Raw genomic sequence first — 72,089 nt, 5'->3', positions numbered from 1 at the left:
TTGTGCTCTCAACAACATGGGTAAAAGTACCACGTGTTTTCACACCACAACCAGTACAATTAGAGGACGATGTGGTGTCATGCGCAGACATTGAAGGTCACCTAATCAATGCTCTTGATTCTCCAATTTAGGTAATGGACCCTAAATTTATAATTAATCATAATAGAAATCAAATGTTAAAGAAGTTGCATTGAAAACAATATCATTCTCTAAATAACTACCATGAAAACTATCATAAAAGATTAATATTAAATAGCAATTTCTCAATGTTCAAGGTGAAAAATAACAATAAGAATAACAATAAAAATGTTCAACATGAAAAATAGAAATAAAAATAAGAATGACAATAAGACAATCAATGGCCTTGATGACGTTGAATGTCATTCATAGTATCATCAATTCGCTACATCCTTTGATCAACCCTGTCAAAACGGGTATTAACGTTCCTCATACTTTGTTGTATATCTTGCATCCCCGCCCAAATTTGGGTTAATAATTCGGTTTAATTGGAGATTACGGGCTCAGGTTGAGCACCTTTAACATCGTCTTCTTCCGATTAAAGGTCTTCATCATTTTCTTCATTTGCCTGGTCAGGCCTACCAAGCTGCCACACACCATTGACCTGGAATATATTTAATTTTGTCATACTTTTTTTTTCGAAACTAATGATTCCATCCTAGCATTATTGCTACCTCATTTGACAAGTCGAAACCATACACCTTCAAGATCCGTGTTATCAAAATTGCATACGGCAGAGACATGTTGTTATCCCGACATTTCATCATGTGTTGCATGATGTAATGAGGCCAATTAATCATTATATTATTTTTTATGCACTACAACATGAAAATATCTTCATTCAATAGTTGTGTGAAGTTGCTCCCACGAGGGAACAACATGTGCACCCATGTGTAATGTAATAGTCGGTCATTCATTTTCAGACTACCAACATTTTGACCTTGAACATGTTCAAGAATCATGGATGATAATACTAGTGCTCGATCAAAATTTACTTCCTCAAGGATCGTCCTAGGGGTTAACTTAACACCGTCATACTTGAGATTTTTAATGTTCATCCAATCCATTTGCTTAATGTGTATTCGCTTTCCGCATATCTTAATAGCATGGTCACCAATAAGTGTGATATTTAGATTTGTATAAAATACTCTGACCAAGTCCTCATAATATGGAAGTTTTATTCCAAGAAAAGGTTGTAAACCTTGGAAATTCATAAGGTTTTGGAATTGAAACCCTGGTGCAGCATAAAATGGAGAATGCATAATTTTTGGTGATAAGACTGGTCTTCCATGAAACATCTTTTCAAACACCATCATTTGACGTTTTGTACTAAAGTATCTTGAATAATCAAGAACTTGTTCAATCCCCATTCCTTGAGTACGAGGAACGACATGATCTTCTATTGGAGCTTTACCCTTACGGGTTCTGTGGTGTTTCTGGGATGATGATGTCATGTATAATGCAATTATAACCTTGTATAAAAAAAATGTTTATGACATCAAATATGAAACTCAATTTTAAGTAAATGAAAGTTATGAAAAATATCATAAACATAATAGTAGAAATTGTCAAACACAATAGTACAACTTCATAAACAAAATATTACATTACCAATGAAAAGACAATACTACAAGTCCTCAACTAGAATACTAAAAGTTCTTATCATAATTCTCTAATAACAAACATACACAAACAAATTACACAACAAGTCAAATGAAATAAAAGAACAACATGTAAGTGAAAGACATGAAGGTAATGCGGACGCAGAGATATGAAATCAACGCCTAGTAATAAATGCAAACAACTTTGTCATGCGACGCTCATATGACATCTCAAATAGTTGCTTAACTCTTCTTGAATGCTCACATAAAAACTCGTAGCATTGATCCATGACCTGTTCATCCTGGATGATAAGCTCCACTAGCATTTCCCAAATATCAGACTCAGAGAATTGGACGATGCATGGCGACAATGATGGTGTACATGCTCAGCATATAAGACATTTCTTCATCTAATTTTCATAGCTATATCTTGTGTTGTGGTTGCTTGTGCATGAGCAATGTCAACCAACTCAGAGGCATTTTGATTTTCATCTTTCATTGACGAAACACATTGTTGAAGATTTATATTCAACAAAGCAAATTCATCAATTACGTCCATGGTAGGACCTTTTCTTTTTTATCCTCGAGATGAGGATGTGCCCGTAAAGCCCACAAAAGGCATAGAAGGAGTGTTTGAGGGAGTGTCAGAATGAGTGTCACTTGATTCAATATGAGGAGCAGGTGACTGTGGGACGTAGTCATCTGCCTCTTCAAAGTTGGGTTGCTCGGGGATATAATTCATATTATTGTCGTCAAGGTTGACATTGAAATTACATATGCCAGGAGGTGAATTGATGTTGTGGGTTGTTCTAACTCGACTCTCGCTAGCTCTGTCATTAGACCACAACTCCTCCATGAGGTTATAATGGCGAATGGGATTGACACGCCATTTCGCGCAGATGGTTTCGCCTACATAGATGTGACATATTAGTACGATACAAGGTGCAGTCAGATGTATTTGTTCTAAAAAATAGTTATCATGGTACCTTAATCAAGTCATTCCAAACTTCTTCCTCCGCTTCAAAATGTTTAGTGTTTTGGTTCCATTCGAAACCACTCAATCCACCAAAAAAATCGTGTACTTCCCTCCACCAGTCCTTGAGGCTCTTTTGACAATTTTTGACATGGTTTTTCTTAATAACTTATAATCCAGCCTTGTGTAGAGTCATAACAATGTTAGTATATCCCTGAGTCGTCCACCTACCGTCAATTTTGGATCCTCGATGTACCTCTTCAATAATTGCATTTAGAAGAATTAGGTCCATCTCCGTCGTCCACTTAGTGAACTCTCGATAACCACCTGATGAATCTGGAGCAACATTCTTGTTGTGATCCATCTAATTAACTTAAACAAAGTTAGGATGACAAACATTGGAACAAAAGATAAAAAAATATTATTTCATCAAATTAATTGTTTACACAATCTTGTCACATTTCGTTTGCTATAGTGTCCCTGACAACCTAGCCTACAATCATCCTCACGGGCATGAGAAGGGATTGGTTGTACATCTTCTTGCAACAATTCCTGATCTACTTCTTTAATTAGAGACTCATCATTGTCGACCCCGCGAAGAAAGTTATGCATAATACAACAAACTAAAACAACTTTTTTCATAGTATTGACATCATAATGTGGCTCAATCCCACTGGCTATAATTGGAAAACATCTTTTCATCACCCCAAAAGTTCTCTCAATTACATTTCTAAGTGATGAATGTCGATGATTAAACAACTCTTTAGCATTTTGTGGCCATCTTCGCGAATATTCTTTCAAATGGTATCTAACCCCGCGATAAGGTGTTATTATTTTTGGTTTTAACATAAAACTTGCATCACTGAGATAGTATTTTCCTACAAAGATTGTGGAAACTTGCGCTAGTATATACTACTATAACCTATTTATTGTTCTGCACACCCAATCCCCTAAAACTAAACTTTTGGAATAACCAAAGGACCGTCTCGTACCAAAGCGTCTTTCAATATCCTTGAATCGAAGGCAGTTCCTTCCCAATCGGCCAGGACATATGTGAACTTCATGTCAAAATCACAACCTACAAATATGTTTTAGGTAGACCAATATTTTCTCCCTAAAAAACGAGGTGCATCAGCACGTGCAACCTTAACACGTACATGAGTCCCATCTATGACCCCTAAACAATCCTAATGTAAACCAAATTTCATAACTTTAATTAAACACAAAATAAATAAAACATTATATATAATTTTAAATAATGTTGTCATAAACAAACCTTAAAGTAGGGGGTAAAATCGAATGTTGTTAAGGATGCGCGGTTCTACAACCGTTCCATTTGGTTGAATTAAGAATTCTCTCTCCAACCTTAAAATTGCACTCAAAACATTATGAAAGTCACAAAAAACTATTTCTCTAGACCGATGAAAAAAGAATGACACACTTTGATTCTTCACATTATGCCCAATAATGTACATAAATTTGGCAACTTGTTCTTCCACAGTTGATCAATATGTATCTTTAACAAGTCCAGTTCCCTGTATTCGTTGACATAATTAAAGGAAGGCTTTCAGTCCCATGCGAATAATATCAAGACATTGTTCAGTGTGAACCAAGTACTCCATCAATTCTTGTCTGTGACGCTCTTTTTGTGGTTGTAACTCACTCATAGAGTTGCTTCTAGTATGCACCATACGTAACAAATTCAATCCAAAACCAATCATACAAAGGATCATCACTGGTGCACCTTTAGTATTTTTTTAATTTGTTGTTGTATTTGTGAAATTAAATTCATGTTCGTCGCAACAAAATCGTCATAAATTGCAACCGTTTACTCAAAATGTACCATCTTTGTCTCATCATAATGTCTTGTCGAATTCATAATGTTATCCATGTAATCTTTAACTTTCATCCAGAACCATGATTACAGGTAAGTGTCAATACAACATACGAAATACAATTATCGTTTCGGTGTAAAACTACATCAATACAGTGACCCTAAAACATAATTTTAATAACTGATATAAATTTTAATAAACATTTTATTGTAAATGACTCTATGATTTCATTACTCTAATATAACAAAAATATATAAATATATACAAAAATTCAAATTTTCAATATTATAATTTAATCAAAGAAAAAAAATATAAAAAAAAAAATTAACAATCACATAAAATTAAATAACAATAACTCATAAAACTATGTATATATATTCAAATTTCAAATATCCATGTAATTAGATGACTTGATTGAGGTATTAAAACTTCTAATTTCTTCTCTTAATTTTTTTGCTTTTTTTAATTACTACAATATTATTTATAATCTTTTTAATTATAAGATTAATATTTTATATAAAATGTGAAAAATGAACTATACCTATTTCATAACATTATATGTAAAATGTAAAAAATAAAATATAAGATTAAAATTTTCTATTTCCATTCTGTCAAAATATTAATTTTAAATAAAAAAAAATATTTTTAATAAAGAATTAAATGTTCAAAAAATAAGAACTATATACAGATATTATTAAAACTTCTAATTTCTTCGCTTAACTTTTGTTGGTTTTTTTAATTACTACAATATTTTTTATAATTTTTTAATTATAAATTAATATTTTATGTAAAATGTAACAACGTGCTTTTTTTTAAAAGCAACAGAAACATTCTTCTTCACACCACAGTACCATTTTTCTTCTTTTTCTCTCTCTCTCTCTCTTAATTTCTCTCCCAAACTTCATCTATTTTAGAATCTGATCATACCACGCTGTAGCAGAGGAGTTAAGGAACATTTCTACCCGATCAGATTTTCAAACAGAGTAAGTTCATTTTTACTCTAAATATCCTTTGTTCTCTATTTTTCCTTAGGATTTAGTCATCAATCTTGGTGGGGTCAGTTGAAAAGTTTAATCCTCTCAACTTATTCTATTATATACTGAATTTTTGTTCTGTTTGGATAATTTGCATTAGGCCTGTAAATCTTGAAGCTTATCCAAACGGTGAGGAATAAAATTCTAAAAGTTGCTTGGAAAGCAAGCAATTGAGGTAAGGGAAGCTAAATTTAATTTTTAATAGCACCCTAGGATAGAAGATCTGAATGCGGAAGGGACGTGGTCCCAATATTCAATTTTTCTTGCAGGGATGTTGTGTGTTTATATATATTGGGTTGTTTGTTTATATATTATTTAAATTTGTGGAAATATTCGGTTTTGATGATTTAGTATTAAAGTGTATTTTTTTTATGTCAAATAGACTTTTGAATATTTTGGATCACTTTTTGAATTATATTGTATGACGAAATGGTATGGAATTGAATTCATACATTTGGCATAATGTATGAACTGATGTTCGTTGTGTATTAAATATTGATGTCGGGATAATGTATGGACTGATGTTTGTTGTGTATTAAGTATTGATGCCTATGTGGTAACAGAGATCTCCGAGCTTCACTGATGATCTAAGTCACATAGACTAAGATATCAGGTGGTGAGAAGCTGATGGGGGAGTTCATGCACATCGTGACATATGAGATGCACGGCTTGGGTTGTATTGAACTTACCCTGATCCTTTCTGTTGGATTCGCTGGTAATCTTTGGATCAGGTGTTAGTCTCTGGTAGGACTTACTTAATACGGGTCTTCCGGAAGACGTTGTTTGTTGAATATTCTGGATGTGTAGATCCATGTGAGATCTATGTGATTGTTTATTGTTGAGATTTGAAGAAAATTGAATAATTTGATAAATTGATCATGTAATTTGGTTTTCTCTTTGGATTTAAGTGTGTATATTATAAAATTCTATTTTTAGTCGCTTACCCTTGCTTTTCTTGCTGTGTTTGAACTGCGATAACTGTACTATGTACACGAGCAGATGACCATACAGGTGCAGGAGAACCTTAGAGGTTACAGAGTTTTATTTTGAGCTGTGGATATGTAAATATTTGTATTTCTATAAATCCTAATCATGTATTAGGAATATTTTGAAAAACTGTAAGCTTGTATAGAATTATGTAGAACCGGTATTGTAATAGTTATATGTAAATTATGGGATGTTACATTTAATGGTATCAGAGCGGTTCATCCTTAGGATAACCTGAGGGTAGTGGGTTTATTCTGTTTCTCCTGCGTGTAGATTTTTGGTTACATCTAGCCTCAAGACTTAATTAAAAGTTTCTAATAAGATGTTTGACAAAGTTTTTTCTTGAAATCTTGTTGTGTTCGAGTCAAGTTAATTGTTATGAATAAAGATGAAAGTATTAAGAATGAAAAGAATCTTGATAGAGTGGTGAGGGTGCACACTCATGACTAGATCAAGATTATTTTCTATCTTAATTCTAAGTAGCTAGAGTACATTTTAGGGATAAGTTTTGATTGGTTTTTACTTGTTTTGTATGATTATTTCTTTGAAGTTAATTTGTCTTAAAGATGTAGTTGAAAATTTTTAGTAATTTCTAATCCAATTCTTTATGTGCTTAGTAGATGGCACGTAGACCACCTACTCCTCCTCCACCAGTAGATATGCCCAACTTAGCTCGAGCAATAGAGATGATGGCAACAGCCTTGCAACAACAGAGTGCTACTATGGCACAACAACATCAGGCCGCCCTTCATCAATTAGAAACAGCTAGATTAGCAACAGAAGCATCTCAACTTCATCAACAACCCCATACCTTTAGTCTAGAGGATTTTCTGAGACACAATCCACCCAAATTTAATGGCAAGGTAAATCCAGATGGAGCAGACCAGTGGGTGAGAGACATAGAAAGAATCTTTGAAGCTACTCAATGCCCTGAAGAGAGAAAGTTATCCTATGTCATTTATGTACTAACTGAAGAAGCTGAATTCTGGTGGATAGGCATGAAGCAAATGATGGAAGACAAAGGTGAAGATGCTACTTGGGAGAACTTCAAAGTAAGATTCCTGGAGGAGTATTTTCCTGATAGTGTCAGGTATGCAAAAGAAATTGAATTCATGCAGCTGGAACAAGGAAATCTTTCAGTCACTGAATATGCTACTAGGTTCAAACACCTAGCTAGATTCTACACCCAGACCATGACTGAAGCTTGGAGATGTAGAAAATTTGAATTTGGGTTGAAGCAAGAACTTAAAGAAGTGGTGATTCCTATGTCCATTAGAGATTTCCCTGCTCTAGTGGAGAAAGCAAAAGTAGTGGAGAGTTTGAAAAATAGTAGCAGACTTGCTAAGCCTCAAGTGGGAGGACCTTCTAAAAGCATGCCTAAATATGAAGATAGAAAGAAACCTTATTTCAGACCTCAATCTTATAGCAGTGGAAGACTCAGTTCTCAATCACCACCTAGTTTCAGATGTTTTCGATGCGGTGGGCCACATGTTGTTAGATTTTGCCCTCATCTAGTGTCAAATGTGACATGTGATAGATGTCACAGGTATGGTCATGCAACAAAAGACTGTCGTGTCCAATTGGGAGCTCCAAATTCTGGCGGAGTGCAGCAAGTACAACAAAATAGTAATCAAAAACCCAAAGCTGCTGGCAGAGATTTTGCTATTAGTGGAGTTGAAGCTTCACAGTCTGATAGCCTTGTTAGAGGTATTTGTTCTATCCTTGGAACACAATTATCTGTATTGTTTGATTCTGGGGCAACCCATTCTTTTATATCTTTTGATTGTGCTAAGAAACTTAAGTTGCCAGTCCGAGAATTAGAATTTGAGTTGGTGGTATCTACACCAACAGAAGGTATTATAGTAACTTCTTCCATGTGTGCTGAGTGTCCAGTAATTATAGATGGGCAGAGATACAAGATCAACATGATTTGTATACCTCTAAAAGATTTGGAGGTTATCTTGGGAATGGATTGGTTGTCTGCTAATCATATCCTTATAGATTGTGGTCGGAAGAAGTTAATTTTCCCTAAATTAGAAAGAATGCAGGTTATCTCAGCTCATCAGTTTGAGAGAGAGATACGAGAAGGTGCAGAATGTTTTATGCTCTTGGCTTGTTCTATAGTTACTGATAAAGTACAAAAAGATATGTTTGTAGTTCAGGAGTTTATGGATGTATTTCCTGATGAGATTCCTGGACTTCCACCTAAAAGAGAGATAGAGTTTGCAATAGACTTGATTCCCGGAGCAGGCCCCGTGTCAATTTCTCCATATCGGATGGCACCAGTGGAGTTAGGTGAATTGAAGAAACAACTAGAAGACTTATTGGAAAAGCAATTCATTCGACCTAGTGTTTCTCCATGGGGAGCTCCAGTGCTATTAGTGAAGAAGAAAGATGGTTCGTCACGTCTATGCATAGATTACAGACAATTAAACAAGTTAACAATAAAGAATAAATATCCTCTTCCTAGAATTGATGACTTGATGGATCAGTTGCATGGGGCAGTTGTCTTTTCTAAGATAGATCTGCGCTCAGGTTATCACCAAATTTCAGTGAAAGCGGAAGATGTTCAGAAGACTGCTTTTAGATCAAGGTATGGTCACTATGAATTTCTGGTTATGCCATTTGGGGTGACTAATGCTCCAGCTATTTTCATGGATTATATGAATCGGATATTCAGACCTTTTCTTGATAAGTTTGTGGTAGTGTTCATCGATGACATTTTGATCTATTCTCGTACAAGGGAAGAACATGCAGAACATCTTAGAACCGTCCTGAACATTTTGAGAGAAAAACAGTTATATGCTAAACTTTCAAAATGTGACTTCTGGATGTCAGAAATACAATTTTTAGGACATGTCATCTCTGCACAGGGGATATCAGTAGATCCTTCTAAAGTGGAGGTTGTACTTCAGTGGGAACGTCCTAAAACAGTTACTGAAATTAGAAGCTTTGTCGGGTTAGCAGGATATTACAGGAGATTTATAGAAGGTTTTTCTAAAATAGTGGCTCCTTTGACCCAATTGACTAGAAAGGATCATCCTTTTGCATGGACTGAACAATGTGAGAAAAGCTTTGAGGAGTTGAAAAGAAGGTTGACTAATGCTCCTATATTGACAATCCCTGATACCAATCAGTCTTTTGAAGTTTTTTGTGATGCTTCCTATCAGGGATTGGGTTGTGTTCTAATGCAGAATAAGAAAGTTGTTGCCTACGCTTCTCGTCAGTTAAAGGTGCATGAAAGAAATTATCCAACTCATGATCTAGAATTGGCAGCAGTTGTCTTTGCTTTAAAAATATGGAGACATTTTCTTTACGGAGTTAGTTTTAATGTGTTCAGTGATCATAAAAGCTTGAAGTATTTGTTTGATCAGAAGGAGTTAAATATGAGGCAGAGGAGATGGATTGAATTTTTAAAAGACTATGATTTCCAGTTAATATATCATCCTGGGAAGGCAAATGTTGTTGCAGATGCGTTGAGTCGTAAAAAGATACAAATGTCGTCGCTTATGATTAGAGAGCTAGCATTGATTGAAGATTTCAGGAGTATGAATTTGAAGGTTTCCATGTCTTCAAATTGCATTAGTTGTAATACACTTGTTATAACTAATGAATTTTTGGAGAAGGTGAAGGAGAAGCAGTTGGAAGATTCAAAATTGAAGAACTTCATGGGCTTATTAAATACTGACAAAGCTAAAGACTTCTCTTTAGGAGTGGATGGTATTTTGAGATTCAAAAATAGAATATGTATACCAGAGGATAATGAACTAAAGCAAACAGTGTTATCTGAAGGTCATAAAAGCAAACTCAGTTTACACCCAGGGATGACCAAGATGTATCAAGATCTCAAGAAGTCTTATTGGTGGCATGGCATGAAGAATGATGTGGCCAAGTTTGTAGCTGCTTGCTTGACTTGTCAGAAATCAAAGATTGAACATCAACGACCTGGAGGCATGTTAACTCAGTTAGACATTCCAGTGTGGAAGTGGGATAGTATCTCAATGGATTTTGTTACCCACTTACCACGTACTTTGAGGAAGCATGACTCTGTTTGGGTCATAGTGGACAGGTTGACAAAGACGGCACACTTCCTACCTATAGACTTGAGAATCTCTATGCGAAAGTTGGCCCAAATTTACATAGATGAAATAGTCAGATTGCATGGTGTACCCTCCAACATAGTTTCAGATAGAGATCCTAGATTCACCTCCAGATTCTGGCAAACACTTCAAGAAGCTTTGGGAACTAAACTCAGACTTAGTTCAGCATACCATCCTCAAACTGATGGACAATCAGAGAGAACTATCCAGTCCTTAGAAGATTTGCTTAGGACTTGTGTGTTAGATCATTTGGGCAGTTGGGATGAAATTCTACCATTGGTAGAGTTCACTTACAATAACAGTTACCAAGCTAGCATAGGAATGGCTCCTTTCGAGGCATTGTACGGAAGAAAGTGTAGGACACCTCTGTGCTGGTTTCAGGATGGTGAGAGTGTGTTAATTGGACCAGAATTAATACAACAAACCAATGAGAAAGTCAAAATGATTCAGGAAAGATTGAAAACATCTCTCAGCAGGCAAAAATCTTATGCAGATCAAAGAAGAAGACCTTTAGAATTCTCTGCGGGTGAGCATGTCTTTTTTAGAGTTACACCGTTCACTGGTGTAGGAAGAGCACTCAAATCCAAGAAATTGACTCCTAAGTTCATAGGACCTTATCAAATTCTCAGGAGAATAGGCCCTGTGGCTTATGAAATTGCTTTGCCTCCTCCTTTAGCTAACATTCACAATATTTTCCATGTATCCCAGCTACGAAAGTATGTGCCTGATCCTAGCCACATTCTAGAGTCTGATTCCATCCAGGTGAAAGAAAATCTGTCATTTGAAGTGAAGCCAATCAGAATTATAGATTCACAAGTGAAACAACTTCGTGGAAGAAGTATTCCCATGATGAAAGTATTGTGGGATCTCATATCTGGAGACTCCACTTGGGAAATTGAAGAGGAGATACGAGCATCATACCCTAATCTCTATTTTGGTAAGTTCATTTTCGAGGACGAAAATTTTTGTAGTTGGAGATAATGTAACAGCGTGCTTTTTTTTAAAAGCAACAGAAACATTCTTCTTCACACCACAGTACCATTTTTCTTCTTTTTCTCTCTCTCTCTCTCTCTTAATTTCTCTCCCAAACTTCATCTATTTTAGAATCTGATCATACCACGCTGTAGCAGAGGAGTTAAGGAACATTTCTACCCGATCAGATTTTCAAACAGAGTAAGTTCATTTTTACTCTAAATATCCTTTGTTCTCTGTTTTTCCTTAGGATTTAGTCATCAATCTTGGTGGGGTCAGTTGAAAAGTTTAATCCTCTCAACTTATTCTATTATATACTGAATTTTTGTTCTGTTTGGATAATTTGCATTAGGCCTGTAAATCTTGAAGCTTATCCAAACGGTGGGGAATAAAATTCTAAAAGTTGCTTGGAAAGCAAGCAATTGAGGTAAGGGAAGCTAAATTTAATTTTTAATAGCACCCTAGGATAGAAGATCTGAATGCGGAAGGGACGTGGTCCCAATATTCAATTTTTCTTGCAGGGATGTTGTGTGTTTATATATATTGGGTTGTTTGTTTATATATTATTTAAATTTGTGGAAATATTCGGTTTTGATGATTTAGTATTAAAGTGTATTTTTTTATGTCAAATAGACTTTTGAATATTTTGGATCACTTTTTGAATTATATTGTATGACGAAATGGTATGGAATTGAATTCATACATTTGGGATAATGTATGAACTGATGTTCGTTGTGTATTAAATATTGATGTCGGGATAATGTATGGACTGATGTTTGTTGTGTATTAAGTATTGATGCCTATGTGGTAACAGAGATCTCCGAGCTTCACTGATGATCTAAGTCACATAGACTAAGATATCAGGTGGTGAGAAGCTGATGGGGGAGTTCATGCACATCGTGACATATGAGATGCACGGCTTGGGTTGTATTGAACTTACCCTGATCCTTTCTGTTGGATTCGTTGGTAATCTTTGGATCAGGTGTTAGTCTCTGGTAGGACTTACTTAATACGGGTCTTCCGGAAGACGTTGTTTGTTGAATATTCTGGATGTGTAGATCCATGTGAGATCTATGTGATTGTTTATTGTTGAGATTTGAAAAAAATTGAATAATTTGATAAATTGATCATGTAATTTGGTTTTCTCTTTGGATTTAAGTGTGTATATTATAAAATTCTATTTTTAGTCGCTTACCCTTGCTTTTCTTGCTGTGTTTGAACTGCGATAACTGTACTATGTACACGAGCAGATGACCATACAGGTGCAGGAGAACCTTAGAGGTTACAGAGTTTTATTTTGAGCTGTGGATATGTAAATATTTGTATTTCTATAAATCCTAATCATGTATTAGGAATATTTTGAAAAACTGTAAGCTTGTATAGAATTATGTAAAACCGGTATTGTAATAGTTATATGTAAATTATGGGGTGTTACATAAAATGTGAGAAATAAACTATATCTATTTCATAACATTTATGCTATGTCTATGTAAAATGTGAAAAATAAAATATAAGATTCAATTTTTCTATTTCCATTATGTCAAAATATTAATTTTAAATAAAAAAAATCTATTTTTTATAAACAATTAAATGTTCAAAAAATACTTTTGTCAAAAAAAAATCTAAAAAATAAAGGAATAATCTAAAAACACAAAACAAAATTGAATGTCTTATGACTAATATGTAAATAAATTTCTACTAATCAATAAAAAACAATAATTACATTAATTTAGTCTATATTTAAAATGGATTTTAATTAACACTCTCAAAAACTCATTGAAATGGATTCTGAAAAATAAATATATTTAATTTGTTAAATTAATTTTAAATAATATAATATAAATTCCATTACTCTCTTGACATCTCTATTTTAAAATAAAATATATAATTAATTTTCATGAAAAAGACAAAAACTATTTTTATTAATAATAATATTTTTTAAAAATATATTCACATCTATAATTTAAATTCATGTCGGATAAAATAAATTGTTATATTTCATCAAATATTTTCCATCAAATGTACAATTACATAAACAAATTAACAGGATAATTAAATTACTAATATATAATTATTGAATTTCTCCTAATAGAACAAAATCAAATTGAACTAGGAGGAAGAAAAGCATAACAACACAATGCAACTCTGAGGAAGATGAATTTGTGCGTGAAAACAATACACATTTGATTTTAAAAAAAATCCAAAATCTAGAAAAATTATAAATATAACCAATAATCATTTGTCTTACAAATACCACATAATCGATTATCCAAAGATTTAATAGGCATAATCGACTTTGCTTGTAGTTATAAATCCAAGACTTACACAGACCCCATAATCGATTATGCTCCTATAAAAATTATAGATAATCAATTATGTCACGAGCATAATCGATAATCCACTATTTTTAACAACATAATTGATTATGTTGTGCATTGTTTTTCAATGATAATCAGTTAGACTAGAAACTAAACTCATAGAAAGCTAACCTGAGATCAAAGATGAACTACCAAACTCATTCTCGTACCACTATGCTTACTCACGAACCTCTCTAAGCCCCCTAAACCAATGCAAAAGTGATGGATATCCACTAGGAGAGGATTTTATTAATGAAGGAAGAGGATTTTCACCTACACATTTGAAGTTCTTCCTTCTAGTCTTCTCACAAATTAAAAGAAGTCAAAGAGAAGATCAAGCCTAAAGATAAAGAAGTCTACAAACTCTCAAATAATAGGCTTCATATTAAATATCTCTCTTTATAGTTTCTTTTAAATTGTAAATACTATAGAATAATGTTTAGAAAGGTGCTTAGAGGGAAACATGAGACACCTCTTTTGTAAAAGCATCTTTAGGCTTTAGTTTAGCAAATTCTAGAAGCTTGGGGAGTGAGCTTAGTAAGGGGGGTGTGATCTTAGGAGTTTTTTGGGTAGCTTAGGGAATAAGCTATGTAAATGACCAGCCCTTACTCCTATAAAAGGAGGGCTTAGGTCCTTCACAATTCAGATTGGAATTTTATAGTAGAGAGACTATACTCAAATTTGGAGAGAAATTGTGAGTCTTGAGTCTTCTTCTTCCTTTGCCTTATCTTGTGAGCAATGGTGAGCTTCAAGTGGCGGCACTTCATCACTTATCTTGGATCAAGGAACCAAGTGGCGTGAAGTGTTCTTCCAAGTCTCAAAATCCAGCACACTCCTTCTATAAGTGTTTCTTCTTCCTTTTCTTCAATTTCCATTCGGCAGTTTTAATTCCTAAGTGTTCTCCTTCATTTTCTACCGTTTAAATTTGTGTTTCCAGCATTGTTTAATTGATTTTGTTCGGTCCAGCAGCTTAGCTTTATGATTTTGTTCGGTTTCTATTTGTGTTCTTCCAATTCTTTGTTGTTTGATTCCATTTGACAATATATGGACCTCCATATGAGTTTTGGTTGGTGCAAAGTCTTGGTGAGTTCTTGAATTAGAACATTGATCCAATTCTAAGTAAAGTGCCATTTATGACCAGCTCAAGTTGCTCCTAAGAATGTCAAAGAATCATGTATTCTTGTAGTTGTATTCACATCAAAAAGTCTGTAAGGATACTTTGAATTTGTTTGAGTGGTTTCTTAGCTTTGCATAATCATGTTATACACGTCAAGTTGCTCCTAAGAATGTCAAAGAATCATGTATTCTTGTAGTTGTATTCACATCAAAAAGTCTGTAAGGATACTTTGAATTTGTTTGAGTGGTTTCTTAGCTTTGCAGAATCATGTTATACACGTGAATGAGCACTTATGACCTATCTACTCTCTCACCAACTCATTCATGGTATTGAATTCGTATTCAACTCTGGTCAAAGAGATTCCCTAAACCAAATTCAGGAATCTCTTCTCGTGTGTCTTGTCATTGTTGTCATTGTGCATAACAGTGTTGCACTACTGTTGTGCATGCCATGCAAGGGTCGTGTAAGATAAAGTATAAAGTGTGAAAAAAAAACAAGGGGTAGCATTGTCTTTGTTCATGTCCTACATGACTTTCATTTTAACCTCCTCTCTTTTTTCTTCAGTGATGAGAGGAACGCTGCCACCCACATCTTTCCCTTCACCTGCACCCTCAACTTCAACACTCCACTAAAGCAAACGAGAGTAACACCCTCTCATTCGTCTTCAGCTACAGTGTCACCCCCAGAAGCAAACACAACCTAAAGTTTGTATCATCATTTGTGAATGAATTCATCATGATAACTTTAATTAAATAAGTGTTACAATTTACAACTTGATTTTTACAAGCTTATCTTAATAGGTTGAGTTATGTATGTAACACTTTAAAAAATGTTATCATGTATTCCTTATGTAAATTTATGTTAAAATGATGAATTCGTTTAACTTTAATACGTTAAAATATCGTTTTATAAATAATATATCAAAAATTTACATAAGATTAATAATACTAATAAAAAAAACTCCTAATCAATTTTTATGTAAATTTTTTAAAATTAATATATTTTTAAAATTATATAAAACTAAAAGTAACGAGAAAAAAAAGTTAACTAACACATGTAATCGAAATTTTTTATTCTAATTACAATCATAACGTATGTAGAATGGTGAATTAATATTATCAAATTCAACATCTACATATAAAACTCATTTCAACGCACAAAGATATTCATAATTTAATCATCAATATTTATTGTTGGAAGAAGATTTGTATTAAATATCTTCCAACATAAATATATCATAAACACAAAACTCTAATCTTCCAAAAACTTACTTACCAAAGTTATGATTCTACTAAGATTAATGCTTTTAAGAAGTTGAAGTAAACAATTAACCTAACAATCTTTTATATTTAAATAACAATTATTTTATTATTTCAATCTCAAAAATCACATCATTAACCTTAACCTGTAATTTAAACCACTACAGAATGAAATTATTAACTTAAGTATGTATATGATATTCAATCATAATTACTTCATACCATTTGATCAATTATTTAGTATTTACTTGAGCGTTGAATGACCTTTTACAGGTAACCTTACTATGATCGAAGATTGATAGTTGAGACTTGTCAGACACCGACATCGATGACACCAAAAAATACGAGTAACATTCAGGACGAGGCCTTACCGATTCATACAAAAACAATAACTCTATATTCAAATCAACTTAATTAAATAATTATTAACTTTCCTAATTGCATAATAATGTCTAGCATGAAAGTTTTTATAGAAAACGTTCCTTATCTTTGATTTTGGACATTTACTTCCTGCACTTTCATATTTATTGTGAAAAGTTATATTTTACCTTTTTTATTTAAAAATATCTTTCCAACTCTAGAATTCAAAATACAAAACATATCTTTCAAATTCTGCTATTCAAAATATAATTTATATTTAATTACGGAGTTCAAAATGTCTATGAATTAAACAATTGAAAAAAAAAACCTCATATTTTTTTTCCAAAAGATAGTTTTGGAATTAAAAGAATTTCATTTGTGAAGTAAAAAAATGCTTTGATTTTATGCTCCACCAAACAAAATTAGACAATTCCTAATTTATTATCAAAGATCATGATTCCCAAACAGAACATATCACTGTAAAATTTTACTAGCGGAGATTAGTGTATTTGACTGAATCTTAAATGTATGTAAAAAAATGTTACACATATAAGCCATGAAAGAAAATAAATTCATCCTTTTCCTTACATGATCTATTTTTTTTTATTTGTTTGCTGAAAGAAAAAATCTATTGCGACCGACGTTTTTTTTTTACTTTTCTCGTTCATTTTCTCAACTACAATAAAGAGTTCTAATCTTTTTAAATTGAAAAGTGTCTTGTTCCTGCAACTTAAATCTCTCGTCTTTTACACCAACATTGAAACAAAACTCTACCCAAAATGTTTTGTTTTTTAAATTGACACCATAACATTATCTCTTCAATCAAACCTATCATTTCAAAGATATTGGTCATTTGGATTGTCAACACCACCTTCGGATGACTACCGACTTTAACAAGCCAACCACATTGACATTTACAAAACCTCAAATGATGACAACTAAGTGATAATGCATATTTCAAAAATATTTGTTGACATTTATAAGTGATAATGATATTGGAGATCCCACATCGACTAGAGATGACATTTCATTATATATAAATGAGTGCAAACCTCAACCTTAGTTAGTTTTATGGATTTGAGTTAGACTTAAAGTTCACTTCATAATATGGTATCAAAGCAATTTTGAGTCTATCCTAGCGAGTATTTGTCGAGCTTAGGGGTGTGTTGGAGACCCCACATCGACTAGAGATGATGAAATTTCATTGTATATAACTGGGTGCAAACCTCAACTTCATGAGCTGGTTTTATGGAACTGAGTTAGGCTTAAAGTCTACTTCATAATAAATGTAAATTTTATTTTATAAATAATTTTATGAAGTTGAATTAAATTTAAAGTTATTTTTTAATTTTAAATAAAATATTTTTAATTTTTAAAAAAAAAATATCGATTCATATTTATACTATATGTTCCTCCGGTACAAATTAATTCATTAAGAAGTTATTTTACGTAAAGCAGAAATTAAAACAAAATTTAATAGAATTAAAAATGTAAACATAGATGAAAATGAAATACGAACATAAAAATGTCAATATTCAATTCATCTTATCATAATCCTATAAAGATTTATATTCAAATTTGAATAATCAACCAACTCAATTAAATAAATAATATCAATCAAATCAAAATATTGTTTAATATAATTTCCATCTAATGATCAAATTAAGATTCAATTATTTAACAAAAAATTAAATATTCTCAAATTTATCTATTTTTCATCCTAATCATATCATTCACCAGACTTTTATTTTAAATCAGTACTCACAAATCCAAACTACCCTCAAAATAACAATTTTATATATCCAAAATGTTGAGGGAAAAAAAAAAGGAAAAAAGATAATGTGTGGTGTCTTTGTAAAAGAGAAGGAGATTACTAAAAGCACATTCGTAGCTTATAAGCCCAAAAAACAAAAATCCAAATAGAAATATCAAAACATGTATACTATCTATACCCCTTTTATTCTCAACTGAAAACCCACATCCCTAATTCAAAGTAACAAGACATTAGATTAATATCACATATTAAACAAACTTATTTAGAGTTTTTTTTTCGAATGCAGATGAAAAAAGTAAAGTCATCAGTAAAAAAATACTAAAATTTGTTTAAAAAATAATTTTATATATTTATGTTTTTTATATTTAAACTTATAGAATTAAAGATTTTTATAAAATGTTTTTTTATTAAAATATATACTTTTATGTATTATTTATTTGAATTTATTTTTCTAAAATTATTTTTATTTGTACTGATATTTTATAATGTAATTATTTTAGATTATAGGTTAAGATAAATTATTATTTAAATATATATTTTATTTTATTTTAATGATATTATATGATTTTAATAAAAAAACATTTGCAAATACATATAAATACATGTGAATATAAAATAGTCGCGAGTTTTTTTAAAATGGTTAACCTACCGGCAACAAATTAGTAAAGAGTCCATCTGAATCACTTGCCAAGCCATCCTTATCTAATAACCTCTAAATTGACGGATTACTCAATAAAAAAAAACCATATTTTTCTAAATATTTACATTCACCCATAAAAAAAACTCAAATAAATATTATTATTAATAAAAAATAAACTTGATTTGTTTGTGATAAATAATAATTAGATATACTACGGATACACCCACACTTCCTCTAAACTTTCATGATAGAAATTTAACATACATATAAAAATAATTTTGGAATAGTCAATTATTCTTCAAGTTTTTTCTTCTCTTCCATTAGTAGTTTTAGGATCGAAAAGTATGATGATATTCACGTTAAAATCAAGATTCAACTGATGGTAGATACAAAAAAATGATGATTTTACCAAAAGAATATAGTTGTTTGAAATTAAGTAAAAAGACTAATTGGAAATGGAGTGAAAAGAGGGATTGAAAATGGAGGTTACTTGATTTAATACGTGTGAGACTTTAAGTGGGTGAGACTATGTTTTTTCTCTCTTTCTTTCTTTCTCTTTCTTTTTTTCTCTCTTTCTTTCTTTCTCTTTCTTTTTTTCTCTCTTTCTTTCTTTCTAAATTTCTTTATATTGTTGCCTTAAATTAAGGAATTAAAGAAAGATTTGGATATAAAAACGGTCTTTAACATTAATTTAAAAAACAAATAATTTTATTTTTTAAGTAATTCATATGAAATGACAAAGTATTTCATTGTACTAATAAAATAAAATGAGATATCTATCCCTACACATAAAGGGATTCTTCATTATCTAAGTGTTTTTGGTGACACAAATTTGTTTCTTATAAATATTTTATTTTATTAATTCATTTTTATTATTTTGTCGTTTAATTATTATTTTGGACACTTCTGTGTTATTTTTTTATTCACTTTTATTTTTTTAATTCCATTATCTAAAAAGAAAATATAACTTCCTTTAAAACTTCTCACTCATTTTCTTAATCCCCTTTATCTTTCTCCACTTTAAAAATAATTAATTCTACTGTTAATTAACCAAAATAAACCACTGAGAATATACCGTTGGATTCATTCTTCTTATATTATTAGGTAAATTCCTATACCTTATAACCTATGATATGCATCCTTTTTTTTAATTACCATTCATTTAACTCAAATTTATTGTATAGTTCTATCAAGTAACACTGTTACTATTGTATAAAATTAATTGAATCATAAATCATATATTACACAATCATTCATTATTTTGGTGAAACTTTTTTTTATTGTTGATAATAAAGAGTATGCTTTGTTTGGATTGAAGAGTAGAAAGTCAAAGGTGTCGAAGAGTAATGTTTTGTTTGGATTAAAGAGTGGAAATGAGGGAGTGGATTTGAGATGATTTGAAGAGAAAGTGTAAAGAAAGTTTGGATGTTTGGATTAAGGTAAATAAAGTGAAAAATGTGGGAAAAGTTTATGAAAGTTTTTGAGTGGTATGATGAATGAGATTGAAGTTCTATTTTTTTTTAATTGATAAAAATGTAAATTTACAAATTTATCCTTATATTTACAAATTGTTAAAAAAATAATTTTACTTATTTATTTATTTATAAATTATAATTATTTTAATTAAAATTTACTTAAATATTTATAATTATAAATATTTGATAATAACTTATTTTTATATTAAATAACATTCTTATTTTTATCTTTAATTTTTAATTAATAATTATTATATAAATTTATTTCTTTATTATTAAAAAATACATTTATTATTATTATTTATATTTATAATTTATTATATATATATAATATAATTAATTATTTTATTTTATAATAATTTTTTTTATAATTTTAATTATATTTTTATATTTAAATTGTAATTGTACTTTAAATAAAAATTTGAATTTAAAATGAAAAGGATAAAAAAAGTAAATTAAAATTAATTAATTAAATAAATATATACTTATACAACTTTCTTCGCATTCCTAAAATTTTTCATTGTTTCGATTTGTGTGTTTTCTACGTAAACAGTAGAATTTAATTTTTCTTCGCTTTTCTTCTTCTTAATACAAACGAGGCTTAAAAGTGTGAAGATTTGAAAAGAAAGTGTGAGAAAGTTGAGGGTGTTTAAATTGTAATATGTTGAGATGAATGTGTCAAGCTTATTCAAGATTGTGAGTAATGTGATTGTTGGAGATCCCACATCGACTAGAGATTAGAGTCTTTCATTGTATATAACACGCGACTAGACATCGCCTTCGCTGTCCACAATTTAAGCCAATTCATATCTGCACCCACAACTCATCATGTCTCCCGTCTTTTGCATTACCTCAAAGGCACCCCTGGTGAAGGACTATATTTTTCTCGTGGGTGCAAACCTCAACCTTATGAGCCGTATGAGCCGGTTTTATGGGGTTGAGTTAGGCTTAAAGTCCATTTCGTAATATGGTATCAGAGCCATTTCGAGCTTATCCTAGCGAGTATTTGTGTTGGGCCTATCGTGTCACCCACTATCGGGCCGCTATCGGACCACCCATAATATATAGTCCCACGCACGAGTTGGTAGTCTCGGCGTGAGGGGTGTGTTGGAGATCCCACATCGACTAGAGATTAGAGCCTTTGATTGTATATAAGTGGGTGCAAACCTCAACCATATGAGTCGGTTTTATGGGGTTGAGTTAGGCTTAAAGTCCACTTCGTAATAGTGATAGTTGTATTTTTTTTAATTTTATTTAAATGTATAAAATATAAGTTTACAAATTTTCTCTTATCTTTAAAATATTTAAATAATAAATATGAAATATTTTATAAAATTTAGTTTAACTAAAATATACAAGTCTCTTATCATAACATAATTTTTTTTTTTAAATATGATGAATGTGATCGAATTTTTTTTTTCACAAATTCATTTAATATATAAAGAATTAATTAATTAATTTATATAATTAATATTATTTTTTATATAAATAATTATATTATATTTTTATTATTATTAATAGTTAATACAAATAAAATAAAATAAAAATAAATAATAATAATATTGTTATTATTATCTATTAAAATTATTTGATTTATATTTATTATCATTATTTTAAAAATATATTTTAGTTAATATTATTATTTAAAATTTTATTATTATTTTAAATTAAATTTAAATATTATTATTATTTTAATATTTATATTATTACTATTATTATTATAAATAAATTTATATCATTATTATTATTTATTATATTATTATATTATAAAATAATGTTATATTATAAATTATATACATAATCGATTGTATATAATATATAATAGATTATGTATATAATTTTATAACATAATTGATTAGGTTAATATATATATATATATATATAATATAATATAATCGATTATCTATTATATATAATTGATTATATATATAAACTTTATAATTTAATTAATTATTTTTATATTATTTTTTAGAATATATATAGGTATTTTTATTTTATTAAAAATATATTTAATATTTTTACTTTTATTATTAATATTTTAAATTTTATTGGATATGTACAGTTTATTTAAAATAAAATTAAAAAAGTTTAAATGATTTTAATTAATATTTATTATCATTATTTCAAAAAATTATTTTTATTAATAATATTAATTTTAAATATTATTATTATATAAATATTTATATTATTAATGTAGTTAATATTTTATTAATATATATAATTTTTTATTTTTTATTTTTAAATAAAAGCTTTCATGTTAGGTATCACTATGCCACTTAAGATCTCAGCTAGGCTGACATCTCAAGTAACAACAATCATTTACCATCACATGAAAAAAATATTATTAAACCAAAAAAAAAAGAAATAAAAATACAAAAATACGGGGGGACTAGACCAAAACCCATGTGTTAACAAAAACGATACATAGATAGACTATACTTATTCATAAAGAATTCTAAGAACAGACAAGGTGGAAGCCTATTATACCAAAGAAAAGGTTCTCTATGAAAAAATCCTAAATTAGCCAACTTATCAGCACACTCATTTCCTTCACGAAAAATATGAGTAACTGTAAACCTAATTTTCCCACAGTAATTAAGACAGGCATTCCATCGATTACGAAGCATCCAAGGAACATTTGTCCTAGCAGTAAACGCAACACAAACCAAAGCAGAATCACATTCCAGCCAGACATTAGTAAGCCCCATCTTTTGAGCTTCCTCCATAGCATGTATAACCCCATAAAACTCAGCAACCAGAACAGTCTGAACTTCAAGAAACGCAGAAAAAGCTCCAATAAATTCCCCCATACTCCCACAAAAAATACCTCCGCAAGTAGCAAGACCAGGATATCCCCTAGCAGCCCCATCAGTGTTAATTTTTACTCAGTTTGGTGAAGGAAACTCCCATCTAATAGGAAGAGGACGTAGAACTTTACCAGTACGAGTGTTAATACCAAAAAACTTTAGCACATTGAAATCAAACATATCATTCATTGAAGCTTTATATAGTGGATATAATTTTTATTTTATTATAATTATATTTTATATTTTTATAATTAATTTTTTTACAATTTTAGTTATATTTTCTTATGTTTTATTATATGTGGAGTGGATAGTGAATAAAATAGATACAAAGGTACTTGTTTGATTAATTAATAACAAATTTCATAAACAAAAACAATGACTATCTGACTTTCTCTCTTCTCCTCTTATGCTCTGCAATGGTGAGAAGAGACTTTCAGCTTCTATCAATTCACTCCCCCACTTCCAAATAGGGGGTGCACCGTCACCAGGAATAATGCACCTCCTGATCCAAACAAGTCGTAAATGTGATGTTGTTATAGAAAGACCACGAACATCTATGTCACTAATTTGGATTTTGATATTGTATTTTAAGTTCAAGACTCTCTTGAATTGTATTTGTTTATTTGGAGTTTAAGTTTTAAAATAAATACATTTAATTATTTTTTAAAATTATCTAAATTTTAGGTGGATGTTATTTATATTAATAATATAATTTTTGTGTTTGATATTAATATGTATAATTATTATTTTCAGATTTTATATTATGTCATGCTCATTATGTATGATAATATAATGATTTTGTTTTCATGGTTATGGCGTATATTTGGATTTTGGTAGTAGTTCTCAAATTAGAAAATAATAGATTGAAAAGAAAAGAAAAACCAAAAATCTATTTGTTTAAATTAAGTAATTCAATTATTTTAACTCGTCAATTTTATATAACAACTAGCTTTACAAAAGATTTATAAGTTAATAAGTTAATCTATTATATCAAAAAATTTAAGTTAAGAATTTATTAATTAGTAGATAACTTATCTAAGGAGATATAGTTTATCTATACCTATATATATATATACCTATATATATATATGGGGATTCCCATTATGATTGGTTTTGGTTGTACATAAATTTGTTTCTATTTTATTTTTATTATTAATATTTTATTTTATTGTTTTATTTTGACTATTTCATTATTTTATAATTACTTAAATTTAAAACTAAAAAAAAAGAGTTAATATTAAATTTGAAAGAAATTATTTGAAAAATGTGCACTATATTTATTTTTAAAAAAAATGAGTTAAATAAAACTTTGAAGTGAAATGTAATTTGATGGGCAACACCGTACAAAAAAAAATTAAAAAAACATTGAGAAAAGTGTAAGAAAAAAAAACTAAAACGTAAAAAAAGAACAAGAAGAAACATAAAAAAATTGTTGTCATTATTGATGTGGACGTCAATGAGGTGATGAATGCGTGACATTGTTGCGGAGGAGAGGAAAAAATTAAAAAATATATATTTTCTTAAGATTTGTTACTGAAATTTTTCATCTTATTTTTTCTTATTGTTCTTTTTCTTAATTTTATATTAGTAATAAATCAAAATCAGTGATTTACAAGTCTTGAAAATGAAACAAATGACATAATTGTTTTAATATAATTATATTTATTGTGTTATAAATTTAAATTTGTTTAATATATTTTTTATTGTAACTTAATTATTAAAATTGTATGTTAAAACTCAAACATGATAAGAGAAAATGTTTCTACCTTATTGTTTATGAGTAATATTTAATATTTAGAAGATATAAATGCATATATTATTATAATAATAATAATGATAATAATAATAATAATAATAATAATAATAATAATAATAATAATAATAATAATAATAATAATAATAATAATAATAATAATAGTAAAAAATTGGATATACAAACATTGCCCCTGTATTTCAGTTAGTAAATTGTAAACTAATTTAAAAGATAATTTGATCAAATATACTTTTATTTTAATTATTTAAAAAGAGTTCATGCTATGACATCTTTTTTCTTACTAAATATTAATTTTAACACCTCTTATTATTTGTTACATCTCACTATATTAATTAAATTTGTGTCATAAACAGATGAAATGATTAACTTTATATAACACAATCATTTTAATACACTATAGTACGCACCCTTTTGAATTTAGATAATTAAACACAAGGAACTAAAATTCTAGTTCAGACAATTAGAGTAAGGATTAAATTATATTTTAATGTTTAGATATATAGTAGCTTGTTTGGAATGGAGGACAAATAAAGAGGACGAAGAATACTTTATGCAATATTTTATTTATTTATTAACATTTAAGGACTTACTATAAAATATACCATTTTTTAACTACTAAAAAGACCATACAGCCTTTAATAAAACAATGTATTTCATCATCTCTAAAAATAATATATATATAAAATTACTAAACTTATTCTCCACGATATTATTGTCTAATAGTGCAATAATTATTTTTTTAAAAGTATCATGAGAGAGAGTTTAAAGTTTATATAACCATATCTTCAAGTTAAATTTTAAAATCTATAAATAAAAAATTAAATAATTTTACTTTTCATTTATCAAAATTTATCATGACTCTAAAATCTAAAATTTTATGTTTTTTTAATTTATTTTTCTGATAAACTTCTTTCTTCTTTTATTTCTTGAAATCTACAAATTATAAGATAATTAAGATGAGGTGTAACTCAATAAATAGATTCGTGTTTAAAGCAAACTTTTTTTCCTCTCTTAGAATTTTAACTTCTCATTTTTATTTTGTTTGTACACTGTCCTAACATAGTCACGTGTATGCTTTAACTATAAAATGCAAATATTTGTTAGTTTGACACCATGATGATATGTTTATTTGTTAGATTTAACTTCCAGAAAGTAGTATAGAGAATATATGAACATCTTAAATTTGTCTTTTTTTTTCTTAAGTAGATTTGTTGGAGTGTAAGATGTTTCTAAATGAGGAAAATTAGTACTGGAATATGAAATGAGTTATGATAATATAAAATAAATTACTAAAAGGTTATGTATAGGTCAAATGAAAAATGTTGATGATGTTATTATTTGAAAATTTATTCGAATTATGGAATTGGATTAGATATTTTAATGGTTTAGTTGTTTGAATTAAATATAATGGGCTAATAAAAGTGTATGTTTGAACTAAATAAGTTTTATTTTGACACTTTTTATGTTTAAGTGTATGAATATTGTCAAAATAATGTGTTTTTTTTTCATTCAAGTTGTAATTTAAAGTTTGAGTGAAAACGAATTATATGAATTTTCTCTCATTTAAAAAAAATGTCATTTAAGTATCCAAGAGTTATTATAATAGTAAGTTTTGTTATTATAACATTTAAATGACGATAAAATCATATAAAATTACTTTCATACTCAAGAGACTTGTTTTTAATCTAGCATTCAATCTCATTGTTTTAAATGACTATTAAAATAATTTGAGCCTTATGCATTGTTTAATTGAATTTAAGTGAGTTTATTTGATGAAATATGGTTGATTGTGATATGATTTGAAAAAATAGTACTTGTTAAGGAAAGATTGCTGAACTAGTTGTGCATAACATAACATACTAACTTAAATAATTAAAGAAAATATTCAAATTCTATTGATAAGTTAAGTCATAAAGATAAAAATATGAGATGAGAAGAATCCATAAGAGCTTTTTAGCATTTCATTAAGAATAAGAAGTTATTATTTGATAAATGTGTGAGAAACTATTTTGTTGTATAATAATTATCCATGTAAAAATATGTTTGCCATGTAAATAACGTATATATGAAAAAGGTTTAGTTTCTAAATTCAAACTTAATATAAGATTTTGTAGTATATCATGTATTTATAAGAACATTTGTTAAAGTGAACATACAGAAAAAAATGTAATTATTGTAAATTAAAAAAAATACTATTTTTTTTATCAGCAATTAAAAAAAATTATTTTAGGAGTGATCAACCCTTATATATGAACTTAATGATAACCTTTCTCATTATACTTACTCTCAAGTCTGTCTATACAGAACTCTCCTAACTAATTCAGAAGAAAACATCCGAGGAAAAATAATCATACGACCTAAATAAACACATAGTGAGATTATTCAAAAGAAAAATACTAATGCATTCATGATAATAACATACATTAAAATTTATTATTAAATAATATATTAATAAATAACTAAGTGTATGTTTGGGAGTTCCCGTATTCCATTATAAATCCTAAAATCACATTGTAAATTTGAAAATTTGGAAGGAATTATTTTGTGTGTAAGAATAGGAATAAAAGAAGTTAGATAATGTCTAAATACAAAATTAAAAAAAAAACTAGAAAATGAATTGTGTAATTAAATTCTTACATAAAGCATAATTGGACCTAAAACAGATTCAACAGATTCACACATTTTATACTATACAACAAGAGAGTTGAGATTATGTTGAAAGAGGGCGAATTTAAGTGAATATTGTTTGAAAGAGAAAAAAAAAAAGAGAGTATATGGTTTGTATTTATACTGTATATCTATTTATAGAATAGAAAGAAAATTATGATTGGGTGTGAGAATGGATTTGATCTGAATAGAAAATGCACCGAATATAGGCAATCATGGATGGGTAAGAATGTAAATTTTGAAGGAAGAAGTGGGGTCCGAGGGATAACGTGAAGGAAGTTATGCGCTGGTATGGTTGGTAGCGGTAACATGGCTGTCACCCTTGGAGAATGAACGGCACAGGATACCTCACTCGAAAACAAAATATCCCGCCCTCCATTATTACCATCTTAACCTCCGAATATCCCTCTCTCCTCTCTCACCCATTCCATAAATCACTGCACTCTCCTCATCGCATCGCACTGCATTTCATCTCGTTTCCCTCCCACCGCCAAACAAACTCCAAACCCTAAATCTCTCTTTCTCCCTTCCTCGGAACCATGAGAGAGATCCTGCACGTCCAGGGAGGCCAATGCGGCAACCAAATCGGTTCCAAATTCTGGGAGGTCATCTGCGACGAGCACGGCATAGATCCCACCGGAAAGTACAACGGTCTTGGAAACTCCGATATCCAACTCGAGAGGATCAATGTCTATTACAACGAGGCCTCTGGCGGAAGGTACGTTCCTAGAGCCGTGCTTATGGATCTCGAACCTGGAACCATGGACAGCATCAGATCTGGCCCCTACGGCAAGATCTTCCGACCTGATAACTTTGTCTTCGGCCAGTCCGGCGCCGGTAACAATTGGGCGAAAGGTCATTACACCGAAGGCGCTGAGTTGATCGACTCCGTTCTCGACGTCGTTCGCAAAGAGGCTGAAAACTGTGATTGCTTGCAAGGTATATTTTCATTCACATTTCTTTACTTCCTATTTCAAACCTTCACTTATAGTCTCTGCATTTAACCTCGTTCAATTTGAGCGAGTTCATTTTTGTATGTCTTTCTATTTTCGAATGACTTAATGCTCGAGTGAGGACGGATCTTCAGATCTGTATAGTTTATGTGTTGACGTTTCTGCTGGTTTTATAATGCCGTTGGTTGCCATTGATTCGAACTTTTTTTATTTATTTTTTTCAAAAACTGTATCGTTCGAACGTGATTCTATTGTCATTAGAATAGACGGTTATGGATCTGAGTTTCTCTCCGTCTTATGGACGACGACGACTTAGATATGAATGACAACGGATTTTTAGCTTAAGAGATGAATGGAGCATAAGATCCAGCATTCCAAATAAGTCGCAATGGAAGAATGAGTATGGTGAAATTGTTTATGTATCTGGTGCTATGAGATCCAATGTACATGTTCAACTCAACCTGCATAAAAAACTGCTGTTAGTTTTCGCTCCATTGTTGTTTACAACGGGTTTAAGACTTCCGTACTCTTCACTTTGTGCAATGACTGTGGTTTAGGGACCAGTCATATGTGTTTTTTGTGTCTTGATGAGTGGACCCTATATATTGAATCCTAGACACAATTGTTGAACATCGAGCCGCACTTCCCGGTTACTTGAATGCGAGGGAAAGGGAAATATACTCTTCTTGTTTTATAATCGTTCATTTTTTTGTAGATCTATCATAATCAAAGAATAATACAGTAGATCTGGAGTTGTATTAGTGTGTCAGGAATTAGGATTTTTTTGTCATCTTTCTACTGCAATAATTGCTTTCTTGAATCTCAATTATTTATTTTATTTTATATTTCATGTTGACATTATGCAATTGGATTGCTTGTTTTTGGGAGAATATGACTGGGTGAGCTGTTAAATGTGTGACCCCTGTTGTCTAGAATGACGACAGGTAGGGACCATCTTATCTTTTTTATCTTCTTATTAAATAAATAAAACTTTATGAAATCTGGTTACTTTCTCAAATAAGAAACTGTTTAAATTGTTATTTTGAAAGTACGTATTCAAATTAGACCTTTAATTCCGGGAGCAAGTTGCTGCAGTATATTAATTTACCCCTTGCATCTGAATTCATAGATTGAATTTGAAAACACCTGCATACTAGCAATGCAGATTCATGAAACAAGTTTTGTTTAATTTTGTTCTGCTGTGAGTTACTACTTAGCCAATTGATAATATTAATCTAGGAAGCATGAATCTTTACAATGATTTCAGAGAAAAACACAATTGTCTTGGATCGGGTTGTGCTAATAATGCAACTGTTTTCAAGCTTCCTTAACCCTTCCATGACAGACAAAAGAATGTGGTTGGTATGCTTTCATGGTCTTGTAATGGGGCTTCAGTTGGAATTGAATTTAATTGAAATGCTGCCATGTGGAATGTCATTTGTCTCATACTTGATACCTGCTGCCGGGAATCTGATTTTGTTTCACTAATGCTAAAAGTCAAATTTAATTTCCTCAGGTTTTCAAGTTTGTCACTCTCTTGGAGGAGGCACAGGTTCTGGCATGGGAACACTGTTGATATCAAAGATTAGGGAGGAATACCCAGACCGAATGATGCTCACTTTCTCTGTTTTCCCATCTCCTAAGGTTTCTGACACTGTTGTGGAGCCGTACAATGCCACTTTATCTGTACACCAACTGGTTGAAAATGCAGATGAGTGCATGGTTCTTGATAATGAAGCTCTTTATGACATTTGCTTTAGGACATTGAAACTCAGCACCCCTAGCTGTAAGCATTGTCTTGTAGTGACGCATTTGTTCTCAGATTAGGCATACAATTAATAACTTTTGCTGATTTATCTCCTCGTGGTTAATTGCAGTCGGCGATCTCAACCATCTTATTTCTGCAACCATGAGTGGGGTTACATGTTGTCTGAGGTTTCCTGGACAACTGAACTCTGACCTCAGGAAGCTGGCTGTCAATCTGATTCCATTTCCCCGTCTTCACTTCTTTATGGTGGGGTTTGCACCTCTCACTTCCCGTGGGTCTCAGCAGTATGTCTCCCTTACGGTCCCAGAGCTGACTCAGCAAATGTGGGATGCCAAAAATATGATGTGTGCTGCTGATCCTCGACATGGCCGATACTTGACTGCCTCTGCTATGTTCAGGGGAAAGATGAGCACCAAAGAGGTGGATGAACAGATGATCAATGTTCAGAACAAGAACTCGTCATACTTTGTTGAATGGATTCCCAACAATGTGAAGTCCAGTGTGTGTGATATTCCTCCCAAGAATTTAAAGATGTCATCCACTTTTATTGGGAACTCAACATCAATTCAAGAGATGTTTAGGAGGGTGAGTGAGCAGTTCACTGCTATGTACAGGCGCAAGGCCTTTTTGCATTGGTACACTGGGGAAGGAATGGACGAGATGGAGTTCACAGAGGCAGAGAGCAATATGAATGATTTGGTGGCGGAGTACCAGCAGTACCAAGATGCAACTGCAGATGAGGATGAAGAATTTGATGAAGAAGCTGAGGAAGACCAGTATGAGCATTAGCTGGATCAAGCTTAGGCTATGCCTTATGGTAAACTACCAGTGCCCGATCTACCTTTGCTGCTATTCGTGTATCTACAGCCATATGAGCTTTTCACTTTCATTCCCATTTATCTGTTCTTACATTTTGCCAATTTCGTTGTTAAATGTACTGCTTTTGAATTGTTTGGAATGTGCGCGGTGAGACAATAGTCAATTATTCTATCTGTTTATCCAAAAGTTTCAACTCACTATTAATTATTTTTTAATTTAGTGCCTATTTCTACTCAATTTCCAAGAATTTACTTAAAATGTACTCAAAAGTTTATTTTGCACTGGCACGCAATCATGATATGGTGCGCTTCTGTAATTGTTTTAAATATCATATTTTCGAGGACATTCAGTTAACTGTAAATTTATTGATTGATTATGTTTAAATATTATTTTTTTTGAAAACATATTATTGTTGTCACAAATGGAAGAATAGTAAGATCAAATAAAACAACAAAAATAAATTTTAATATAAAAGAACTTATATTTCTGGGTTTGTGTTGCATAATCAGTTGTATAAAGAATTAGAATATAAAGTTTTAATTTGAAGTAGAATACCAATTTTATTTTGACAGACTTCTAATAATGGAGAAGGGGTAGTAGTGGCGGTGAAAAGGGTAATGATTGGATGATAAAAGTAATGGTAGTGAAATAACAATTAATTTGTCTGTTTTAGCTCTACATGTTACCAAAACCAAAGTTAAATTTTGTCTGTCACTTGAATTTTGTCTTTCGTTCTTCCCAAGAGTGTTTGGTGAAGAAAAGCGGTAATTATTCTATTCTATCATTTACTCCATTACTCATTGTTGAATCATCATTAGTTATTATTGTTTAGAAAGTCACCTCGTCCTTTAGACTTTTAAATCGATACTGTATTTACCCAAAAAAAATTGTTGACTTGAGAAAAATGATTTTAGACATAAATCGAACTCAATTTAAAGTATGATAAAGGCAACTAGAGTTAACCCTCATGCTATGAACCTAATTCACTCTATATCCAAATGCCTTCACATATGCAAGTAAGCAACGTGGCATCCTAATGGGTCCGTTTCCTACTGAAGATTCCGTTCGGGACTCTCGTGATTCCTCGTAACAATTATGAGATCATTAATCTTGTTTTATGAAGGTTGTTGTTTTATTCTTGTCCATCTTAGTCACGCATAAATTTTTTCCTTACCTGAAGACCATGTATCCTTTCCGCACTTATTTCCAATAAACAAAGATAATTAAGGTAGTTTATGCAATGTTTGAATAAAAGTTTCAAATTTTTAATTATCTTTTTATTCATTTTCTAAGAAGTTTCTTATGAGTTTAATTCACAAATCATTACATGTTACTCTGTAAATGTATTTCCTAAGAAGTTATATATTTGTCGAAAATGCTCTACATGTATAAAAACTATAACTTTAACTTTATTTAATTGTCTCCTTTTATCTTATAATAAATATGTTTCTCTTTTGTTTTTTTTAATGTTTTATATTAGGAAGTTTAATCCTGTTGTATCAATATCTTTTATGTTTTTAATCATAATTATATTACAGGCTTGTTAGTTCTTAACCATAGTTTGGCGGTTACAGTTTTGTTATCAAGAATAATTATCTATTCTTTGTATATATAAAGGACTCCGATACTTGACACTGTAAACAGTAGACATATATACTTAACAAATAAATAAATTAATATTTTAATTATTTTAATTTTGTTTTTTAATTCAAAATATTATAATATTATTATAAAGGTTGTTGAATAGTATTATTTACTGTACAGTGTCAACCAAACTTTTTCCATATATAAATACACATTGTATACTTTGTACCAATGTGGATGTCGGGGCTTAAGTAATATGATCCACTTTATACACAATTTGTTGCTGTGTTGGTAGTTTTTTATTTCTTCAAAGTTCTTTCTCTCCTACGTGTGCTCCGTCGATTGGGGTACCTACGATTGCACTCCAATGCTCAAGTCAGCGCTAGTGATTAGTCTGTTCTTCTAGGATATGAAAAACGTACATTTTCCCCTTTCAGAAGTCTCTTTTATAGGTTGACTTGGGCCTTCACTCACGTGGACCAGATAACCAGTTTGTCAAGACATGTGTAGTGGTCAGGTCGTGTGTAGTGACTTCCTGATATTACAGAAGTGCGTTTCGAAGTGTCCTTAACTCATTCAACGTTGGTTATAACTGTTTTCTTATCACGTACTTATTACATTATATTATTAATTATGTTTGCAGTCGGGATCCTACCTTAATAATAATATTTTTCCAAACAACCAACTACGTCTTCTAGATTTTTTTTAACTAATACCACATATGGGTACCTTAAGTATTAGTTCTATTCAAGGTCACATTTTTTTCTAAAATGTTGTTGATGATTACAGCTGAGTTCTGAAAGATAATTTGACGATCATTAAAAGCGATTGAGTTCTGAGAATGACAAACAGTTTTATCTTCATGATTTTTTTTATTTTTTTTAAATAATGATATTTTACACACAAAAATGACGCAACAAATTGGAATTATTGAAAGTAAATATCAACCTATTCTTAATGTGTGTCATGCATTACTTTTTCGAGCTAAACTTACACAAACAAATTTTGTCCTTCCCCTCTTCAATACGCAATTCACATTATTAATCACTTTTCCAATCTCTTTTTATATCTCAAAAATCACCCTTTGAGATGGTTTATAACTGGAAACTTGACCTCACTACACTAAAAGTTTTTGGGTGCTTGGCGTCTTGCAACCACTTTATCTTCCGGGAGAACCCAACTTGATCGTCGTGCATCTAAATGCTTTTTTCTAGACTAGAAAAATGTACCAAAGGTTTTCTTCTTTTGAACTCCGATAAGGAGAATGAACCCACTATTTTTTCTAATCCTTTTCCAAAAACTACTTTCTCACACGGGTCCACCTCTATATCTCTAGATACACGTTTACCCTGTTCCGAGACCATTATTTGTACAGATGAGCCTATTTTTCTCCTATAAACATTTGTCATATTCCAACTGCTACTTTCTCAACACCTCAATTACCCTCTTCAAACACCACTAATGATGCATGTCAAGTCATTATTCCTCAGAGAAGGGTCTCAACCACAATTAGAAAACCCATACAAGAATATTATTGTGAAAATCTTCCTTCTTCTTCAACTGCACTTAATTGTCTTTATCCTCTTTCTTGTTGCTTATAATAATTGTTCTTCTTCTCACACTTTTTGTCTTTATATTTCTGCACAACATGAGTCTGCATCCTTTAAGGAAGCCAACTAAAACAGTTTTGTAACTTGAACATTTTCATTCATTTTCCTTTGATTCTTTATTGGCTTTCGCCATACCTTTAAAGTTTGCGAAAAACATTTTAAAAAAAATCACTCTCCTCTTGTTTTAGGCCTACAATTCTAACATATTGCACCCAACCTATTCAAGGAGGGTCGCCCCAAAAGCAAGTTGTATGCAGAGGATGCATTGACGACGATGTACTTGACAGTAATCCTTCTGGCTTCATATGAAAAGATTGTCCTCAACTCAACGTATCCTCGAACCTCCACCTGGTCTCCTGCAAAGCTGACGACCAGACAACCATCATAAGGCTTTAGCTGATCGGGGGATATTTGCAAATTTGTAAGCGTTTTTCAGAACATCACATCTATGTCGATCGGGACTTTGTGAACCTTCTTTGCTACCGTGACAACAAATATCACTATTGGGTCGTCCTCGTGGGGAGACACATCTTCGAGGTCGGAACTGGTGAAGCAAAGGGAGGGCTCTGTGGGATGGTAAGACCTCCTTGTACCTAGGGACATCACCGCTCGCTGATAAATGCCTAATTTCAGTAATATTTCATATTAAAATATAGGCACTTATGAGGATTTATTGCTAATTTACATATAAATTAATCCTTAATTTATGAATTTATACCTTTTTACATTTTTTATGAGCTTTATTTGTTGAATAAAAGCATTTTATTCCCAAATTTGGTGTTAATTGCAGATTTTTAGGGAAGATTGAATATTTAGAGTAAAAGAAAATAATTTGAGACAAAAAGATAAAGCTGGAAGGTCCCAGAATGGAAGAGTAAAAGATAAATTTGGGTCTTTTTTATGTTTTATCATTTAGCCCATTAGCGTGACACAGGAAGCAACCTAAACCTAGAAAGCTAGGATAAATAGAGGGCTAGAGGCTCAACCCTAGTGTGCCAGATTGAATTGTAACCCAATTGGGAGAATGGAATGTGCTAGAAGTATGCGTGACTAATTCTACCCTTTGGGATTAGGAGTAATCTGCTCAAACTCTTATGTATTGAGGTGATATCTTATATATTAATATTCAATTCTTGATTGATTATTGGTATTGTTGTTTTAATTTTAATTTTCCGTGACAAATTGAGAATCTTAAATCTGACCGAGAGGTATTTTTAGGGTTTGGACCCAAACAACACTACTTAACATATTTGAGTGCTAGGGATAAACTTCAAATGTTAAATTCCATTAACGTCTGAGATTCCTTCTAAGTTGTTCTTATAATTATGCGAGGGATCGATAGTTAGGGAACATTCTTAAGGATTTTATATGCGAGAAATTGATATAAATGATTTTTATACGGGCATCAATTTCAATCGAAGAACTTAATATTGACATGCTAATCAAAATACATAAGAGTGAGAAAGATGAAACCTAATCCCTATTTTTCCAACTTGAAGCAACCAATTCTTTGGTTGTTTTCTTATTGATCAGTGCCAACATAATAATTAACTCTTTTTATTGTTTTTTTTTTTATATTTAGTGATTATTGTACTCGATAATTCACTGTTTCTTGTGGGATTGATATCCGTCCTTAGGGACAATTATTACTTCTGGCAAATGCGGTGCACTTCCCGTAAAAAGTCACCACTCGCACATATTGTTTGCTTTTGGAGGTTTAGTTTCCACCCCACAGAATCCTCTTGCGATGGTGTTCAAGTCCCCATGGATTAGGGTTTCGTGTGTCTAATTCGTGGTTGTAGCCTCTCCTTTTGGTTCCTCCTGCCTCAAGGTATTCCTTCAAAAAATCCTCTTTGACTAAACTAGCCAATTGGTAACTTAGGGTTATGCATTGTTCGATGTTGTGCCCAAATGCCCTGTGGAAGTTGCACCAAGCATCTCTTCGCGATCCCAATAATTGATCAGTCTTTTGGGGAAACTTCAGCTTGTCCGCTACTTTTGGCATGTTTATGAGCTTTTTGCAGGATACTCAGAATCTGTCTAATCATCGTCTCCTCCCTGGTCTTCGCCTTAGGCTCATCCTTCTTGGCGACATATGGGACATACCTCAGATTCGTCCTCTTCTCGGTACGTGCTTCATTACTCCTCATGGAACGATCTCAATTGCTTTCCTTGTGCCTGGGTTGCTGCGATCGTGAGCTACCATCTTCTTGAGCATGACCTCTTTAATCTTGATATGGGCAGTAGCTCGTTCACGCACCTCATATAACATCTCTGCTGAATTCTTGATTAGTGAATCGCTAAATGGGCTTGTTGTTATCCCTTGTACGAAAGCAACGACCACCATCTCTTCATCCTCGGTTCGAAGCCTTATTGAGACTGCACAAAATCTATTCAAGTATCCTTTGAGAGACTTCCATTCGCTCTGTCTAACATTGAATGGATCACACAGTCGTGGGGGTTGACTTTATTAGCTGAGAATTGCTCTTTAAACATTCTAGAGAATTGAGGGAAGGAGGTTATGTGTCCATCTGGGATCCCACTAAACCATTGCAGGATTTTCCATGTGAATGTTCCCATGAGCATCTTACATCGAATTGCATCAAACTCCCTAGAAATGATCATCTGAGCCTTGAACACCTTTAGATGACTTTCAGGATCTTCTACACTAGAGAAAATGGCAATCTTGGGTGCTATGTAATGGGGTGGCACAGGCTCGTCCATGATTTGCTGAGAGAACGGCTTGGGGTCATCCATCGATGAAAAATTTGGGGGGAACGTTCCCGGGACATCGACCCAATCGGTGCAAGCTCCTCCGCAGTTCCTCGTTGGTCTTGCACAACTCATCATTGGCTTGTGCATGCTCCTCCATAGTTATTCGGGAGGCCTCAATCTCTGTTATAAGGCAATCTCGAAGGCGCTCTTGGTCAGCTTGATCATCTGCTCTTAGTCGTTCTTGCTCGGTCTTGACTTCTTCTCTAATTCCCTTATGCTCCCGTTGATATTCTTCGATTGCTTCCTGGAGGACCCTTATGGCCTCCATGATTTGTTGCAAGGCGGGGGCCTCGCTTCCTTCAGATCCCATCGGTCCTTGCCTCGTGTTCCTCATTACGTGAAATGCTTAGTTGCAAATGTGGGTGTGATCAAGTTTTATCGGGCCCCATGGTGAGCACCAAATGTTCTCGTCGGCTAACTTTGATCGATCTCCTAGATAAGCTCCGGTTTGACTTGTCTATTCGTGATGCTCCGAGATGTTGATCTTTGGGACAAATTGGGTTTTACTTGTTTATCACACTCCGACGATAAAGTCAGTGAGAACATTCAAACTATAAAATCTGTTTCAGCTTAAAGTATTCAAAAATGCGTACCTTTACTGAGGGTCTCAAACCCCTTTTGTAGACATTCTGATGGAGGAAGGCCCAAGCTCACCACAATATGAAAGCCAAGCTTCCAAGACCAAGACCGTCTAGCCTTCCAAAAGGAGCGTCTAGCCTCACAAGGAGCGTCTAGCCTCACAAAGGGAGCGTCTAGCCATGATGAGGAGCGTCTAGGCCAAGGCTACATGAGGAGCATCTATGAAGAGTCCTAGACCGTCTAGCTTCACACACACAAGGGCCAAAGCTACGGTTTGGGAGAGAAGAGGCTTTGTTGCATAAAAGGCCCATTAGGGGTACTTAGTAAAATAGGTAGTGTAGAAAGAACTTTGTGAAGGAAACCTTCTAGAACCTAGGGTTGTGTGGCCGGTCATTGCATGGCACATGGCTTAGAATTTAGATTTAATTTTGGTTTTCTTTTCCTTAGAAATGTAGCTTAACATTTAAGCCCAAATAGCCTATAAATAGGAAGGCTATCTCTTTGTATTTGACAAGTTTATTTGAATATTGTTATGCTGCCCATTTTGTGCACTAGCTATACTTCTCCTAGAAATCTAGGCTATAAAGTTCACTCCCTTCACCTTTCTTCATAGAGCTGGCCGAACCTCTCTAATTCATACTCATCATGCACCTTCAAAGCCATCACAACTCCTAGGAGGGCTTTGTTTCACTCACCCATTGCTTCCGCATCCATTTTACTACTTTGATTCAAGAAGAACACATGAAATGCCATCATTTGGTATCATGAGCTTTTGGTTCTTCAAGATGAGTAGCTTGTCTTTTTAATTTCAGTTCTTCTTTATTTCATCTTTGTCATTTCAATTCCTTACTTGTCTTGCTGTTTTTATATTTTTAATTTGTTCTTGGTGTGCTTTGTGGAAGATCCAACCCAAGCACTCTTGTTCATTTGATCTTGAACAAGTTCTTGTGCAATTTGTGATAGGATTCCATACACCTTTGTGTTGCTATTTTGTTTTAGGCTTTGAGTCTTTATTGCTTTCATTATTTTGCTTCATATTATGCTTTGAGTCTTTAATTTTCTGAATCTATACATGTTTTGTCAAGTCATGTTCATCCATATTGTCATCAATTCTTAGTAGTCCTATTTTTTTGGCTTGATTGTTTCTTGTTTTGGGTCTCTTTATATTGCTTTAATCTGCTGTTATTTTGATCCTTTGGTGCTTTTTATTTTTAGTTTGAGTTCATAATTGTGTCTTAGTTCATACACAATTTCCATTCTCACATTTCCATTGTGTTAATTTTGGTTATCTTGCTGTTTTCTTCCAGTTTTCCAGATTTCCCCTGTATCACCTCTCTGTTCTGGGCTGTTTTGTTTAACAAAATTTTTCTACCCATAGGAAAATTCTGAATTTCTGGAAAATGCAAGTTTAAGGTGTTATGGAAAAGACAAAAAAAGAATGAGGTCAAAAGAAGCAACAGAAAAAAAATGATAAATCTCACAAAATCAGAGTGCGAATCTTGAGCGTTCCAGCTGGCCTAACTGCACACAAAATTTGCAAAAATTATTAAAAAAAAATGGTGCATGCGTTTTAGGTGATTCCAAAGCCAAAATTTAGCTAAGATCCTGAATTTTCTTGTATCCAAATTTCAGAAACAAATTTTACAATTACAGCTCAGCATAAATCGGGGAACAAAACTGTTTTCTGGCCCACAACATTTTCCAGTGGTACTGTTTTTTTATTTGGTCATCTAATCTAGTGCTTTTCTTTAGGAATTCCTTTTGTGTGCCAACTTTTATTGAGTACCTTTAATTGTTTGCTTTAATTCCTTGAATCTCTTTCTAAGTTGTCATATTATAAATCCTTTTGGTGGTACTGTTTTCTTTCAATTAAATTTGTTTCTTGCTTTTGTTTCTTGACCTCTCTTTTATGGGTGCTGGAAATTAATTCTCTCTTGGTGCTTATGTGCATGGAAATTGACTTGATTTAAGGCTAAGCCCTTGTGAATAGGTGCTGGAAATTGGAGAATTAAAGCCAACTTTCTAAGGAGGAGTCAAGCTAAGGCCGAAACAAGTTTCTTGAAACAAACACTACAAACACCTAGAAGATCAACAATCAAGACAACAAAGAAAGTGCACTAACCAAAAAGAGGAACAACAAAGGGAGTTTTCTTATCTCCTTTACAACTTGGATTATTGTTAATTACCTCTTTTAAATTACGTTTTAGACGGTGAGTGTGTCTTCAAGGGCTCAAAGTGTCCAAGAAGCCTCACCTAGGGCCGAATAGCATAGTTATTTTGCTTAGTAATTTGTTGCTTGTTTGAACTTGTATTTCTTTTGTTTTGGTAGAAACGTTTTGCATGTTTAGTATTGTTTAATTTTGTGCTATACCGACTAGTTTGCTGCATATCTAGCTTACATAGTTTTCTTGCTTTTTGATTTCTCAACTTCTTGTGTTCTAAGTGTTCTACTAAGAGAAAATTTTGTGTGAAGTCATTGGAGGAAAAGTTTTTGGCAAGGAAAAGGCTTGGTACTTAAGTAGTCCATTGTGACTCACCTCCCTTACCTGGAAAACTCCCTTCTCTAACTTTCCTAAACTTTCTCCAAGTAAAACACCTATAATACACAAAGTTTTAGCCATGTCTTCTTCTTCTCATTCTCCAAAGTCTATGGAAAGTGAAGTAAAATCTTTGAAAACCCTTTTAAAAGAGGTATCCCAAGCGGTACAATTAATCTCTTTTAGACAATTGGAGAATGAAAACAAAATTAATGAGTTGGCTAGAGCTCAAGAAGAGAAATCCCAAAAATCTCAAAAATCCAAAAAAACGCTTACTCATGCATCTCAAAGTATTGAGTCTCTAGGGGAGGGCAGCCGTAGAATCAATGATTATTACCAACCACCCCCTAGAAGAACTAGACAAAGGGAGCAAGAGAGTCCAAAGGAAGTAAGGGTAGACCTACCCCATTTCTATGGTAAGGAAGACGTAGAGGCCTACCTAGATTGGGAGATGAAAGTAGAGCAACTCTTTGCTTGCCATAGGGTGAGTGAAGAGAGGAAGGTACCCTTAGCAACCCTTAGTTTCCAAAGCAATGCCATGTATTGGTGGACCTCTCTAGAGAGAGACCGACGTCTTCATAGGGAGCCTTCCATAGAATATTGGAATGACCTTAGGGGAGCCCTAAGACGTCGTCACATACCTTCCTACTACCATAGGGAGTTGATGGACAAGCTCCAAAGACTCCAACAAAAGAACTTAAGTGTGGAGCTCTACATGATGAGAGCATCCATTAGAGAGGAAGAAACCACCACCATATCTAGGTTTCTAAGTGGGCTCAACCTTGAGATAAGGGATCGAGTAGAACTATTACCCTACCAAGACTTGAATGATTTGGTTCAACTTTGCATTAAAGTTGAACAACAAAATTTGCGCAAAACTTCAAGTCAAAGGGTGGGTTCTTACTCCAACTCTTATCCAAAGAAAGACTTTAAAAGGGAGGGTAGTACACCTAGAGACGAATCCAAAGAGACTACCAAACCCTTAGTGAAAGATGCCTCCACCCCATACATCCGTACTAGGGACACCAAATGTTTTAAATGTTTTGGAAGAGGGCATGTGCAAGCACAATGTCCAAACCAAAGAGTTTTGTTTTTAAAAGGAGAAAATGAATACACAAGTGGTGAAGATGAACCTAGTACCCAAGAAAAAGGGGAAGGAGAAAGGATAAATCCTTTGGAGGGGGACTTATTGATGATTCAAAGAATCCTCCACAATCAACCTAGTGCATCCATTGAAACACAACGAGAGAACATTTTTCATACTAGATGCAATGTTTTAGAAAATATATGCTCTCTTATTGTGGATGGTGGGTCATGTTGCAATTGTTGTAGCACTAGATTGATTGAAAAATTAAAACTATAAGTAGTTCCTCATCCAAAACCTTACAATTTACAATGGATCAATGAGGATGGAGAACTACGTGTAGACAAACAAGTGGAGATCGAGTTTTCTATAGGCAACTACAAAGACAATGTTTTATGTGATGTAGTACCTATGGAAGCTTGCCACATCTTATTAGGTAGACCATGACAATTTGATAAGAAAACCACGCATAATGGTCTAACTAACGAGATTTCTTTCATCCACAAGCATAAAAGGTTTGTACTTAGCCCTTTACCACATTCCCAAGTGGTAAAAGACCAAATACAAATGAAACACAAAAGGGATGAAGAAAAAATAGAAAAAGAAAAAAATTTTGGGAAACAAAAGGCGTGGGAGAATAGTGTTCCTTCCCACAAGGTCATTCAACAAGTCAAGCATATTGAAAATACCTTTACAAACATGCTTCTTGTTGAACAACCTAGCCTTTCCTTTTGTAAAGGAACACTTGCAAGCATGAACACAAAAGAAAAGTCCTTACAAGAAGCTTGCATAGATCAAGAAGGAGAACTCATGGGACAAAAGAAAGTTGATCAAACGCTAGAGCTTTTAAGAGGAAAACTTTTGTCACCCATGAGAAAAGAGGTTCAAAGACATTACTTTAAGTACAACTCATGTTTTCAAACTACACCTAAAGTAAAGTCTCATGAACTCTATACTCCTTCACCTTTTGCAAATGATCCTTGGAAAGATACAAATTTCATTTTAAAACTTCCTAGGACAACAAAAGGTTTTAATTCAATCTTCATGGTTATGGATAAACTCTTCTCTAGAGAAGTGATACATCTTCATGGTTTATTTTCAAGCATAGTATTGAATAGAGCTCCAACTTTCGCAAACCATGATTTGAGGATTTCCTTTGGAAAACTTGCAACTAAGTTGCACACTTTAAATGCTTATCATCCTCAAACGCATGGTCCAAATATTTTTGAAAATATAGCTCTTTCTATTATGCCTAGAATAGTCATGAAGTGCACACACAATTTTAGAGATGAGCAAACATACCATCAAGTAGTTCACAAAACTACTTCTACTTTTAAAGTTATGTGTGTGCTCAATCATCTTTCTTCTTTTAAGTTGTTACCATCTCCTATAGGATTTATGCCTCAAGAGAAGGTAACCACAAGTGACCATTTTAAAATACAAAAGATGATTAGAGGCCACACACAACCCTTAAAAGAGAATTCTTGTCCAAGGTTGCCAACACCAAAAGACAAACAACAATGGCAACCTAGTAAAATTAATTTGCAAACTAACACCTATGCTGTATTTGATTATTTCTATAGGTGGGCATTTGATCCAGGAGGACAAGCTTTGAAGAAACAAGATGCTGCTATCCGAGATCAAGCCTGACGATCTGAGGATAGATCTTCTCAAAAGAAGGAGGAGATGATGGACACCATCCAGCCACAACCATTACCCTAAGCAAAAGCATTGGATTTGAGGACAAATCCTTTTCAAGAGGGAGGGGATGATGAAGGAAGGCCCAAGCTCACCACAATATGAAAGCCAAGCTTCCAAGACCAAGACCGTCTAGCCTTCCAAAAGGAGCGTCTAGCCTCACAAGGAGCGTCTAGCCTCACAAAGGGAGCGTCTAGCCATGATGAGGAGCGTCTAGGCCAAGGCTACATGAGGAGCATCTATGAAGAGTCCTAGACCGTCTAGCTTCACACACACAAGGGCCAAAGCTACGGTTTGGGAGAGAAGAGGCTTTGTGAAGGAAACCTTCTAGAACCTAGGGTTGTGTGGCCGGTCATTGCATGGCACATGGCTTAGAATTTAGATTTAATTTTGGTTTTCTTTTCCTTAGAAATGTAGCTTAACATTTAAGCCCAAATAGCCTATAAATAGGAAGGCTATCTCTTTGTATTTGACAAGTTTATTTGAGTATTGTTATGCTGCCCATTTTGTGCACTAGCTATACTTCTCCTAGAAATCTAGGCTATAAACTTCACTCCCTTCACCTTTCTTCATAGAGCTGGCCGAACCTCTCTAATTCATACTCATCATGCACCTTCAAAGCCATCACAACTCCTAGGAGGGCTTTGTTTCACTCACCCATTGCTTCCGCATCCATTTTACTACTTTGATTCAAGAAGAACACATGAAATGCCATCACATTCCTTCAACGATTTTCATCAACCAGAATATTATTTCAACAACATGAATATAATCTCAACAAGAATATAATTTCAACAATAAAACATTTTGTCAACGTGCACCTTTATTTTCGGGTGCTATGCCACATTATTCCGAACAATTTAAATATATATATATATATATATGCTTTAATTAATTCCGCTTATTCCTTCTGTTATTTTTACTTTAAGTATCTTCTTCGTGTAGACTACCAAACATCTGGGTCGACCTTATAACGTGTTGTTGGCCCATACCTGCCCCAGATCGAGTTGGGTGTAGTTTTATCTAACCGAGCTTACTATGCTTAAGTGCTTGAACCGAGGACTCGAGCACGTTTGGCTAGTACAAGGGTAAAGACCCTTCCATCGTTTTTTCGGAAGGAATTGGACCGAACAACAACTCGACACCATGAAGCGTAAAAACCCTTCCATGATTTTTCGAAAGGAATTGGACCGAACAACAGCTCGACACCATGGAGGGTAAAAACCCTTCCATGGTTTTTTCAGAAGGAATTGGACCAAACAACAACTCGACACCATGGAGGGTAAAAACCCTTCCATGATTTTTTCTTCAGATGAAAATAGACCAAAAATCACTTCCCTACAAATTGCAAACTTCTACACAATGTAGTATATTGAATAAACAACCTTATTTTCAATCAACATAAATTTCTGATCTTGCCGGTGACTTGTCTGTTGAAGGCCCCGCAACGTCTAACTCCGCCTTCCGTAAGTCAGTGAACAAAACCACCAAAGAGTCGTTTACTGAGGAAGTCTGGGTCGATGCCCGGCATGTCCGAGGCCGTCCACGCAAACGCGCCCATGTTCTTCTCAATTACCCCGGCGATCTGTCGTCGCGTGTCCTTGTCGAGTTGTCCTCCCAGCTTGAACCCCCTTCCCCCGATCGCCGCCTCCACCCACCCCTCAGTCGGGTGGGGTCTTCTTTCTCTGGCGATGACCGCCCTCGCTATCCCAGACTTGCGAGGCGCGATCCCTCTCGCCCCCTCAGCTCCACCTTGGGCACTTCCCGTGCTCCCGAGCATCGCCTCTTCCATCTCCACGTCGCCGTGCGTGCCTCTTACCAACGTCGCGACCTCTGCTCTTCCCTCGTCCGACCTTGGTCACGGCGTTGTGGTAACATGGCACACGCTTCTCCGCTGCTTGAGACTGTTTTCATAGCAGCAGCGGGCTTCCTTTTGGTCCGATTTAATGGTAACCACTACCCCCTCCATCGAAGGCATCTTTACCTTCATGTGCCTTGTCGATGGTACGACTCCTAACCTGTTGAGCGTCGGTCTTCCCAACAGTATGTTGTAAGCGGACGGAGCATTGACCACCAAGTACTTAATCTTCTTAGTGCGGGCCGTGGCACCATCCGTGAATGTGGTCCTCAGCTCCACATAGCCCCGCACCTCTACCTGGTCCCCTGCGAAACCATACAGACACCCCGGGTATGGCTTCAGAAGATCAGGGGACAGCTGCAGTTTGCTGAATGTCGGCCAGAACATCACGTCTGCCGAGCTTCCCTGGTCCACGAGGACCCTGTGCACCTTCCTCCCTGCCGTGACAAGGGAGATAACTATCGGGTCGTTGTCATGTGGCACAACGTCCCGGAGATCTGCCTTGGTGAAGATAATGTCAACGTCAGGGGAGTGATCGCGCGTACTTCTTTCTCTGAGAGGCTGTACATCCTCCCCCAGAGAATCCTCCTGCGATCGTGTGCACCTCCCCGTACACCGGTACCTCGTGCTGAGGATCCCCTGCTGGGGCCCTCGATGACTGATCGCCTTGCGACTCACGCAAGTAATCACTTAGGAAACCGTTTTTTACCAATTCCGCGAGTTGGTGTCCTAATGCCAAGCACGCGCGGAGTGGGTGGCCATAGGCCTGATGGAACTCACACCACACGTCTTTCTTTCGATCCAGCACCCTGTCGGTCTTCTCCGGTGCTCGCAGCCGTGCTGCTATGGCTGGAATGGCGATCAGTTCCGCCAGCTCCACCACAAAATCAAACCTGGTGGGTGCGTTACTCTCCCTCGTGCGCCCCCCATTCTGATCCCTTCGAGGCTCGTAAGGGCGGGGCTTTCCCTGAGCCCTCTTTCCCTCTTTGGCCTCGTGCACCCTCATCGGCTGCTGAGTCCTGCTTAGTCCTGCGCGCGACTTGTTAGGGACCGCACTTTCCCTTTTCTCAGAAACCGTTGTTTCTGCAGTGATGTGCGCCACGACACGATGCCTAATCTCCGCGAACGTGCTGGGGCGGTGCCTGATCAAAGACTCACTAAAGGGGCCTGCAAGAACCCCTTTCTTGAACGCGTGCACCAGCATATCTTCATCCTTGCTGGGCAGCCTCACCACCTGCACCCCAAAACGGCTAAGGTAATCCCGGAGGGACTCGCCTTGGTTCTGGCGCACATCAAAGAGATCGTACGACACCACTGGGGGTGCCCTGTTCACGATATACTGCTCCCTGAACAGCTTTGAGAATTGTTGAAACGACGTGATGTGGCTGTCTGGCAGGCTTACGAACCATTCTAGCGCAATCCCACTCAGGGTACTCATGAACAGCTTGCAGTATACGGCATCCGAGCCTCCAGAAAGCATCATTTGGGTGTGGAAAGCCGTCAGGTGCGCTTCTGAATCCTCTACCCCTGTGAACGAGGCCTTCACCCCCACTAAGCCTGGTGGCTCGACTGCGCCCATTATTTCGGACGAGAATGGCATGGGGAAAGTCCTGGGAGGGGATGGTGGTGGCGCCACTCCTTCCTCCACCACCCTCTCTTTCTGCGCCTGTAAAGACTGGCGCAGCTCTTCGTTAACCCGGTTCAAATCTTCGTTCCTGCCCTGTGATGCAGCCAAGTCTGCTTGCATCCTTTCTTGCGCCATTCTTGACGCCGCCACATCGTCTTGCAGCGCGGGCATTATCTCCAAGACTTGCGCCATCGTTACAGCTCCTTCTTCGCTGGATGGCGCGGGTGTTGTTTGCCTTGTCTTCCTCATTCTTGCAGCAAAGAATCTTAAGAACACACGAAATCTGGCAACACAGTAGATGGGATCACAATTTCACATGACCCCACGGTGGGCGCCAAATGATCTTGCCGGTGACTTGTCTGTTGAAGGCCCCGCAACGTCTAACTCCGCCTTCCGTAAGTCAGTGAACAAAACCACCAAAGAGTCATTTACTCTGAGTCTCTGTGAGGACCGTGCACTCTGCGAATTCTCTCTCTTCTCTCTGTGCGAAAACTAGATCTTTTCCAGTATCAAAACGTACCCCTGTAACAACGTGGAATGCCTTTATATAACCTCCTGCACTCCCACGTTGTCTATACACGAAGTAGCTTAGCGTGTTTCTTTCATTGGATGTCTCGTGCAACCTTTACGTAGGTACCAGGTGCGACTGGGGCAATCGCGCATACCAGGTACTACCTAACGCATGGGCGATCACCTCTGTCCTGCCCCGTGCACGTTACGGGCCGAGAGGGATTCGATCACCGACCGACTGGCTTCCTTGGACCATTCTCATGCATGGTACCATAGAGCGCATAGCCTCTCCGATCTCTGGTCTCCTCCTGACCACCGATCTCCGCCTGATCACCCTGTCCAAGACACACCAGCTTCCTTGGCCCACCTGTCTCACTAATAACAGCCCACGTGGCCATCAGTGGCTGACGTCATCCCAGACCGATGACCGACCGGATCAATTTCAAATAAGTCAAATTGTACAAATACAAATTAGACAAATCAACAATAAAATTTTACAAATATTGAATTAGTTGTAATAAAAACGTAGATTAGTCGTGCTCCATGTTCTTGGTATAAGTCTCCTATCCAATAATTTAGAAACAACTAAATGAACACTCTCCAACGAAATGGTCATGGTACAAGAAAATGTTAAAAAACATAAATATTCTATATTTTTTGTAACTACAATTTGTTCGTATACAAGAAACCATTTTTAATTCTTAAATTTCAACATTTTTAATTTAATAAACTTTCTATCAAATGGATTTTCAAAATTTATGATATTCATTATTATCTTTTGTTGGTCAAAATATATTTAATAATGACACAACATAATCAATCACTAGTGCAACGTGCCAACCAATTCTTTTAATTTTGGTATGCAAAATAAAGTAAATAAATAGTGCATGCATTCTCATTCAAGATAAGGAATAAATTAAAAAAAGTCAACTTGACAAAATTTGCACCTCCATCATTATTTTTCCCTTTCACTTACTTCTATACTCTTTCTTTAATAACAACGAATTTGTTATATAGTGATTTTTTATAACAAATATGAGATAATCTTAAAAACTTGAGAAGAAAAAGGTACGGATGAATGGATAAGTTATATTGGTAAATAAACAAACATTTTTTTTATTTACCCAATTCTTACCAAATATACTTTAAAATAATTATTCTATAGTAGTATAAGTCCCTGCTCGTAATTGAAAAAAGTGTGATCATATTTATTTTCCCATTTATAAAAGAATCTTACGAATTTATATATTAAATTACAATAATAATTTTTCATTTTATTAACATCGCATCAAATTAAAGTTTTCCTTTTCTTTTAATTTCTTTAATTATTTAATTAGTACTTTAATTATTTTAATTAACATAATAAGTAAAATAAGATGCTTTATAAATTATTATCATAATAATATTTCATTAACTAAAATAGTTCTTAATATTTTAAAATAGAAAAATATTCATCCGATATAACTATGTATGAAATGTAAGTTGGATTATCCATTATAATAACATAACTGAATCCATGAAAATAAATTTTATTATTAACCAAAGTGATTTAAACGCTTCAAATATTTATGATTATCCTTCTCACGAAAATTAACCAACGGATCGTCCTTACTTGTTATCATGAAAATAGTAAAATATAAAACAAAATTTAGAAAGCGAAACAATTATCCTTGTGGAATAAATAAAATTTTACATATATATTATGGAGGTAGGAAAAGTTTTACTTAACCCCACGATGGGTGTCAAATGTTCCAACTAAGAGGAATGTCTCTTAATCAAAGCATGTAGTTGAGGTCGGTTAAACTCTGAGAGGACTCCCCCTGCAGAATATACTCTGACGCTCAGGTGAGTAAAAACATAAAATATAATGAGTATAATGTAAAATATGAGGTGAGAGTAGTTTCTGTTGTGTGTCCATTGTGATTTGCTTTCTTTCTCTTATATAAGGTAGTGTTCTCCTCCTTCTCCTTGTATCTGGTCTTATTATTGGCTTAATTTAGTAACAAATGTTGTCTCCTCCTATTTAAGGTTGATTATCCGGGATTTCTTGATTTGCGCTAATATGACATTAATGTCCTTAAATATGAATAATGGTAAGCGATCTATTCATATGCAATATCAGGCTCGGCCATGATACTACAACCCCTAAGACAATGATGGATTATTTTGACACCTTTATTCTTGTGCTTGTTTGGTTTCTACTCTTCTTACCAGCTGCTCATAATTGGTTTCTACGAAGAAGGATATATAAAGCCTCCACCAGCTTTCAAGCTATATCATCCACTTTTTTTGCAAGCTGCACAAATCTTTTTATGATCCTAACCAAGGTCCCGAATTAAAGAGTTTTTTTTGCATATTAATATTGAAATGTGAACTAGAAATAACTACATTTCATCATAGTATGATATGTGACTAAAAACCTAATCTTATGAATTATTTTTATAAGATTTATAAAATTAAATTAAACTTAAAAGTACCTTTCTTAATATTTCTTATAATATGATATACTATTTAGAATCTATTGTATAAGTTTGGTTTTTTCATAATGAAACTTAAAGTCCACTTAATAGTTACTCCCTCTTTATTAAAGTTTTTTATAACCTATCCGAACTCTTCTAATTTATGTTGATGATGTGACATTAATCGGTAATGATATGGTTGAAAATTATGGTGTGAAAGCACATTTTCATGCTCAGTTTCACATCAAGGATCTCAGCCCTCTCAAATTTCTTTTTCTTGAATTTGCTCTGTCTCAATCTGGTTTATCCTTAATGAACAGAAATATTGTTTGCTGCTACTTTCTGAACATGGACTAACAGATTGTAAACCTGTGAGCAAACCAATTGATGCTTTTTAAGCTTTATGTTTCTGAAGGTCTTCTTTTTGGATGGTCCCCCGTTCTCTTCTTTACATAACAAATACTATACCTGATATTGCTTCTATTCTTACTCCTTTTTCTATTTAAGTAATACTCACTCTGCATTATACTACACCTCATATTGGTTGATATCTTTTTTCTTTGTAATCAAAATTAGATTTCAGGTTTGTTAGTTCTTAAATGTATTTTGGTGGTCACAGTTTGTTTACCAATAACATCTCTCTCTCTCTCTCTCTCTCTCTCTCTCTCTCCTCTCTCTCTCTCTCTCCTCTCTCTCTCTTCTCTCTCTCTCTCTCTCTCTCTCTCTCCTCTCTCTCTCTCTCCTCTCTCTCTCTCTCTCTCTCTCTCTCTTCTCTCTCTCTCTCTCTCTCTCTCTCTCTCTCTCTCTCTCTCTCTCTTCTCTCTCTCTCTTCCTCTCTCTCTCTCTCTCTCTTCTCTCTCTCTCTCTCTCTCTCTTCTCTCTCTTCTCTCTCTCTCTCTCTCTCCTCTCTTCTCTCTCTCTCTCTCTCTCCTCTCTCTCTCTTCTCTCTCTTTCTCTCTCTCTCTCTCTCTCTCTCTCTCTCCTCTCTCTCTCTCTCTCTCTCTCTCTCTCTCTCTCTCTCTCTCTCTCTCTCTCTCTCTCTCTCTCTCTCTCTCTCTCTCTCTCTCTCTCTCTCTCTCTCTCTCTCTCTCTCTCTTCTCTCTCTCTCTCTCTCTCTCTCTCTCTCTCTCTCTCTCTCTCTCTCTCTCTCTCTCTCTCTCTCTCTCTCTCTCTCTCTCTCTCTCTCTTCTCTCTCTCTCTCTCTCTCTCTCTCTCTCTCTCTCTCTCTCTCTTCTCTCTCTCTCTTCTCTCTCTTCTCTCTCTCTCTCTCTCTCTCTCCTCTCTCTCTCTCTCTCTCTCCTCTCTCTCTCTCTCTCTCTCTCTCTCTCTCTCTCTCTCTCTCTCTCTCCTCTCTCTCTCTCTCTATATATATATATATATATATATATATATATATCGTATAAGATTTTAATAAAGATTAATTCATCTTTCTTCTATTTACAAGTTTCTTTTTCTTGGATTTGTCTTCTCACATTTTATTAATTAAATTGTTTTCATACACAGTAAATTTTCTCTGTCAGTGTCAGGTATATAACTTTTTCTATAAATTATAATAAGAGAAAAACCAATTCTTTAAAGAGGTAATTGAATATGTACTAAAATTGAATAACTAAAACTTAATAAAAAAATAATTCTTCTTACAAAAGGATCGAAAACACTCAAACAAGTTGACAACACAGGCTCATCAACTGATCTCTCGGATTTGGACTTCCGGTTTCTTTCTAGATGTGGCTTCCGGGCTTCTCTCTATGTTGGACTTTTGACTTTTCTTCTCACAGATGGGTGTGTACCTGCAAGGTGATGCCAAAATTAGAAATAATTTTACATTCATGAGATAAAATTACTCTACCTTACCTCTTGGGTTGATCCTCTATTTATAGGATTTTCTTATACCTTGTTTGGGTCTTTCTTTCTGCACCTCTTTATTATTTTATGCACCTCCATTAATTTAAACTTTTATTGATTTGGATCTTGCTACAAAGATTATATATATGTCGATATAACTTCTTGATATATTCTCTCCGTTTATTTCTCTTGGTTATACCTATCGATCCCCCGATAGGTAGTAAATAAATCAATTTCTTAATTTGTCTTAAAATAATACCATTATGACCTGAACAAAAATAACTTTAAGAACAATGGAAGCTGATTGGCATAATAAAAGAAATTGAAATATTTCAATATTCTAATTGTTAAAATCCAAAAAAAATTATTGAATAAAAAAAGATATCGTATAAGAATGAAAAAAATAAATTATGTAAGTGAATCAGAATCATGGAAGTACAAAGATAAATAGAGCTCACAAACAGACTAGTTTTTTATTAAGATTTGAATTCATGACTTTTGAAATGTTAAATACACTCTAAACCACTATACTGATAACTACGATTAGATCTTACATTAAACAATATAAACTTTATAACGCATTAACTTTAAATTTCAATTATATTTATTTAAATGAATTTAATATATAAATTAACTTTACTGTAACTATATAAATCATATAACACAAAAATAAAAATATTTATACATTAATAAAATAATTTAATTTGCAAATGAGTACGATCAAACATATTATAGATTTGTTAATAATTTTTAAAAAAATTTACCCAAACAACAATTTTATTATAAATTATTTCAAAATTTCTATAAAAATGAATTAGCATTTAAAAATTCTTCATCCAAACATTTAAGTTTGTAATGTAATCCCCAGATTTAATTTGAGACACTCTTAGAGTGAATTTAGTTTGTTTTCTCTTTCCTATAGGTTTCTAATTATTTTAAATGTCATTCACCAAACAAAGGAGCATGCCCTAAAGGAGAAAACAAAGGCAATTGTTTCCTGCACCATATCACCCAATTATAGGGGAAAAGAAAAAAAATATCCTTATTTTTAATAAAGTACATATAAACATTACATTCCGGACCCTTTTCTAGATAAATTTTTTTCATAATCTATTATTTTCAATTCTGATTCTGAATTTTTTTATTTGAAATGAGATTTTGATTTTTTTTTTTCTGGATTTTTATATCCGGAACACAATAATATCTTCCGAATCTATTTTTCGAAATATATTATTTTCAATTCCAAATTTTTGTTTCTGAAATAAAGGGTATTTTCGAAATTTTAAAAATTATGTTGGGTGCAGGGTGCAGGTTCAAAAGTATTGGGTGCGGGAAGGAATTGCCGAAAACAAATATAACCTAAAAATATTGGGCTTTTTCTTGGTCCAGAGAAGGCAACAAAAACAAAATCAATGTACAAGCCCAAAAACAGGCCCAACCTAATACAGTTGCAAGGCTGAAACAAATCCTAACTCAAAACACAACAAGGCGGCGCGTGACTTAGATTTTAATTTACTTTTTAAAATTTTGAATTGAATCTTATTTTTACTTAGAGTTTCTAAAGTGCATCAACCTTATCCCACGTGCGTTCGCATGGTCTTGGACAAAAAATATAGTTAAATAAACTGTTAGAATCCTTGTCCCAAACAGCACACAACCACTTACTAACTAATTCCTCTCTGCTCAAACTAATATTTGGTTCTTTTTTACAAGTTCCATTTATGAGAGATTGAACCTAATCCAAAGACCAAATTCATTTTTCACAAGTATATAAAATGTTTAAAAGCTAAATGAAAACGTATAATTCTAAAAAAAATAAGAAATAAACAAAAATATGTATATTTAAAAGTGGATAGAGTTTGAAAAGGGAATTAGAAGATGTAGTGAGGTAATGCTAATATAATTGGTGCTTTTAAATCGCCTTAAATCAGAAAGGCTATTATCATTATAATGATTCATGAAACATAAATCCGACAAAATCTGTGAGAGCTTCCCTGATATACATTCTGTTCTGTGAACAGTAGCACCCTCTAAATTCCTTATGAATAATAGCAAAACTAATGCCGAATAAGGAAAAGTGAGAGAAAGAATTATATGTGTATGCAAATATAAGATTTGGCTAATATAATGATAATAATAATAACTGTTATTATTATTATTATATCATCATCATCATCTACAAGAGTAACGGGGTTTACTAATTCCTATTGAATTCTTGAACCTGTAAATGTGAAGCCTATTCTGACGAGCCTGAGCTGCCATGGCCCTACTCAGATTCCTGTTGGCCACACTCACATTCACATCCAACGGTTCACAAAACTCCACACTCATCGACTCCTCCAGTGGTAAGTTCAGATCGGGAATTCCAATTGGGCCCACATCGTTACTACTCAACAGTGGTACACCCAACGACGTCGTTGCCAGTCCAAACGCCGCCGTCTGATTCAAGATCACCGTTGGATGATGCGGCGGCACACCGGGGAATTGCAGTTGCTGTTGCTTGTGCACGATATCACCTTGTGTGCTGGGGCCGTGACTTAGCTGTAAAAAAATAGCAATTCAATAATCAATAAATCTAAATAAAGAAGTGGACCCACCGTCAGAAAAAAAAAGATAAAGCAACATAAATATAACTAGAACGAGAAATACCCAAAGAAAAAGGGAAAAAAAAAAAGAGAGAGGATAAACACAAAAGAAAAGAAAAGAAAACTGGCATACTAGTGGGAGTAGCAGCAGCAGTAGTAATACATACCTCTTGCTTTTTTGCTTTCAACTTCAAATTGTAGTCTTTCAACTTCTCAAAGTAACACTTCACGTTCTTAATCTCCTGCCAAGGATTTTCACAGATCAACCATACATAACCAAGATTTCTTCTTTTTCTTTTTTAAAATCCAAACACCAGAAACTCAGGAAACAGACGCCAAATCTCATCTCTTACAATCGATTAAATTGAAACGGAGATAGAGAGAGAAATTACCCCGGAGAGCAAATCGTTGTCTTTGGTCAAATCCTGTATAATCTTAAGAAAGTGTTCTCTCTTCTGCGAGTTTTGAAGTAAAACCACAAATTACGAGGAGGAAAGAAAGAACATAGATTTGAAAGATAAAACAAAAGGAAAAGGAAAAGGAAAATACCCTTTTGAGAGAAACGTTTCTTCTGAAGAGAGAGGTTGGGTTTTCGTCGGATTCACTGGGAGAGAAGGAGAGAGGGGTTGCGGGACTGGAAGCTTCTTCTGCTTTCGGATTAACACTAATCGCAGATCTCTTTTTCTTCCGACCCCAAGACTGTGGAAGGATTCCGCGGCCGCACTCGAATTCCAATATAAGAGTTGGGAGCTTGACGAGGATTTCCGCAACTTGGTTCTCCCTCATACTGTTCGAGGAGACACACGACGAACTCCGCTGTTTCATCTTTAATCTTTTTCTCCACCAAGGCGTTCCTCTAAATTTGAATTCCCATTGCAGAGAGCAGAGAGGGTGAAATAAATTGGATAGCGTGGAGGAAGTAGATAGAGTAAGAAGGAGGAAGAAGAGATAGGAGAGAGAGAGAGAGAGTGTGTGTTGGTAGTAAGAGAGAGGCTCCTTCTGTGTCTGCTTAATGAAAAGGAATTTAGAAATCCATAGCACGCGCTGAAGGTTGACACGTGGCGTGTGTGGAAGAATTGAGGTGACTAGGGTTTATGGTTGCTTTGAGTGATTTTCTGGTCGCGCTCTTTTTTGCAATCCGATAGGATTCATTGGTCGTGCCATTCATTCTAGCAACCTAAGACTTATCACCTTTTCTTATGCACATCTTTACCAGAGTCGTAATAATATCTTTTTTAATATATGGTTAAACATTCTTATCAACATAGTTTTAACCAATATTCACATTTTTATTAAATATTTTTACTGATTTTTTATGTCCTCCTTTATAAAACAGTGAAAACAATAATTTAGATAGTATTTTCAGATAAAAACAAAATAAAAAATTTATTTTTTTGTCACAAATGAAAAGTAAGAACATAAAAACTATATTTTGTATTGAATATAAAAAATAAATTTCGATAATTTATAAGAATAGATTAAGTGTATTTTTTTTGCTGTGCTAGCTTGATAATACATTTGTTTTGATTTGTAGCTAATTTTATTAACTTTTTGAGAAGTTACCAACGATACTCTATACAATTGAAATTGTACAACAAGGTTTTATGTTTAAAGTTTGTAAATAATAAAATATTAAGTTAAAAAAATATTAAAATAATATATAATTGTACAAAATTGTAATAATTTGTAAGACTAGTCGAATTTAAAGTCATTTAAATAAATAGCAGCATTTGCTATCTTTTCCTTATTTAGATAATAAAAACTTTTATTTATACGAGTGAATAGAAATATTTAAATATCTAAATATCTATAAAAGTATTATGTAATCTATATTATAGATATTGTATTATAAATTTACAATAGTTATAATTTTATTGAATTAATGTATGAAGTAAGATTATAAATATTATTATAAATTTCTGTTCACACGTTTTATAAAGATGAAATTATTATTTTACAATATGATAATCTTGTAACAATTATGTAAGAAAAAAATAATAAATTAAAGATAATGATTTATTTGTATAAAATCAATTACACATTAAAAACATGCATCTAGTCATTACATATATAATTATAAACTTGAATTAATTTTATTTTAAGTTATCATTTGAAATTTAAAAAATAGTCATTTATTGTGTAAAGTTATGTACACACAAACATATGTATTCTTTAAAGGATAAATTATATATATTAAAGAGTAAATTATTATATACATGTAGATATTACTTAAAAAAAACTTATTTAATTATTTTAAAATAAAAAATTATTCAATTATTTATTTTATTAAATAAATAAATAAATAATTATTTCTTTATTAAAAGATGAAAAATCTAAATATTATACAGTTTTTTTCTTTTGGCAAAAAAATATTATTATAATAGTAATTATTAAAATAAAAATATATTATTAAATTATAATTTTTTTTATTAAAAATAAGGTATAATTATGTTTTTATCCCTATGTTTAGGGTCAATATTCAATTTATTATTGTGGTTGTTAAAAAAAATCATTTTGATCCTAACATTTCTCAAAGTGTATTTAAATTGATCCTTATAATTGATCCTTATGTTAAATTTAGACTAACAAAGTTAATTGCTTTAGGATTTGCCTCCTTCTTAGGAGTTGGTTTTGTCCCTTACATTAGTAGTAGTCATCCTTCTCAACTCTCCGTCAACAGTGTCCTTAACATCTTCTTCGTTTGTCTCCCACCTTAAGAACCTCTCCAACCTCACCATCAAAGCCTCCACTTCCTACGTTCTCCTCTTTCACATCCACTCTTCCATTGTCACCTACATTGACCTTTCTTCCATGCATCAACCTTCGAAGAAACATACCCTCTCGATCACCATGTTAGACAGTCTCCAAGTCTTGATCTCTTTTTCTAATCAAATTTAACTATCACTGTAAATCAATAATCAATCTAAGTCATTCACATTCAAAATTAACACAACCACAAAACTTATATAAATAATATTTAGCCATCAATTACATTTATAGTATAAAACCAATTTTATCACCAAGTAATCTGTCAATAGTTCTTTTCATTTCATCATCAAAATATCAAAATCTACCAGTACTCATTTCTAAATCACAATCTAATTAACATAACACAACCTAGGTTTAATGTAATCCAATATTCATTCTTTAAAATAAAATTTTATTTTAAATTTTGAGTAAATTAAGTTAGATTCTTTTGTTTTAATTATTGTATTTCTCAAGAAATTATTGCAAAACTAAAAAATTAAAATTAAAATTATATTTATTAATATAATTTTAATTTTAGATATAACAATCTGAAATATAAAAAAATAAATTATAACATATGTTTGTATTTTTAAAATATTATTATTTAAATATAATTAATATTTTATAAAACAGTCTACTCATAAATCTATTAATCAGGTCAGTCTAAACCTATTTAGACCAGAAACTAAATAAACTGGATAAAAAATGATTTAGTTCAAGTTCGAAAATAATATTTTTTTTAAAGTAACCTAATTCGTTTGATAGACCTTTTTGAAGTTCTCATCAAAATTAAACTTGTTTGAACACTTCTACAAGTATATAGAGACTTGCATCATATAATTAAAGTGATTGAAGTTATAATAAATAAAAATTAATACATGAAGAAATTAGGGAAAGATATAGTTTAAGATGTAGAAACACAATAAAACTTTTACACTAAATAAAAAAATATTAAGACCTTTTTATGATGTTTTTAAAGGTAAAACTTACATACTTCTCAGTAATATACTTCAATTTATTATTTTACGCAGTATATTTACAAGTTAAAATACACTCCTAAAATTACTTTTTGTCATCCTATCTACTCCTCTGAAGAAAAATAAGCTAAGTATATTAACAAACTATCAGTAACTTACAACATCTTTCTAAAATGTAAATATGCATTTTATAAATAATAAATATTTAATAAAAATATATTTAATTACTCTTTTACATTCCTTAAATATTATAATTTAAGGTTTTCTAATTCTTTAAATTTGATTTCCAAAATTGAAAACTGAAAGTATCAGAAACATTTTATATTTTATGATAATGTGAAATTGTTTCATATTTTCTAAAGAAATTTGTTATTTATAAAAAAAAAAGGTTAAACTTATAATTAGTCACAGTATTATATCAATTTTGTCCTTCCATGTAATAAATTGATTCTTACATAAGGATTTGGTCTATGCTAATTCCTTATTCCTTAATATATTCTTAAATAATTATTTTAGTTTAATATTTTTTTATGTACAACAAAATTTAGAGCCCACAGCATATATAAAAATTAACATTTACAAGTTGAAAAAGTAAAAAGGTAAAAAAGAAAACGATTTGCCCAAGGTAAAGTTAGAAAAACAATGCCACATCTATGAACCATTACTTGTGTATGACTTTACCCTCTACCTCAACAACATTGAATTTACAATCATCAGATAACCTCAATCTCCTTGCACCAGAGTCCACTCATCTCTAGATTCCCGCCATCTGAGAAAAAGAAAATCATGAATATCTCAGTTACATATTAAAAAGAAAATCATGAATATCTCAGTTACATATTAAAACTCCGACAATGAAAATCGCCAATCCTCAATTTCTTTCTTAGTAAAACCCAAACATGCAAGTGGATGCTAAAGGAAAAATATTAAAGAAGTACAAAAGTTAAAAAGCAAAAACAATTAGAACTGAAGGAATAGTTTGCTACCAGCCGCAATCCACACACATCTTTCTTCCTCATCCTAGCCAACAAATCCAAAAAGAAAAAGTAATACATCACATAAGAGACATATGTGTGTGTAAGAGTGCAAGTTGAGATGTGAGTGTTGTGAAGGAGACCGATCTTAACATTCCAAAAGTTATATAACATAATATCAAAATAAAAATGTTGTGTCACGGATGGACATAATTAAGCCATTTTTCTTCTCTTTACAACCCTAATAATAACTTCATCATCAGAATCAGGGTCATTCTCATCTTCAGAGCTTAGAGCCATAGACTTCCTCTTAATGGAATGCTTTGAGGTGGAGTTCGTTGTATTCTTTTTAAGAGAAGACAAAGGGGAAGTCGGGTTCTTCTTCTTAACTGTCACGGACTTAGTGCTACTCTTCACAGCCGATACCGCCTTAACTGGAGAAGACAGCTTCGTCGGACATTTCTTTTGCTTCTTCTCAAATACTTTTCTTGCAACTTCCTTAGGAAGCAACCCCGATTCCATCAGCCTGCAATTACATGCAGTCATGGTCATGATAAATGAACAGTCTTCTATTCTTTATAAACTATGGAAGGTGTGTTTTATTGCTTGAAAGATAACTGCAGATAAAACAGATTGTCTTGTTTAAACAATGAGTGCATTTTGATACATGCTTACTGTAAACTTTCAATAGTATGTGTCACTTGTTGCCAAAGGTTTGTTACTACATGTTGAGGAGTGTTTAGGGTTCACTATATAACTGACGAATCAGAAATAATTTCACAACAAAACTTAGAAAAAAACTAACAAATAATTGAAGTCAAGAAAAAATTAGAAAAAATTGTTGTCATAACATAAACAACTTTCAAAAGAAAAAACATAAACATGAGAAGTGGGGAACTACACTTCTATTGCCAAAACTATTAACTATAAATAAAAAAACTTATGCCAGATCTACCACTTAAATCACTCTGATATAAAATGTACGAGTGTTGGCAACTGCTAGGTGCTACATACCCTAGGGATATGTTTACAAATTGTTATGACTGGGAATACATACCCTAGGGATATAGGAGGGGACTCAATTGAGCCAACATAAGCTCTTTTTTCCCCGTCACTCTTATTTCTGTTTTCAAGTTGAGAATCAGAGTTTGTTCATCTCACTCATCCTTTGAGAGGGATGAAAAACTGGTCAATCTCGAGGTGTTATGAAAGAAAGGGGGGTCTCTAGATCTGTCTTTAAAATGGTTTCTCGTTTGCCCAAACAATTTGATATGGTACCAAAACTCACTCGAGGTGTTATGAAAGCTGGGAAATTACTATGAGCCAAATGCTCACCTCTTAACAAAATTGGTTTCATTCATTTGCGTTTCAAGGTTACACATGAAACAGCATTCTTCCACCCATACAAATTCCACTTCATTGGCAATGATATTTAGCCAGATATTATATCCCTAACAAATGAAAACAATCCATATTCCATATGGCATTTAGCTAACCGAAACCCTAAACAATTCATTATCCTAAGCTTTTGAAATTTGCTTTATATCCCTAACAAATGAAAACAATTCACATTCCATAGGGCATTTAGCTAACCGAGACCCTAAACAATTCATTATCCTAAGCTTTTGAAATTTGCTTTATATTCCACTTACATGTACCAAAAGATTTTTAGCTAAAAGCACGCTAACTGTTCTTTCATCGCTGCACTCGTTATTAGCTCAAAAGCATAACCAGTCAATTCATAGTGAGCGCTTCACAGGCTCTCTTGGTGCTTTTGCTGGAGCCAAATGAGCATTTCAGCTAAATTATATTCCACAAATATGGTTAAAAGGGGTCAAATTTTGGTAAAAACTAACAAAGCCAAAGAAGCAGAAAACAGTAACAAAACAACAAAATGCCTTCCTTGATAAATCACAACCTAGTTCCTTCTTTCCTTCATTCTCCAAAGTAAAGTTCTAAATAATAAAAAAAAAAAAACCTCACCAGATTTGTGACATTTCGCTGTGGGGAATTTGTGTGTATAAACTCTCGTAGAAAATCCGAAGAGGGTCTTTCTGAAAAATAGGAAAAATTACAAACCCTGCTACTGAAGTCAAAACTTTAAAATACCCTAAACAAAAACAAGAGCAAAGAGAAGCATTCGCATACCTCCTCAGGTGGATCGCGTTTCTGGCCAGGTAAATCATAAACCTTTTTCTCTCTCTTCTTCTTCTCCACCTCCTTTACTTTCTCCTTTATCTTCTTCTTTTTAATCACTTCCTACAATTTTAAACCCAAACAAATGAAGTAAAACATAGTTCACTCCATATCATACAATGAACCTTTGAAAAGAAGTAAAATAATAAAAATGAAAAAGTAGAACTCCAAAAACAAAAAGTGAGAGAAACCTTGGAGTTGGGGGTCCTTCTGACGAGGAGAATGTCGTCGTCGATTTCCTTCTTGACTTTAAGCTCCTTCTTGACGGTTACAGCTTTAGGTTCCTTCTTGACTGTTACAGCTTTAGGCTCCTTCTTCACGGATTCAACCTCTTCTTTCTTGACTTTTGCGACCTTTTTGTTAACGGAACTCTTGTTGGACTCCTCCTCTTTCTTCACCGGCTTCGAATCTTCCAAGGCCATTTCTCTGGAAAATCAATTTCAATCTGCAACAACGGGAAAATTCACATTGGGGTTGTGAATTCCAAAACTCATGTTTTAGATATGTTCAGGACAGACAAATTGGGCCGGGCTCCAAACAAAGCCCAACAATATATACTTTATTTTCAATTGATTAAATTATCTCAAATTTATAGGTACTTCATGCACTTAATTTTTCATAATATTATTTACATTTTTATTTTTTCATCTATCATCCTTTTTTTTAATTTTTTTAACTAACACTCTTTTATTTTTATTTTCCTATATAACATCATTTTAAAAGTAAAAAAATAAAAAAAAAATTGAATGCATTAAAAAAAATATTTTTAATGTTTAAAATAATTATTAATGAATAAAGAAGAAATGAGTTTTTACAAAATAAAAATAAAAAAGTAATAAATTAAAAATTTTTAGTTTAAAATTTTTTTAAGAATGAAGAAAATAAAAAATTAAACCCTACAACAACATAAAAGTTGAATCTATAAACAAAAATTAGTATTTATTTATTATTATTAATGATGTAATCATGTTAATTTCAAGTAAAAAAATACAAGACATAATTATTAAAAAATAAAAATCAATTAGTATCAATTAGTAGTGAACACACATATAATATTGAAGTGCCCAACCAAAGACACACAGGGTGGGGTGAGAAAGGCGTAGAGGCAAGTACCGATATAGCCTCTGAGACCAGAAGGGCTGAACTCGTGCTTGATCAGTTGGACAGTGTTGAACACCGCCCCTAAGCTTGCAAGGACTTGGCAGAGCTTGCAATCATGAGGAATCAGTTCCTCAAGAGTCCTCGGTTTCTTGAACTATAATTTCTTCACCCAGTAGAGTGGGAAACCGTCTAGGAGAGTGTGGTCGTGGACGGTGCAACACACTCTGAAGAACTTCCCTTTGAAGCCCTTATACGATTGTTGGAACAACGTGAGGAGAACTCTCCCTGCCACGCCGCTGAAGCTCACCCATAGATTCTTCCCGGAACTCTTAGCCTCGAAGAAGTGGAGGAAGACGTCGACGGAGGGAGGGTGTCCGAAGTGGTTGCACAGAATGGAGAACGCCCTTATAAAGGCCCAGTTGTTGGGATGCAGCTGGGCAGGGGCCACATTGATCTCAGTCAACAGGTCCCTTTTGAAGTCAGTGAGAGGGAGACGCAGCTTAATCCGTTTGAAGACGGTTTGGTAGAGGAAAAAGTATGGCTCTCCGTCGTTGGTCCGTTCGTCTGAGCACACGGGTTCGCCCTTCGCACATGGTCGAACGGAGACGTAGGCGTCGCTTTCGCGCCCAAAGACATGTCCTATACACTCAGGCTCGCCTTCTCGGTGCTTCGTCACGTCCGTGTTGGAGGTAAGTGAAGAGGTCTCGACGAGAGAGGCCCATGGGTACAAGGCTTTGTAATCTACTTGGGGTGAAGGGTTGGATGTCGTTTTCGTTCGACCCATGTCTAAGAAAGCTAAAAAAACAAGAAAAAAAGAGGGAAACAAAGGTTTAGAAAGGGGCTATGGCGTAACTCAGCGAAAACCCAGAAAAACCCCACACTCGAAGAAAACTCATAAAAACAGAGGAACAGAGAAAGCTTAAAATGCAAGGAATTTAAACAGTCATAAGCAGTTATCAAGCATCGAAATCGATAAATAAGGGCGATCAATGGGTAAAGTTCATACCTTTTGATCAAAATAGGATGAAAGTTCTGGACTTTGTAGAGGGAAACGCGAGAGCGCTCGAGGAAGAAGACGAAGCAATCAAAGGTGTTTTTGAGAATAATGAAACAATGATTGGAAGCGCGCGTTTTCGAATACTTAACGTAAACTAAGAAGCGCAAACGACGTTAAGCCCTAGCCGTTGATCAAAACACGTGTGCACAGATTAAAACGGGCACAAAGAGGCGTCACTTCGGCGCACTATTCACGTCCTGTCACACAGAGCCACATAGGTCGTCAGGGGCGAGAACTTAGTCTCTTCACTGAACAAGTTACAGCTCGAGACTGGGGGGCTTGTGTACCGACCAGTCCTCGGGCGTCGTTGACCACTAGTAATGATGGAGCCACGTAAGTTGGGTCCCATGAGTAGTGTGGGCCAGTGTCTCGTAAGGCACGTGAACCAAGGTGCCGAGGAGTGGTCAGGCGTCGATTACCAGGATGTACTGATGTGTCCTCTGCAGAATAGTGAGGGCAATGAGAGATCGGACATCGGTGACTCAAATAGTAGAGCTGGGCCATAAAAGGTGGACCCTAGACCACACACCAGTTATCAGTTAGGGAGAAACCTAGGTCACGAGAGTCCATGCGTATGGTGTGGTTAACGCGCTCAGGCGTAACACAAGTAAAGAGCCACTGGAAAAGATACAACTTGAGAAGGTCATGTTCCAGGGGAGAGATGCATGCATGGCACGTGAACGGCTAGGGCGCTCTCAAGGCGGGTGACCCCAGAGATCAGGTGCACGAGGTGGCATCCAGGCGGTCATCTCATCAGAGGTTGCACTCCAGTTAGGAGCCTTACGCGCTAGGTTGCCCTAAGAGTGGGTAATAACGACGTTGGGGCTCACCCTATGAAAGCCTATTTTGGGTAGTAGAAACAGTGGAAATCCTGGACTATATAAAGGGAAGTAACAAACTTAGTAAGCTATGCTATTCATTTGCGCTGCTTCACACACACAGTTCACACACAACTTTTACGCTTAAGAGTTTTGGTGTTTCCTAACCCTAAGATTGACTTGAGCATCAAAGTGCAAACGACCTTTAGGGCGCCCTTTGTCTTTGTGATTTCAGGTGTTAGATTGAGAGAAGCACAAACGAAGACATAGAGAATCGGGCGTGGGAGTATTGTGAAACGTACGAAGGCGATCGAGTCAACCGGCAGGAACAACTACCAAAAAAATAAAAATATTTTATCAAAAATAAAAAATTAATAATATTTATATAATGCTAATATCATTAGAGTTTTTTTTTCTTTTGAAATAAATGATATCTTTCTCACTAATTTCTCATATCAGTATCAAAACCATTTTATCATATTAACCAAACGATTCATGATCTGATATTCTCCGAGTCTCAATAATACCCCCAATGAGACTAATAAGCTTTCAACATCATTGCATGACCTCGGAAGGCTTTAAATTGAGATATTTTGGAGAGGGCAATCTTAAAAAAGAAATTGACATAAAAGTATGTTTGCATGCAATTAGTTATTATATCTTGATGAGATATAGAAGCATTCTTAGGGGAAACGTGAGAATTTGTGCTTCCAAAAAAGCTTTGGGTGGAAAAGCAACAAAGAATATATTCATTCATGTAGTTCTCCATTGAACAAAGGCCGCGCGTGGCTTTTCCTTTGGTATCAATCCCAAAGAGAAGGTGCTCTGGTTGGAGATATAATCCATCTTAGAATTTATGCTAAAGCCAACACACAAATACAATAAATTCTGTGTTATAAATAAGAGCCACTGCACTACATGTTACCATTAGAGATAAAGTGAGAGAGAACTTCAAAATGGCGTGGTTATTGAAGGAGAGAAGGGGTCCAGCATGGAAACAAGGGTGGACAACAAACACTCTGTGCTCTCTATCTGCGCCGCCTTTGCAACTCCTCACCATAGTTGCCATAGTCATGTTTTTGTTATTTGTTCCGTCTTACGTTAACTTCAAGTCCACCCTGCACACAGCCACCCTCACCTTCCACGTCTTCCTCTTGCTGCTGCCCCTTTTCTTGATTTTCGTTGCCTACACCATCTCCAAACATGGATCGCGCCTTGTGCTTCCGGCGCCGCCACCATTCCTGGGCGGCATACGACTGAGAACAGAAGGCGGGGGCTTTCCCTGGGGCGTGGCGGCGTTGGTGGTGTTGCTTATGGTTTTGGCCTCTTTCCTCTCCAATTTCAGGTCCATGTGGTCACCGCTCATTTGGACACCCTACTAGCATGCTACTCCTATCATATGTGAGTCATCATCATCACCCATTTTTGTGTATCAGATATATATATTTATAAGGTGATGATATTTTCACACCAATTCCATTTTTAGAATCTAGATCGGTTTAGTCTTTTCTTTGTGTTTTTAAGAGAGTTGTATTGTAAATGTTGTTTTTTTTAGGAATTTTAGGATAGCTTTTTTATATTAGTTGCAATACCTAAAGTGTCCCTTTGATAAAAAAAAATATTTATAATAAAAAAAATTAAAAAATCTCTTTAATAAAAATATAGGTAAAATGTAAAATGTTAAAATAATTTTTAAAATTAAAAATAATTAAAATATTAATATTTAGTGAGGTGTAGGATGAAAATATTATAAAAAAAAAACTATAAATACATATTTAATTTTCTTAATTTAGATAACTTTATGTCTCAAATCAAAATAAAAGGAAGGGGATTCTAATTATATTTTGATTTTTTTTATAAATAAATAATTGTCTATCAGGTTACACTGCAATTTACCTCAGTCCCTCAGATTGATGACATCTTTTGTAGTAATGAAGCAACAGTGTCTAAGATTTTGATTCCACTCCGAAAGTAAACGAATATTGTTATACTGAAATGAAGTATGTGAGAAAAATATTATATATAATGATTCGTACAGTCAGAATCTCTAATAATGTTTATAGAGTTAAATTCATCCCACTCTTAATTTTAATAAATCAAATAAATGATGTTATACTATTTTGTCTCTCTCACGCCTATATATGTATGTGTGTTTTTTTTATCTGCATCTACATTTGTAAGTGAAATTTGATTTTTAAGACCACATTGATATGAATATGAACAAGATTTATGGGTTAGGTTAAATTTTGAATTATAAATCTTCGTAAGTTAATGTTCTTAAGAATTTCTTATACAGCTGAGAATATATATCTCTTTTATTCTCATTGTATCTTTCAGGAACCGTGTGGCAAAAGATTCTTTTAGTATTTTCAGAATTTGAAATTAGAAAACTATGTTTTCAATATTTAATTTACCTTTGAGAATAAATATTATAATTTCAGTATTGATTTTTCCAATATCTCGCATAAAAAAATGTCTTTCAAATAGTTTAGACTCAGGTGATCCATCGTACTATAGTTAAAAAGATAATATAACGATAAAGTGTTTCTAACATTAACTTTATTAGGTTAAATTTCCTTCTTTATCCTAACTTTTCGTTATTTATACTACTGATTATTTTGTATCCATATGAAACTAGCATTTATTGTTTTGATAGTGATCAATCATTCAAATATTTAAAGTGAAATAAACGGAGGTTGACTTTCATTTTAATTTTTGTCTTTGTCTTTAAATATCTTCTCTAAAAAGTCCCCACAAAAGTGGTAAAATATTTTTACACCATTTGCATTAATGGCCATTACCAAATTTCTGAGTGGGCCGTGTCGTGTACGTAGCCACCTACCTTCATAAATGAAAGATGCAGGGATGAGGAAGATGAAGTCGAAACATGAAATTCTTTTTAAATGACGTTGGATACTCGTATGATACTTGTAGAACACGTATTCGTGAAATGTCTAGTTGAAAAAGTATTTGTTAGATTTCTGATAATTCTAATATATTTTTAACATAATTTAAAAAAAAAAGTATATTAATTTTTTAAAAATATATAAATTTTTATTATGATTATAAAAATAAGAAAAAAATTCTTTTAAATGAATTATAAAAAAACATCTTTATGTTTAAAAAATAATCAATGACATTTATGAATATAAATCTTTATTATCAATTTATATAATTTATAATTATATAATATATAAATTTTGTGTTTTTTATTTTAATTTTAGAAATTATGCGCATTTTTATGTAATTGTGTATCACTTTCCATAGCCAGGGAAGAAGAGTCTATAGGTAGGGAAGAAGAGTTGTTGAGCAACCCACCCGTCGCATATATAACTATTAAACAAACACTTCTAAATCAATATCACACGTGTCGTTCTAAATCATCGTCAAATGAGAGAGAACACAGATTACATAGATTGGATTGCATTTTTAGCTTCTTTCAGAACAAGTAAGAAAACACAAGACCAGACAAAGTGACAACAGATAATCTGTTGGGAAAAGGGAAAAAAAAAAAGAAGAATGAAGGGAAGCAAGAGGCCGATCCACGCCGTGACGACATGGTTTCGGCGGCAACCGCCCAAGATGAAGGCCTTTCTTGCGGTGCTATTCGGCCTGACCGCCTTGCTCTTCCTCAGAATCGTCGTTCATGACCACGACAGTCTTTTCGTTGCCGCCGAGTTTGTCCATGCGTTAGGAATCTCCGTCCTCATTTACAAACTCACCAAGGAAAAAACCTGTGCCGGTACAATTCCCTTCATTTTCATTGCAATCTTACCTTCAACGCCTTTTTCCCCCAAAAAATAAAAAGATTACCGTTGCCATTTCAGGGTAGGGTTGTGTTAAATTGGACCTTTGAGTTGATGTGATTTTTCGCGGTGTTTTTCAACCCTGTTATGGTTTTAGCGGAAATTAATGTTGCATGTTTTTTGTTTGCATGTAACGGGCGACTTTAAATCATCGTAGGGCTTTCGCTTAAATCGCAGGAGCTGACGGCAATATTCCTTGGCGTAAGACTTTACTGCAGTTTTGTGATGGAATATGATATACACACCTTACTCGATATGGCAACATTTGGAACGACCATCTGGGTTATTTATATGATACGCTTCAGACTCAATTCTAGCTATATGGATGATAAGGATAACCTTGCAATATACTATGTGGTAAGTCATCTATGTTTCTTTTTGTAAGTGAACAATATACTGTGCACTTATTTTGTTTTCTGTTGGCAATGTTGCTTTTGTTCGGCCTTGCTGTTAAGCATCTGACAAAATCTTGTATGTAATTTTTATCAACCGACTAATGCCTGAAGAACTCTTGCATAATAAACTTTTTTGTTCGGTTAGGCGTTAAATACAAAAACTGCAGTTGGTCAAATTTGAGGTTTCTTCTGCAACAATCCGGAATAGGGCCGTTTTAAAAACAGTTTAGGAGCTTCTCAAAATTATATAATTATTATATTATGTTATCGTTATGTTTATTTTAGATGGATTTCCTTTTTTCCTGCATGAGTACTACAGTTCTAGTCGAAATTTAGTTTCCAATAGTTATTGTTCATTCTGGTGTATTTCCTCCTTAAAAGGAGTATGACGAAAAAAAGGGGAAGGGAAAGAGGTTGTTTGAATGTGTTCTGTGATTCCTGCTAGCTTGTTTGGCTGGATTACCTGTTCAGAAACAGAGGTGCTAATGTCTGACTTTGAGGAAGGTGCTTAATTCAAATTTTTGTTTTTAAATTCTTCATTGATGAATCACATTTTGAAATTTCAAAATGGGTTAACGGCAGCGGAGATTTCACCTTTTCATTTGTTACTATTTTTGTGAGTTTTCTCTTTATCTTGAATGGAATTGTCTTAGTTTTAAACAAAAGTAGCCAACCTTATCTCTCAATGGAAGTATTTTTGTCATAGCAACTAGGATGTTATATCTTTTATAACTGAGATAGATATTTTATCTTTTATATGACCAAATGAATGGATGATTCAATTTCTCTGCCTTGGAGTATTGAGTGTTCTGATTTTCTTTTACCAAAATGTAGGTGATACCTTGTGCTGTGCTGTCCTTGTTTATTCATCCAACAACCCGGCATCATACAATTAATAGGATTCTCTGGGCATTTTGTGTTTATCTTGAAGCTGTTTCTGTTCTCCCTCAGCTGCGGGTTATGCAGAACACTAAGGTCTCAAAGATATACTTTTATGTCTGCCTTTTCTTCATTATCTTTTAATTGCTCGGAATGGTGATGCTGATGTCGTAATTATTTCCTTTGCAAGATAGCCTTCCTAAATACAGTGATCACTCAATTTTGCATGTTAGTCTTTCTAAATAACGTTGGATCTAATTCTTAAATTCAACTTTCAGATCGTCGAACCATTCACGGCACACTATGTTTTTGCCCTGGGAATTGCAAGGTTCTTGAGTTGTGCACATTGGGTGCTCCAGGTTTGTCAAATTTTGAACTCCTCCAAGTTTTTTTATCACCTAGTTCTTGAAATGCATGTACGGATGTATCCTAATATCCTGTAGATTTGTGTTTGGAATTGTGCATACTTTAGTTGAAGTATTTCCTTGAATGTTTCTGTATGACATTCCTACTTTGAACCAATTTACCCACACGACAATAAGGTTCTGATGGTTTCTAAGGAGAGTTGTTGCATAAGAATTTTGACATCGAGTCGAGACCTTTGGTTTGCCAGTTAGATCCTTTGACCTTCTCAACCTTTAATATCCAATGATAGATAGCCCAACGATATAGGACAAGAATGTTAAGCGCTATCGTGTTCATAATAGGTGACTCTATAAACAAGTTAGATGAATGAGCTTTTGAAAAAGTTGAAGTGAATAAATGAACGTTAACTCATGCAAGAAATTTGATTCATATTTTTCTTCTTTTCCTGTGAGTACTTGTTAAGTTTATTTAAACTGATTGTGTGATCAAGAGAATGGCTGCTTTGTCTTCCTCAGGTATTAGATACTCGTGGACGTCTACTAACTGCATTGGGTTACGGATTGTGGCCTTCATTGGTTCTTCTATCAGAAATTGTTCAAACTTTCATCCTGGCAGATTTTTGCTACTACTACGTCAAGAGGTAGATAGTGTAAAATTCAAAGAATATGCAATATCTTAATATGCTCTTGTCAACTTTCTAACGTTTTTTTTATCCTTTCTTGGCTTCAGTCTTGTTGGAGGACAACTTGTTGTTCGACTTCCTTCAGGAGTGGTGTAACTTTGACATTCGTTCAGATCCCTCAAGTTCAACAATCCTTTAGCTTGTAGCACTCAGAAGGTCAGAATAGCTATAGCAGCTAGAGGAGTTTGATATGTTATGTATCCGCGTCACTGAGTGAACTTGAGTTCAGAATGTTCTATATATGTAACTTACTGAAATTTTAATTTATCTTTTTGTTTTGATCAGTTCTTCAGGTTGGTATTAATTAGTAGTTAACAGATGTGAAATATATTAAATGTTGGTTTGGATAGGAGCAAATGGCAATTGGTGTTAAGAGAATTTAATTGTAACAAGCAAATGGCTAAATGGATTTGGTGGTTGCACCGTACCTGCATACATCGGTCTCTCAAGCAAACCCTGCTACCTGCTACGTATCAATCTTTCCGCTTTATTTACTGTTATACCTGGTTTCTACACTAACAGTGTGTAAAGAAGTTCAGTTTATTACATTTTAGGAGTTATTAAATGAGTTGACTTTCCATAAAATTTTGTAGTTTTTTCACAAAAGCAAAATAGTTTTGTGCATGATCAAGTTGGAAAAGGAAAAGAACGATGATGTCACTGTCTCTCCTCTAACATAAAAATAATAATATAAGAAATACAGAACCAAGAAAAGGGAAAAGAAAAAACCAAAGTAACTTATATAATTAAATCAGTTATTCTTTTAATGATAAAGGAAGATTCTTAGTTGGTAGATCACATTACTAAACACTGGTGCATATAATATTGGACTGTTTTCCCTGGTTTCTACACTAACAGTTATTTTTTTATAATTTAACATAATTTTGATGCCTTAAATTAAATTAATTATAACCTAATTATACTCAACATACCATCTAAACAATTTAGAGGAGTTCATCCTGTTCCTTACGACACAAGTAGAATGTTTTCTCCTACCAATCTAATTTTTTATTTTTTATTTTTACTTTTGCAAATCCTTTCAATATATTCTCTTTTATTTGTTTTTTTTTTATCTATGATTCTTATTAAATGGCATTGAACAAAACAGAGAAAGATAATTTGATATGATCATGCAACAGCTGTGGTGGTGGCAAAGCATACAGCTGTAAGGATTGGCTTCTGTTCTGTACCCCTTTTCCTATATTTGAGCTTACTTTTTCTTCTAATGTCACTTTTATTTCTTCCATATCCATATCCAGATTCACACATCACCATCTCCCAAAGCCTTAGTTGGCGGCGAGCCACTTAACAAATTCTTGGCTGTTATAATAATAATCCAGCACCAAACCAAAGCCCTTGCATTCAATTCCATACCATATATCTTCTTCCACTATTCCCACCTTCCCAATAATGCAATCTAGTGCCCTCGTACCTGTAATCAATTTCTACTAGCCACTGCTACATTTAGCATCTATCTCTATAGCATTCTCTCACGCTTCCATTGCAGCCAAAAAGTTCACTCTTCTCTTCTACCATTTGCGTTAGGTTTGTTGCATTGCATGACCAAGCGAACGTGTTATTTATCCTTCCAAAAGCTTGCCATGTTAGTAGTATGATGCTTGGCATTATACTAACATGGTGTAGAAGTATAAGATTGGCTCAGACAATGGATTGAGAAAAAAATCGTGTTTATGGTCTCTGCGTCACTTTTGATAGCCATGTGAACAGTTCGTGACGAAGCAAAAGCACTTTGTCGCATGTTTTTTTATGGTTCCGAAAGCTCTTTTCACTGCCAAATGTCCTCATCAGTCACTTATAAGTCATAAACACTTTCAATTTCAGGTCTCTTCGGCGTCGCATCACATCAAAGACTATCCCACTCCCATTTTTTTATTATATATTACCTATTTCATAATCAATTATTTTATCCGTGTTTCACGTCTCCTTAAATGGAATTTACTTTACCAATTTTCATACTTTGTTTTCAAAATTCTTAAAAAATTATTTTTTTAATAGTTTAATAATTAAACTATAATATTTAAAATTATA

The 72,089-nt window shown here is 33.6% G+C and overlaps 5 protein-coding genes and 2 long non-coding RNA genes across 7 annotated transcripts; 4 read left to right on the top strand and 3 right to left on the bottom strand.

The window, feature by feature from the left end:
* Window positions 1-5,305: 5,305 nt before the first annotated feature.
* LOC137820965 (uncharacterized) lies at window positions 5,306-6,722 on the top strand. Its single transcript, XR_011082720.1, has 3 exons — window positions 5,306-5,410; window positions 5,562-5,636; window positions 6,461-6,722. It is a non-coding gene; the product is annotated as an uncharacterized lncRNA (long non-coding RNA).
* Window positions 6,723-11,607: 4,885 nt separating this feature from the next.
* On the top strand, window positions 11,608-12,921 carry LOC137822831 (uncharacterized). Its single transcript, XR_011082994.1, has 3 exons — window positions 11,608-11,721; window positions 11,873-11,947; window positions 12,771-12,921. It is a non-coding gene; the product is annotated as an uncharacterized lncRNA (long non-coding RNA).
* A 14,966-nt stretch (window positions 12,922-27,887) lies between these two features.
* Window positions 27,888-31,505, top strand: LOC137820964 (tubulin beta chain). The gene is made up of 3 exons (XM_068625323.1): window positions 27,888-28,689; window positions 30,220-30,489; window positions 30,581-31,505. The coding sequence occupies exons 1-3, from the start codon at window positions 28,290-28,292 to the stop codon at window positions 31,258-31,260; spliced, it is 1,350 nt and encodes a 449-aa protein (XP_068481424.1). The 5' UTR covers window positions 27,888-28,289; the 3' UTR covers window positions 31,261-31,505.
* Window positions 31,506-45,538: 14,033 nt separating this feature from the next.
* On the bottom strand, window positions 45,539-46,834 carry LOC137820715 (uncharacterized). The gene has a single exon (XM_068624930.1). The coding sequence runs from the start codon at window positions 46,832-46,834 to the stop codon at window positions 45,539-45,541; it is 1,296 nt and encodes a 431-aa protein (XP_068481031.1).
* A 6,525-nt stretch (window positions 46,835-53,359) lies between these two features.
* LOC137820963 (uncharacterized) lies at window positions 53,360-55,212 on the bottom strand. The gene is made up of 4 exons (XM_068625322.1): window positions 54,591-55,212; window positions 54,434-54,496; window positions 54,209-54,283; window positions 53,360-53,997 (listed from the first exon to the last, which is right to left on the bottom strand). Exons 1-4 carry the CDS (start codon window positions 54,864-54,866, stop codon window positions 53,629-53,631), a joined length of 783 nt encoding a protein of 260 aa, XP_068481423.1. The 5' UTR covers window positions 54,867-55,212; the 3' UTR covers window positions 53,360-53,628.
* A 3,497-nt stretch (window positions 55,213-58,709) lies between these two features.
* Window positions 58,710-61,420, bottom strand: LOC137820962 (uncharacterized). The gene is made up of 4 exons (XM_068625320.1): window positions 61,128-61,420; window positions 60,889-60,999; window positions 60,724-60,794; window positions 58,710-59,266 (listed from the first exon to the last, which is right to left on the bottom strand). Exons 1-4 carry the CDS (start codon window positions 61,356-61,358, stop codon window positions 58,954-58,956), a joined length of 726 nt encoding a protein of 241 aa, XP_068481421.1. The 5' UTR covers window positions 61,359-61,420; the 3' UTR covers window positions 58,710-58,953.
* Window positions 61,421-64,780: 3,360 nt separating this feature from the next.
* Window positions 64,781-70,324, top strand: LOC137820652 (uncharacterized). The gene is made up of 7 exons (XM_068624836.1): window positions 64,781-65,313; window positions 67,180-67,654; window positions 67,876-68,075; window positions 68,948-69,088; window positions 69,271-69,351; window positions 69,874-69,998; window positions 70,088-70,324. The coding sequence occupies exons 2-7, from the start codon at window positions 67,432-67,434 to the stop codon at window positions 70,134-70,136; spliced, it is 819 nt and encodes a 272-aa protein (XP_068480937.1). The 5' UTR covers window positions 64,781-65,313; window positions 67,180-67,431; the 3' UTR covers window positions 70,137-70,324.
* The last annotated feature ends 1,765 nt before the right edge of the window (window positions 70,325-72,089 follow it).

The sequence above is a fragment of the Phaseolus vulgaris genome, chromosome 9, assembly GCF_000499845.2.
Source record: "Phaseolus vulgaris cultivar G19833 chromosome 9, P. vulgaris v2.0, whole genome shotgun sequence".
In the NCBI taxonomy this organism is placed as follows: Eukaryota; Viridiplantae; Streptophyta; class Magnoliopsida; order Fabales; family Fabaceae; genus Phaseolus; species Phaseolus vulgaris.
This window is presented reverse-complemented; position numbering and strand designations above follow the sequence as displayed.

Excerpts from the sequence above, each read along its gene's own strand:
- LOC137820964 (XM_068625323.1), top strand. The coding sequence starts at position 28,290 with ATGAGAGAGATCCTGCACGTCCAGGGAGGCCAATGCGGCAACCAAATC. Across the intron at positions 28,690-30,219 it reads AAACTGTGATTGCTTGCAAG|GTTTTCAAGTTTGTCACTCT; the intron begins GTATATTTTCAT and ends TAATTTCCTCAG. Across the intron at positions 30,490-30,580 it reads GAAACTCAGCACCCCTAGCT|TCGGCGATCTCAACCATCTT; the intron begins GTAAGCATTGTC and ends GGTTAATTGCAG.
- LOC137820715 (XM_068624930.1), bottom strand. The coding sequence starts at position 46,834 with ATGGCGCAAGTCTTGGAGATAATGCCCGCGCTGCAAGACGATGTGGCG.
- LOC137820963 (XM_068625322.1), bottom strand. The coding sequence starts at position 54,866 with ATGAAACAGCGGAGTTCGTCGTGTGTCTCCTCGAACAGTATGAGGGAG. Across the intron at positions 54,497-54,590 it reads GAAACGTTTCTCTCAAAAGG|AAGAGAGAACACTTTCTTAA; the intron begins GTATTTTCCTTT and ends CAAAACTCGCAG. Across the intron at positions 53,998-54,208 it reads TGAAAGCAAAAAAGCAAGAG|CTAAGTCACGGCCCCAGCAC; the intron begins GTATGTATTACT and ends ATTTTTTTACAG.
- LOC137820962 (XM_068625320.1), bottom strand. The coding sequence starts at position 61,358 with ATGGCCTTGGAAGATTCGAAGCCGGTGAAGAAAGAGGAGGAGTCCAAC. Across the intron at positions 60,795-60,888 it reads AACGCGATCCACCTGAGGAG|AAAGACCCTCTTCGGATTTT; the intron begins GTATGCGAATGC and ends CCTATTTTTCAG. Across the intron at positions 59,267-60,723 it reads AGCGAAATGTCACAAATCTG|GCTGATGGAATCGGGGTTGC; the intron begins GTGAGGTTTTTT and ends ATGTAATTGCAG.
- LOC137820652 (XM_068624836.1), top strand. The coding sequence starts at position 67,432 with ATGAAGGGAAGCAAGAGGCCGATCCACGCCGTGACGACATGGTTTCGG. Across the intron at positions 69,089-69,270 it reads GGGTTATGCAGAACACTAAG|ATCGTCGAACCATTCACGGC; the intron begins GTCTCAAAGATA and ends TTCAACTTTCAG. Across the intron at positions 69,999-70,087 it reads TGCTACTACTACGTCAAGAG|TCTTGTTGGAGGACAACTTG; the intron begins GTAGATAGTGTA and ends TCTTGGCTTCAG.